Source organism: Pelecanus crispus, chromosome 16 (assembly GCF_030463565.1).
Source record: "Pelecanus crispus isolate bPelCri1 chromosome 16, bPelCri1.pri, whole genome shotgun sequence".
Classification (NCBI taxonomy): domain Eukaryota; kingdom Metazoa; phylum Chordata; class Aves; order Pelecaniformes; family Pelecanidae; genus Pelecanus; species Pelecanus crispus.
In genome coordinates this window covers 76,467-146,517 of record NC_134658.1, presented here as the reverse complement: position 1 = coordinate 146,517, position 70,051 = coordinate 76,467, and the positions used below count along the sequence as shown (strand labels likewise).

The following is a 70,051-nucleotide window of genomic DNA, read 5'->3' as shown; positions in this document are numbered from 1 at the left end:
GAGATTGAGCCTGAGAATGTGTGTTGGGAGTGCTGGGAGGCAAAGCCAGGGTAGACGGCCAGAGTGAGTTTGGCTGTGAAAGCGGTGTCAAGGGAAGGTGAGGACCAGCAACAGCTCTAAGCCCTTAGGCCTATCGTAAGGGAGAAATGGCTTGGACGTTTGCACTTTGGGAGTTGTTCTGTGCCGGGAGTGAGAGTGAGATTGAGCCTGAGAATGTGTGTTGGGAGTGCAGGGAGGCAAAGCCAGGGTAGATGGCCAGAGTGAGTTTGGCTGTGAAAGCGGTGTCAAGGGAAGGTGAAGACCAGCAACAGCTCTAAGCCCTTAGAGGTAGCGTGCGGCACAAATCGCTGGGATGTTTGCACTTTGGGAGGTGGTCTGTGCCGAGGGTGAGAGTGTGTTCGGAGTGCTGGGAAGCAAGGCAAAGGTAGATGGCCAGAGTGTGTTTGGCTGTGAAAGCGGTGTTAAAGGAAGGTGAGGACCAGCAACAATTCTTAGCCGTTAGGTCTATCGTATGGGAGAAATGGCTTGGAGGTTTGCACTTTGGGAGGTGGTCTGTGCCGGGAGTGAGAGTGAGATTGAGCCTGAGAATGTGTGTTGGGAGTGCTGGGAGGCAAAGCCAGGCTAGATGGCCAGAGTGTGTTTGGCTGTGAAAGCGCAGTCAAGGGAACGTGAGGACCAGCAACAGCTCTAAGACCTTAGATGTAGTGTGCGTCAGAAATAGCTTGGGTGTTTGCACTTTGGGAGGTGGTCTGTGCCGAGAGTGAGAATGTGTGTTGGGAATCTTGGGAGTTGAGGCAAAGGCAGATGGGCAGAGTGTGTTTGGCTGTGAAAGCGGTGTCAAGGGAAGGTGAGGACCAGCAACAACTCTCAGCCCTTAGGCCTATCGTATGGGAGAAATGGCTTGGACGTTTGCACTTTGGGAGGTGGTCTGTGCCGGGAGTGAGAGTTAGATTGAGCCTGAGAATGTGTGTTGGGAGTGCTGGGAGGCAAAGGCAGGGTAGATGGGCCGAGGGTGTTTGGCTGTGAAAGCGGTGTCAAGGGAAGGTGAGGACCAGCAACAGCTCTAAGCCCTTAGATGTAGCGTGCGTCAGAAATCGCTTGGGTGTTTGCATTTTGGGAGGTGGTCTGTGCCGGGAGTGAGAGTGTGTTGAGAGTGCTGGGAGGCAAAGCTAGGGTAGACGGCTGGAGTGAGTTTGGTTGTGAAAGCAGTGTCAAGGGAAGGTGAGGACCAGCAACAGCTCTAAGCCCTTAGAGGTAGCTTGCGGCAGAAATCTCTTGGGTGTTTGGACTTTGGGAGGTGGTCTGTGCCGGGAGTGAGAGTGAGATTGAGCCTGAGAATGTGTGTTGGGAGTGCCGGGAGGCAAGGCAAAGGCAGATGGGCAGAGTGTGTTTGTCTGTGAAAGCGGTGTCAAGGGAAGGTGAGGACCAGCAACAGCTCTAAGCGCTTAGGCCTATCGTATGGGAGAAATGGCTTGGACGTTTGCACTTTGGGTGGTGGTCTGTGCCGGGAGTGAGAGTGAGTTTGAGCCTGAGAATGAGTGTTGGGAGTGCAGGGAGGGAAAGCCAGGGTAGATGGCCAGAGTGTGTTTGTCTGTGAAAGCGGTGTCAAGGGAAGGTGAGGACCAGCAACAGCTCTAAGCCCTTAGATGTAGCGTGTGTCAGAAATCGCTTGGTGTTTGCACTTTGGGAGGTGGTCTGTGCCGGGAGTGAGAGTGATATTGAGCCTGAGAATGTGTGTTGGGAGTGCTGGGAGTTGAGGCAAAGGCAGATGGGCAGAGTGCGTTTGGCTGTGAATGCGGTGTCAAGGGAAGGTGAGGATCAGCAACAGCTCTGAGCCCTTACATGTAGCGTGCGTCAGAAATAGCTTGGACGTTTGCACTTTGGGAGGTGGTCTGTGCCGAGAGTGAGAATGTGTGTTGGGAGTGCTGGGAGGCAAGGCTAAGGTAGATGGCCAGAGTGTGTTTGGCTGTGAAAGCGGTGTCAAGGGAAGGTGAGGACCAGCAACAGCTCTAAGCCCTTAGAGGTAACATGCGGCACAAAACGCTGGGATGTTTGCAATTTGGGAGGTGGTGTGTGCCGAGAGTGAGAGTGTGTTGAGAGTGCTGGGAAGCAAGGCAAATGTAGACGGCCAGAGTGTGTTTGGCTGTGAAAGCGGTGTTAAAGATAGGTGAGGACCAGCAACAATTCTAAGCCCTTAGGCCTATCGTATGGGAGAAATGGCGTGGACGTTTGCACTTTGGGAGGTGGTCTGTGCCGGGAGTGAGAGTGAGATTGAGCCTGAGAATGTGTGTTGGGAGTGCTGGGAGGCAAAGGCAGGGTAGATGGCCAGAGTGTGTTTGGCTGTGAAAGCGCAGTCAAGGGAAGGTGAGGACCAGCAACAGCTCTAAGGCCTCAGATGTAGCGTGCGTCAGAAATGGCTTGGTTGTTGGCACTTTGGGAGGTGGTCTGTGCAGTAGTGAGAGTGTGTTGGGAGTGCTGGGAGTTGAGGAAAAGGCAGATGGGCAGAGTGTGTTTGGCTGTGAAAGTGGTGTCAAGGGAAGGTGAGGACCAGCAACAGCTATAAGCCCTTAGATGTAGCGTGTGTCAGAAATCGCTTGGGTGTTGGCACTTTGGGAGGTGGTGTGTGACGAGAGTGAGAGTGTGTTGGGAGTGCTGGGAGGCAAGGCAAAGGCAGATGGGCAGAGTGTGTTTGGCTGTGAAAGAGGTGTCAAGGGAAGGTGAGGACCAGCAACAGCTCTAAGCCCTTAGTCCTAACGCATGGGAGAAATGGCTTGGACGTTTGCACTTTGGGAGGTGGTCTGTGCCGGGAGTGAGAGTGAGATTGAGCCTGAGAATGTGTGTTGGGAGTGCTGGGAGGCAAAGCCAGGGTAGATGGCCAGAGTGTGTTTGGCTGTGAAAGCGGTGTCAAGGGAAGTTGAGACCAGCAACAGCTCTAAGCCCTTAGATGTAGCGTGCGTCATAAATCGCTTGGGTGTTTGCACTTTGTGAGGTGGTCTGTGCCGAGAGTGAGAATGTGTGTTGGGAGTGCTGGGAGGCAAGGCAAAGGCAGATGGCCAGAGTGTGTTTGGCTGTGAAAGCGGTGTCAAGGGAAGGTGAGGACAAGCAACAACTCGCAGTCCTTAGATGTAGCGTGCGGGATAAATGCCTTGGACGTTTGCACTTTGGGAGGTGGTCTGTGCCGGGAGTGAGAGTGAGATTGAGCCTGAGAATGTGTGTTGGGAGTGGTGGGAGTTGAGGCAAGGGCAGATGGGCAGAGTGTGTTTGGCTGTGAAAGCGGTGTCAAGGGAAGGTGAGGACCAGCAACAGCTCTAAGCCCTTAGAGGTAGCGTGCGTCAGAATTTGCTTGGTTGTTGGCACTTTGGGAGGTGGTGTGTGCCGAGAGTGAGAGTCTGTTGGGAGTGCTGGGAGGCAAGGCAAAGGGAGATGGCCACAGTGTGTTTGGCTGTGAAAGCGGTGTCAAGGGAAGGTGAGGACCAGCAACAGCTCTAAGCCCTTAGGCCTATCGTCTGGGAGAACTGGCTTGGACGTTTGCACTTTGGGAGGTAGTCTGTGCCGGGAGTGAGAGTCAGATTGAGCCAGTGACTGTGTGTTGGGAGTGCAGGGAGGGAAAGCCAGGGTAGATGGGCAGAGTGTGTTTGGCTGTGAAAGCGGTGTCAAGGGAAGGTGAGGACCAGCAACAGCTCTAAGCCCTTAGATGTAGCGTGTGTCAGAAATCGCTTGGGTGTTTGGACTTTGGGAGGTGGTCTGTGTCAAGAATGAGAATGTGTGTTGGGAGTGCTGGGAGGGAAGTCCAGTTCAGATGGCCAGAGTGTGTTTGGCTGTGAAAGCATTGTCACGGGAAGGTGAGGAGCAATCAAATATTTGAGTGCTCTCTATCATGTGTGCCTTGGGACAAATCGCTGGTCGTTCGCAGAGTCGAGAAGGGTTCTGCTGATGGTGACAGTGAGACAGTGTTGGCAGTGTAAGGAAATAAGCAAGCGCAGAGCGCCACTGTGTGTTTGGCTGTGAAACAACACACAGCGAAAGCTGATGAACAGCAAGAGCTTTGAGTGCTGGCACTTTGCTGTGGGAAAAACGCTGGACGTTTGCAGTGTGGGAGCAGGGCTCTGCCGATTGCAAGCAGTGACGTTCCGCACTTGCTTAGCTCCGTAAACTGCCAACACCCATGTCACTCTCACGATCGGCAGAGCCCTGCTCTGACACGGCAAGCAGCCAGCCAGTTCTCCCACCGCCAAGGTGCCAGCACGGGAAGCTCTCGCTCCTCCTTAACATTCCTAGCCAGCACCTTCACAGCGAAACGCACAACGGTGATGTGCACTTCCCTTGCCTCCCAGCACTCCCAACACCCATTCTCAAGCTCAGTCTCACGCTCGGCGCAGATCACCTGCCAAAGTGCAGTGACTTGTACCAGAGAGTAAGGGAATGAGTATTGGGAGTGCTGGGAGGCAAGGCAAAGGCAGATGGCCAGAGTGTGTTTGGCTGTGAAAGCGCAGTCAAGGGAAGGTGAGGACCAGCAGCAGCTCTAAGCCCTTAGATCTAGCGTGTGTCATAAATCGGTTGGGTGTTTGCATTTTGGGAGGTGGTCTGTGCCGGGAGTGAGCGTTAGATTCCGCCTGAGAATGTGTGTTGGGAGTGCTGGGAGGCAAAGCCAGGGTAGATGGGCCGAGGGTGTTTGGCTGTGAAAGCGGTGTCAAGGGAAGGTGAGGACCAGCAACAGCTCTAAGCCCTTAGATGTAGCGTGCGTCAGAAAACGCTTGGGTGTTTGCATTTTGGGAGGTGGTCTGTGCCGGGAGTGAGAGTGTGTTGAGAGTGCTGGGAGGCAAAGCTAGGGTAGATGGCCGGAGTGTGTTTGGCTGTGAAAGCGGTGTCAAGGGAAGGTGAGGACCAGCAACAGCTCTAAGGCCTTAGATGTAGCGTGCGTCAGAAATGGCTTGGGTGTTGGCGCTTTGGGAAGTGGTCTGTGCAGTAGTGAGAGTGTGTTGGGAGTGCTGGGAGTTGAGGCAAAGGCAGATGGGCAGAGTGTGTTTGGCTGTGAAAGCGGTGTCAAGGGAAGGTGAGGACTAGCAACAGCTCTAAGCCCTTAGATGTAGCATGCGGCACAAATCGCTGGGATGTTTGCACTTTGGGAAGTGGTCTGTGCCGAGGGTGAGAGTGTGTTGAGAGTGCTGGGAGTTGAGGAAAAGGCAGATGGGCAGAGTGTGTTTGGCTGTGAAAGCGGTGTCAAGGGAAGGTGAGGACCAGCAACAGCTCTAAGCCCTTAGGCCTATCGTATGGGTGAAGTGGCTTGGACGTTTGCACTTTGGGAGGTGGTCTGTGCCGGGAGTGAGAGTCAGATTGAGCCAGTGACTGTGTGTTGGGAGTGCAGGGAGGGAAAGCCAGGGTAGATGGGCAGAGTGTGTTTGGCTGTGAAAGCGGTGTCAAGGGAAGGTGAGGACCAGCAACAGCTCTAAGCCCTTAGATGTAGCGTGTGTCAGAAATCGCTTGGGTGTTTGGACTTTGGGAGGTGGTCTGTGTCAAGAATGAGAATGTGTGTTGGGAGTGCTGGGAGGGAAGTCCAGTTCAGATGGCCAGAGTGTGTTTGGCTGTGAAAGCATTGGCACGGGAAGGTGAGGAGCAATCAAATCTTTGAGTGCTCTCTATCATGTGTGCCTTGGGACAAATCGCTGGTCGTTCGCAGAGTCGAGAAGGGTTCTGCTGATGGTGACAGTGAGACAGTGTTGGCAGTGTAAGGAAATAAGCAAGCGCAGAGCGCCACTGTGTGTTTGGCTGTGAAACAACACACAGCGAAAGCTGATGAACAGCAAGAGCTTTGAGTGCTGGCACTTTGCTGTGGGAAAAACGCTGGACGTTTGCAGTGTGGGAGCAGGGCTCTGCCGATTGCAAGCAGTGACGTTCCGCACTTGCTTAGCTCCGTAAACTGCCAACACCCATGTCACTCTCACGATCGGCAGAGCCCTGCTCTGACACGGCAAGCAGCCAGCCAGTTCTCCCACCGCCAAGGTGCCAGCACGGGAAGCTCTCGCTCCTCCTTAACATTCCTAGCCAGCACCTTCACAGCGAAACGCACAACGGTGATGTGCACTTCCCTTGCCTCCCAGCACTCCCAACACCCATTCTCAAGCTCAGTCTCACGCTCGGCGCAGATCACCTGCCAAAGTGCAGTGACTTGTACCAGAGAGTAAGGGAATGAGTATTGGGAGTGCTGGGAGGCAAGGCAAAGGCAGATGGCCAGAGTGTGTTTGGCTGTGAAAGCGCAGTCAAGGGAAGGTGAGGACCAGCAGCAGCTCTAAGCCCTTAGGCCTATCGTCTGGGAGAAATGGCTTGGACGTTTGCACTTTGGGAGTTGTTCTGTGCCGGGAGTGAGAGTGAGATTGAGCCTGAGAATGTGTGTTGGGAGTGCAGGGAGGCAAAGCCAGGGTAGATGGCCAGAGTGAGTTTGGCTGTGAAAGCGGTGTCAAGGGAAGGTGAAGACCAGCAACAGCTCTAAGCCCTTAGATGTAGCGTGTGTCAGAAATCGCTTGGTGTTTGCACTTTGGGAGGTGTTCTGTGCCGGGAGTGAGAGTGAGATTGAGCCTGATAATGTGTGTTCGGAGTGCTGGGAGTTGAGGCAAAGGCAGATGGGCAGAGTGCGTTTGGCTGCGAATGCGCTGTCAAGGGAAGGTGAGGACCAGCAACAGCTCGAAGCCCTTAGAGCTAGCATGCGGCACAAATCGCTTGGTGTTTGAAATTTGGGAGGTGGTCTGTGCCATTAGTGAGAGTGTGTTGAGAGTGATGGGATTTGAGGAAAAGGCAGATGGCCAGAGTGTGTTTGGCTGTGGGAGCGGTGTCAAGGGAAGGTGAGGACCAGCATCTGCTCTAAGCCCTTAGGCCTATCGTCTGGGAGAAATGGCTTGGACGTTTGCACTTTGGGAGGTGCTCTGTGCCGAGGGTGAGAGTGAGATTGAGCCTGAGAATGTGTGTTGGGAGTGCTGGGAGGCAAAGCCAGGGTAGACGGCCAGAGTGAGTTTGGCTGTGAAAGCGGTGTCAAGGGAAGGTGAGGACCAGCAACAGCTCTAAGCCCTTAGGCCTATCGTAAGGGAGAAATGGCTTGGACGTTTGCACTTTGGGAGGTGTTCTGTGCCGGGAGTGAGAGTGAGATTGAGCCTGAGAATGTGTGTTGGGAGTGCAGGGAGGCAAAGCCAGGGTAGATGGCCAGAGTGAGTTTGGCTGTGAAAGCGGTGTCAAGGGAAGGTGAAGACCAGCAACAGCTCTAAGCCCTTAGAGGTAGCTTGCGGCAGAAATCGCTTGGTGTTTGCACTTTGGGAGGTGGTCTGTGCCGGGAGTGAGAGTGAGATTGAGCCTGAGAATGTGTGTTGGGAGTGCTGGGAGGCAAAGCCAGAGTAGATGGCCAGAGTGTGTTTGGCTGTGAAAGCGCACTCAAGGGAAGGTGAAGACCAGCAACAGCTCTAAACCCTTAGATGTAGCGTGCGTCAGAAATGGCTTGGGTGTTGGCGCTTTGGGAGGTGGTCTGTGCAGTAGTGAGAGTGTGTTGGGAGTGCTGGGAGTTGAGGCAAAGGCAGATGGGCAGAGTGTGTTTGGCTGTGAAAGCAGTGTCAAGGGAAGGTGAGGACCAGCAACAGCTCTAAGCGATTAGGCCTATCGTATGGGAGAAATGGCTTGGACGTTTGCACTTTGGGAGGTGGTCTGTGCCGGGAGTGAGAGTGAGTTTGAGCCTGAGAATGAGTGTTGGGAGTGCAGGGAGGGAAAGCCAGGGTAGATGGCCAGAGTGTGTTTGTCTGTGAAAGCGGTGTCAAGGGAAGGTGAGGACCAGCAACAGCTCTAAGCCCTTAGATGTAGCGTGCGTCAGAAATCGCTTGGGTGTTTGCATTTTGGGAGGTGGTCTTTGCCGGGAGTGAGAGTGTGTTGAGAGTGCTGGGAGGCAAAGCTAGGGTAGATGGCCGGAGTGTGTTTGTCTGTGAAAGTGGTGTCAAGGGAAGGTGAGGACCAGCAACAGCTCTAAGCCCTTAGATATAGCGTGTGTCAGAAATAACTTGGGTGTTGGCTCTTTGGGAGGTGGTCTGTGCCAGTAGTGAGAGTGTGTTGGGAGTGGTGGGAGTTGAGGCAAGGGCAGATGGGCAGAGTGTGTTTGGCTGTGAAAGCGGTGTCAAGGGAAGGTGAGGACCAGCAACAGCTCTAAGCGCTTAGGCCTATCGTATAGGTGAAATGGCTTGGATGTTTTTACTTTGGGAGTTGGTCTGTGCCGAGAGTGAGAGTGAGATTGAGCCTGACAATGTGTGTTGGGAGTGCTGGGAGGCAAAGGCAGGGTAGATGGGCAGAGTGTGTTTGGCTGTGAAAGCGGTGTCAAGGGAAGGTGAGGACCAGCCACAGATCTAAGCGCTTAGATGTAGCGTGTGTCAGAAATTGCTTGGTGTTTGCACTTTGTGAGGTGGTCTGTGCAGTAGTGTGAGAGTGTTGGGAGTGGTGGGAGTTGAGGCAAAGGCAGATGGCCAGAGTGTGTTTGGCTGTGAAAGCGGTGTCAAGGGAAGGTGAGGACCAGCAACAGCTCTAAGGCCTTAGATGTAGCGTGCGTCAGAAATCGCTTGGGTGTTGGCAGTTTGGGAGGTGGTCTGTGCCAGTAGTGAGAGTGTGTTGGGAGTGGTGGGAGTTGAGGCAAGGGCAGATGGCCAGAGTGTGTTTGGCTGTGAAAGCGGTGTCAAGGGAAGGTGAGGACCAGCAACAGCTCTAAGCCCTTAGAGGTAGCTTGTGGCAGAAATCGCTTGGGTGTTGGGACTTTGGGAGGTGGTGTGTGCCGAGAGTGAGAATGTGTGTTGGGAGTGCTGGGAGGCAAGGTAAAGGCAGATGGCCAGAGTGTGTTTGGCTGTGAAAGCGGTGTCAAGGGAAGGTGAGGACCAGCAACAGCTCTAAGCGCTTAGGCCTATCGTAAGGGAGAAATGGCTTGGACGTTTGCACTTTGGGAGTTGTTCTGTGCCGGGAGTGAGAGTGAGATTGAGCCTGAGAGTGTGTGTTGGGAGTGCAGGGAGGCAAAGCCAGGGTAGATGGCCAGAGTGAGTTTGGCTGTGAAAGCGGTGTCAAGGGAAGGTGAAGACCAGCAACAGCTCTAAGCCCTTAGATGTAGCGTGTGTCAGAAATCGCTTGGTGTTTGCACTTTGGGAGGTGGTCTGTGCCGGGAGTGAGAGTGAGATTGAGCCTGAGAATGTGTGTTGGGAGTGCTGGGAGTTGAGGCAAAGGCAGATGGGCAGAGTGTGTTTGGCTGCGAATGCGCTGTCAAGGGAAGGTGAGGACAAGCAACAGCTCTAAGCCCTTAGAGGTAGCATGCGGCACAAATCGCTTGGTGTTTGAAATTTGGGAGGTGGTCTGTGCCATTAGTGAGAGTGTGTTGATAGTGCTGGGAGTTGAGGAAAAGGCAGATGGCCAGAGTGTGTTTGGCTGTGGGAGCGGTGTCAAGGGAAGGTGAGGACCAGCATCTGCTCTAAGCGCTTAGGCCTATCGTATGGGAGAAATGGCTTGGACGTTTGCACTTTGGGAGGTGGTCTGTGCCGGGAGTGAGAGTGAGATTGAGCCTGAGAATGTGTGTTGGGAGTGCTGGGAGGCAAAGGCAGGGTAGATGGCCAGAGTGTGTTTGGCTGTGAAAGCGCACTCAAGGGAAGGTGAAGACCAGCAACAGCTCTAAGCCCTTAGATGTAGCGTGCGTAGAAATGGCTTGGGTGTTGGCGCTTTGGGAGGTGGTCTGTGCAGTAGTGAGAGTTTGTTGGGAGTGCTGGGCGGCAAGGCAAAGGCAGATGGGCAGAGTGTGTTTGGCTGTGAAAGCGGTGTCAAGGGAAGGTGAGGACCAGCAACAGCTCTAAGCCCTTAGGCCTATTGTATGGGAGAAATGGCTTGGACGTTTGTACTTTGGGAGGTGGTCTGTGCCGAGAGTGAGAGCAAGCTTGAGAATGTGTGTGTTTTGTAGTGCTGGGAGGCAAGGCCAGCGCAGATGGCCAGAGAATGTTTGTCTGTGAAAGAGGTGTCAAGGGAAGATGAGGACCAGCAACAGCTCTAAGCCCTTAGAGGTAGTGTGCGGCAGAAATGGCTTGGACGTTTACACTTTGGAAGGTCGTCTGTGCTGAGATTGAGAGCGAGCCTGAGAATGTGTGTGTCTTGGAATGCTGGGAGGCAAGGCCAGGGTTCTGTCCCTGTCCCTTTCTTCCTCTCGCTGTCCCTCTGTGCTGCTTCCTGTACCCATCTTTTCTGTCTTTATTTTTCTGTCCTGCTGCCTATCGCATTGATTCTTGCTGTAGAACCCTGTCCATCTGGCTCTACCTTTTATTGCTTGTCTCTCCCTGTTTCATGCTTCTCAGCCCTCTTTTCCTCTTCCTCCATCTCATTGCTGCTTTTTTCCCCTTCTCGGTCTCTTTGCCCAGATATGACCCTCTTTTTATTTTTATTCCACGGGGTGCAGCCCTTCAGGAACAGACCGCTCCATTGTGGGTCCCCCATGGGGTGACAAGCCCTGCCAGCAAACCTGCTCCAGCCTGGGCTCCTCTCTCCACGGGGCCACAGCTCCTGCCAGGAGCCTGCTCCAGCGTGGACTTCTCACGGGGTCACAGCCTCCTTCAGGCACATCCCCCTGCTCCGGCGGGGGGTCCTCCGCGGGCTGCAGGTGGACATCTGCTGCACTGTGGGCCTCCATGGGTGCAGGGGAACAGCCTGCCTCACCATGGGCTGTACCAGGGGCAGCAGGGGAATGTCTGCTCCAGCACCTGGAGTGCCTCCTCCCCCTCCTTCACTGACCTTGGGGTTTGCAGAGTTGTTTCTTTCATGCATTCTCACTCCTCCCTCTGGCTGCTGTTGTGCAGCAGTTTTTCCCCCCCTTCTTAAATATCTTGTCACAAAGGCATGACCGTCGTCGCTGGTTGGCTCAGCCTTGGGCAGTGGTGGGTCTGTCTTAGAGCTGGCTGGCATTGGCTCTGTTGGACCTGGGAGCAGCTTCTGGCATCTTCTCACAGAAGCCACCCCTGTAGCCCACTCGCTACCACAGTCTTGCACCCTTTTGGCTCTTTCTGGCAACCTGTCCTGCCTACGTGGTGCTCCTGCTTTGCCCTAATGGTGCTGCTGCCAACACCCGTGAGGCCTTAGCATGAGCTGTGTTAGACAAAGTTGGAGCAGGAGTTGAATGAACAGTCACAGACGTCAAAAGCACCTGCACAAGTCAGGGGACTGACCCTGCCATATCAGTTGCTGTGACTCAAGTGACTACTCTAAAGTACTTCCAGATGCGAGGTGCTTGGTTCTGCCCTATCAGCCACTAAGCCACACATGACATCACAAGTGTCTGCGCAATCCAGGGGCCTCATCCTGCCTTATGAGCTGCCCAGCCTCGAGTGACATCGCAAGCACATGCAAAAGTTGAGAACCTGATCCTGTCAAAGCTGCTCCTCAGCCAGCACTGATGTCATAAGCAGCTGCATGAGCCAGAGGCCTGACCCTGCATCATTTGCTACTCAGCCACACGTGATGTAACAAGAACCTGTGACTGTCAAGAGCTTGATTCTGCTGTCTCAGACACTGAGCTACAAGTGAAAACAAAAGCACCTGCATAGGCGCCAAAAGGGTTGGTGGCACCCTTCCTCGCTCTGGCTGGCACCCATGGGGTGTGGGGGTGCCTGTACCTTCCCCTGTCCAGGGAATGACCTGCAGAATTTGCGGGTGACCTGACCCTGATATGTTCGGTTTGAGGGTGCCCTGCCCCTGTGCTGGCCCTGACTCATGGGGTTTTGGGGTGCCCTGGCCTGGTACTGGCCCTTTCATGTAGGGTTTGGGGGTGCCCTTTCCCTGCTGCTGCTGAGACTCACTGGAATTTAGGGTGCACTGCCCCTTTCTAGGCCATCACCTGCAGGATTTGTGGTGGCCCTTGCCCTGTCTTGGCATAGAACTGCAGTGTCTGGGGGTGTCTGCCCGCCCCTGCTCTGGTCCTGACAGGCAGAGTCTGGGGGTGCCCAGCCCCTGTATTGGCTGTGATCCACAGGGTTTGGGGTGCCCTGTCCCTGTCTGGTCCGTGACTCATAGGGTGCCCAGACTGTCTCCTGATGCTGACCCATGGGGTTTTGGGGTGTCCTGCCACTGACCTGGCCCAGACCTGTAGGGTAGGAAGTGCCTTGCCCCTTTCATTTCCCTGACTCATGACATTTGGGGGTACCCTGCCCCTGTTTTGGCCCTGACCTGCAAGTTTTCGGAGTGCTATGCCCCTTTCCTGGCCCTGACGTGGGGTTTTGGGAAGGCCCTGCCCCTGTGCTGACCATGACCCGGGGGATTTGAGGGTGCCCTGTCCCTGCCCTTGCCTTGATCAGCAATGTTTGGGGGTGCCCATCCCGTGGCCTGGCCAAAACGGTCAGGGCTTGGGGGTGACCTTTGCTTTTCCTGCTCTCATGCACTGGATTTTGGGTACCCTGCCCCTGTCCTGTACCACCCCCCTGACTCATGGTCTTTGGGGTGTGCCCTGTCCTTTCACTGCCCTGACCCACAGAGTTTGGGGGTGCCCTGCCCCTGTCCTGGACCTGACCCATGAGGTTTTGGGGTTGACCCATGGATTTTTGGGTTTCCCTGTCTCTGTCCTGGCCCTGATCCACAGTCTTTTGGGGGTGCCCAGTCTCTGTATTGGCTGTGATCCGTGGGGTTTGGGGCCCCTGTCCTGGCCATGACCCACAGGGATGTCAAGCTGCCTTGTCCCTGTCATGGCCCTGGCCTGCGAGGTTTGGGGTTCTCTACCCCTGTCTTGGCCGCTACAAGTGTGGTTTGGGGGTACTCTGCCCCTATACTGGCCCTGATCTGAGGTATTTTGGGGATCCCTGCCCCTGAACCTTGAGCTGTGGGGTTTTCTGGCCCCCTCTCTTTCCAGGACCAACTTGGCTTGGGGGTGCCCTGCTCCTGTTCTGGACCTGATCCGCTGGGTTTGGTGTGCCCTGTGCCTGTCTGGGCCATTACCCGTGGGGTTTTGTGGTTCTTGGCCCTTGTTCTGACCCTGGGTGCCTTCTCATGGCCATCACCTGTAGGTTCGTGGTGCCCTGTGTCTGTTGTAGCTGAGACTCATGGGGTTTGGAGGTGCCCTGCCCCTGTCCCGGCCCTGACCTGTGCAGTTTGGGGGTGTCCTGCCCCAGTCCTGTCCCTTACCTGCGGAGTTTGGATGTTTCTTGCCCCTGTCCTGGCACCGACTCACGGGTTTTGGTGTTCTCTATTCCTGTCGTGGCTGTGACCCACAGAGTTTTGGGCTTTCCCTGCACCAGTCCTGGTCCTGATCCATGGGGTTTGGGGTGCCCTGTCCCTGTCTGCTCCATGACCTGCAGGGTTTGTGGATCTGCTGCCCCTGTCCTGGACCTGACCCCGCAGGGTTTGGGGGTACCCTGCCCCTTTCCTGGGTCCATAGCTTCCTATTTAGGCCCTGAACACACTCTTTGGAGTGTGGCAGGATGAAACCGCAATTTCTGTATGTCCAAACAAAAATATGTCAAAAAAAAAAAAAAAAGTGTACACCATTTTTTAAAAAAAAAATTTCCAAATTGACAATGAATTTTAAACCTCATTATTCACCTATTTTAGTACCAACCACCTGTTGTGCACCCCCCGCCCTGCCCAACAGGATTTTTACCAACAGATCAAAGATTTGTGTCTCGTTTGGCATAATTTGGGCCAAAAAAAAAGATGAAAAGCTGATGCTGGGGAGCCCGGAGTTGCACTTTTCTGGGACTGGCATGGGGCCTGCACCGAGGCTTTGCTGCTTGACTCTGAAATTTAAGTATGATCTTTTAAGTGCTCACTGCCCACCACTAAACATTAATTTTACTATTTTTGCATAGCAAAACACAGCGATTTTAAGTTGGAGCCGACCCCAGTTGTCAGAGCAGGGCTGCATATTGCTGCCCCATCCTGGCGGGACCCAGGCAATAGCAGTTTTGGGGGTTCTCACCCCAAAATATGGCTTGGGGCCATGTTTTTGCCCCGTCCCAGTGAAATAAATATGGGAAAATATTTGGCAGAAACATTCTTCCTTGGAGATGCTCCTTTTCTCCTTGTCTCTGCCTTCCCCTAGGGCTTGCTAAAACCCATCCCTCTGTGCCCCAAATTCTTTTGAGGCCTCTGTCCACTCTGGGTGCCCCCTTTGGGTACCCCCCAGCCCTTTTGGGTGCCGCCCATGTGCCCCTTTGGATGCCCCTCCCATGTGCCTCCATGCCCCTTTGGGTAGCCCTCAGGCCCCTTTTGGTGTCCCCTGTCTCCCTCTTGGGTGTCCCCCCAGCCTTCTTTGGGTATGCCCCCATCCATGTCCCTCCATGCCCCTCTGGGTGCTCCCTGGAGCCCCCCAGTCCCCTCCCAGTGCCTTTTGGGCCCCCCTGGAGCCTTTTCCCTCCCTGCCACCCCCCAGGGACAGAGGCCCTGGGGTTCCTCACCACTCATCCCCATCGCCATGGGGACAGTGCCCCCATCCCCACCCCCAGCCCCTGGGGTGTCCTCATCCTCCTTAAGGGCCCCTGGCCAGCGCTGGCCCCATGCCCCGGACCTGATGGGCTTCCGCAGCTGCTACCGCAATGGAGGAGACGTGAGTGCCTCTGGGGGCTCCCGGCATACCCCCCACCGCTGGCTCCCCCCTGAAGCCCCGCTGTTTCCCCCAGGGTGCCCTCGGTAGAAGCTTATGAAGCGGCCATGGTGCTGAGCAGGGTGGGGGACGCGCTTGGGTACTGGGGGGGCCACTGAGAGTATTGCACCTCGGGACCCCAGATCCACGCCGAGCTGGCTGAGCTGGGGGGCTGGAGGCCATCACCCTTGAGCCCCCTGAGCGGCCTGTCAGTGATGACACCGTCCTCCACCTCGCGACTGCTGAGGGCCTGGCCACAGGTCAGGGAGGGGGGGCCGCAGGGGTCTCCATTGCACCCCACAGACGTAGGGGAGGGTCCCCAGGGGATGGCATCCCCATTGTACCCCAGGGCCCACAGTGGAGTGTTCCAGGGGGGTGGGGTGTCCCTATTATACCCCTGGGCTGCATGCGGGTTCCCTGGGGTGGGGGTTGGAGGTCTCTGTTGTATGCCTTGGGCTGCATGGTGGGGGTCTGGGGTGGTGTTGGGGGTCCCCTTTGTGCCCCTGGGCTGTATGGGGGGGGTCTCTGGGGGGGTTTTGGGGTCCCTGTTATACCTCTGAGCTGCCTGGGGGGCTTTCTGAGGGGGTTCAGGGGTCCCTGTTATACACCTGACCCAGACTGGAGGGTCCCTGGGAGGGGCTTTTGGGGGTCCCCAGCCAGCCCTTTAGGGGGTTTGGGGGCATCCTAATTCCACCCCCCTTTTAGGACCTCCAGTGAGGTTCCCTATTTCCCCCCCACCAAAAAAAATTGGGGGGGGTGTCCCCATTTCCCCTCGGAGGGGGTGTGTGTCCTATTTTTCCCCACAGTTTGTGGGAATTTGTGTTCCCTGTCCTCCTATACTGGGTGTTGGGGGAGAGCTCATTTCCCCCTCCCAATTTTGGGGGCCCGGAGGGGGTGGTTATCCCTTTCCCACCCGATTTGGGGTGCTCAGGAGGATTGCCTATTTCTCTTGACTTTTGGGGTGTTTGTGGATGCTGTCCCACTTCCCCTCCTGTTGGGGGTGTGCATGGGGGATGTCACCCTTCCCCTCCAGTGTTGGCACCCATGGGTGGTGTCCCCTTTTCCCTTCAGTACTGAGGCATCCATGGGGGGCTGTCACCCTTTCGCTTTAGTTTTGGGGGGTCCATGGGAGGTGTCCCCTTTTCCCCCCACTTTTGGGAGTCCACGGGGGGTTGAACGCTTCCAGGGATGGTGACTCCACCACCTCTCTGGGCAGCCTGTTCCAATGCTTGACTGCCCTTTCCATAAAGAAATTTTTCCTAATATCCAACCTAAACCTCCCCTGGCGCAGCTTGAGCCCATTTCCTCTCCTCCTATCGCTAACTACATGGGAGAAGAGACCAACACCCACCTCACTACAACCTCCTTTCAGGTAGTTGTAAAGAGCAATAAGGTCACCCCTCAGCCTCCTCTTCTCCAGGCTAAACAATCCCAGTTCCCTCAGCTGCTCCCCACCAGCCCTGTGCTCCAGACCCTTCACCAGCTTCCTTGCCCTTCTCTGAACATGCTCCAGCACCTCAATGTCTTTCTTGGATTGAGGGGCCCAAAACTGGACACAGGATTCCAGGTGCGGCCTCACCAGCACCGAGTACAGGGGCACAATCACCTCCCTGCTCCTGCTGGCCACACTATTCCTGATGCAAGCCAGGATGCTGTTGGCATTCTTGGCCACCTGGGCACACTGCTGGCTCATGTTCAGCTGGCTGTCGACCAACACCCCCAGGTCCTTTTCGGCCAGGCAGCTTTCCAGCCACTCCTCCCCAAGCCTGTAGCATTGCATGGGGTTGTTGTGACAAAAGTGCAGGACCTGGCACTTGGCCTTGTTAAACCTCATACAGTTGGCCTCGGCCCATCGATCCAGCCTGTCCAGGTCCCTCTGCAGGGCCATCCTACCCTCCAGCAGATCGACACTCCCACCCAACTTGGTGTCATCTGCAAACTTACTGAGGGTGCACTCAATCCCCTCATCCAGATCATTGATAAAGATATTAAGCATGGCTGGCAACAAAACAGAGCCCTGGGGAACACCGCTCGTGACCGGCCACCAACTGCACTTAACTCCATTCAGCGCTACTCTCTGGGCTCGGCCACCCAACCAGTTTTTTACCCAGCGAAGACTATGCCCATCCAAGCCATGAGCTGCCAGCTTCCCAAGGAGAATATTGTGGGAGACTGTGTCAAAGGCTTTGCTAAAGTCCAGGTAAATGACATCCATAGCCTTTCCTTCATCCACCCGGCGGGTCACCAGGTCATAAAATGAGATCAGCTTGGTCAAGCAGGACCTGCCTTTCATGAACCCATGCTGGCTGGTCCTGATCCCCTGGTTGACCTGCACTTGCCTGTTGAGTTCACTCAGGATGAACTGCTCCATAATCTTTCCCAGCACCGAGGTCAGGCTGACAGGCCTGTAGTTTCCTGGGTCCTCCTTCCGGCCCTTCTTGTAGATGGGTGTCACATTTTGCGGGGACTCAGGGAAAAAGGGAGAGTCTACCACCTTTGGAAGAAGGGGTGGGCAACTCAGGAGGAGTACAGGGATCTTGTTAGGTCATGCAGGGAGGAAATTAGAAAAGTCATCAGGGACCTCCCCTGTTAACCAGGATTGCTGATAGATGATGGAAAGTGGTTTGGCAAGCTCCTCTGCCAGCTCCCTCAGTACTCTCAGGTGGATCCCATCTGGCCCCATAGACTTGTGAGCATCCAGGTGGTGTAGCAGGTCGTTAACTGCTTCCTCCTGGACTATGAGGGCTCCATTCTGCTCCCCATCCCTATTTTCTAGCTCAGGGGCCTGAGTACCCTGGGGATGACTGGTCTGGCTGTTAAGCACAGAGGCAAAGGCAACATTAAGTACCTCAGCCTTTTCCTTGTCCTCGGTGACAACGTTCCCCCCACATCCAGCAAAGGATGGAGATCCTCCTTGGCTCTCCTTTTATTGCTGATGTACTTATAAAAGCATTTTTTATTATCTTTTACAGCATTGGCCAGAGTAACTTCTTGCTGGGCTTTTGCTTTTCTAATTTTTTTTTTGCTTTTCTAACTGGCAGGCCCGTTTATATCCCCTTCCCCCCTTCAAACCTAGTTTAAAGCCCTCTCAATGAGTCCCGCCAACTCATGGGCAAGGATCCTTTTCCCCTTTGGAGACAGCTGATCTCCATCAGCCGCCAGCAGGCCCAGTGCCGTGTAAACCTCCCCGTGATCGAAAAACCCCAAATTCCACCGATGGCACCAGCCTCTGAGCCACCTGTTAATCAGGTGAGTTTTCCCATTCCTTTCAGCACTCTTAGCTGTCACTGATGGGATTGCGGAAAACACTACCTGTGCTCCCGATCCTGCGACTAATCGCCCCAGTGCCCTGAAGTCCCTCTTCATTGCTTTAGGACTTCTCTCTGTAATCTCATCACTGCCAACCTGTACAACCAGCAACGGGTAATAATCGGAGGGCCTCACGAGGTCAGGGAGTTTCCTCGTAATGTCCCTAACCCGGGCCCCAGGGAGGCAGCAGACTTCCCTGTGGGATGGGTCCGGGCGGCAGATTGGGCCCTCAGTTCCCCGCAGGAGGGAATCACCCACCACAATTACCCTCCTTTTTTTCTTAATAGGGGCAGTCGTAATCCGTGGGGTTGACTGACTGGCCCTTGGCAACCCCCTGGCTGGACCTTCCCACTTGCCTGGCCCTCAACTTCCAGGGCCCCATATCTGTTAGGTAAGGGCAGCTGGGAAGGTGAGGGAGGCCGGGAGGGGATTCGCCTGCTGTCCTGGGCAGGGACCTGTTTCCATTCCCCCCCCATCTCTTGGATATCCCCTCCTTCTGCTTGCCGGCAAGATGGTAGGGGATCCTCCGCTCCTTGTGGGGCCTCCGCCTGCTGCCTTGGCCCCAGGGACGGTAGGGTGCGGCTCCACCAGTCTATTTCCCTCTCACACTCCCTGATACTCCTCAGCCTTTCCACCTTCTCCTTCAGCTCTGCCACCAGAGTTATTGCTGAGCAGTGCTTACACAGCATTAAGGCCTTTTCTGCTCTGTCATGGTTTAGCCCCAGCCTGCAACTCAGCACCACGCAGCCGCTCGCTCACTCCCCCTACCCCAATGGGATGGGGGAGAGAATCGGAGGAGTAAGAGTGAGAAACACTCCTGGGTTGAGATAAGAACAGTTTAATAATTGAAATAAAGTAAAATAGTAATGATAATAATAACAATACAATAATGATAATAATAATAACAATATACAAAGCAGGTGATGCATAATGCAATTGCTCACCACCTGCTGACCGATATCCAGACAGTTCCCGAGCAGCAGCCGTGGCTCCCTGGCCAACCCCCCCCAGTTTCTATACTGAGCATGACGTCATATGGTATGGAATAGCCCTTTGGTCAGTTTGGATCAACTATTCTGGCTGTGCCCCCTCCCAGTTTCTTGTGCGCCTGGCAGAGCATGGGAAGCTGAAAAGTCCTTGACTAGCATAAGCAGTACTTAGCAACAACTAAAAACATCAGCGTGTTATCAACATTCTTCTCCTACTAAATCCAAAACACAGCACTATGCCTGCTACTAGGAAGAAAATTAACTCTATTCCAGCTAAAACCAGGACAGTTAATCACCCCAAGGATGATGGGAGCAAGGGTTAATGGGCCCCAAGGGTAAAAAACAGCAAGGCTGATGAGCCCTGGGGGTTAACCACCCCAAAGGTGATGCACCCAAAGGGTGTTGGGCCCTGGCTTTAACCTCCCCAAGGGCGATGGGCCCCCACAGTTAACCGCCACAAGGGTGATGGGTCTCAAGGTTAACCAAGCCAAGGGTGATGGGCCCCCTCACTGATGGGCCCCCAGGGTTAACCACTCCAAGGGTAATGTGCCAAAGATGATGGGCCCCCAGAGTTAAACACCTCAAGGGTGATGAGTTCCAGTGTTAACCACTTCAAAGGGTGGTTGTTCTCTGGGATGTTGGCTCTGGGGTGATGTGCTCATTTTGAGCATCCAAAGGCTGAGGTTTAGTTTAACTGCAAAGTCTAAATTTCGGGGTCCAAAGGGCAAATTCTAGGATCCAGCCAGGCATTTTTAAGGTTCCAAACCCTCCTTGGGAGGGTCCAAAGCCCTCTTTTAGGGCTCAAAGCCTCAGTTTTAGCTCCCAAAGCCTCATTTTAGGGTACAAAGCCTCATTTTAGGGTACAAACTCCTCACTTAGGGCTCGAAGCCTCATTTTCTTCATGTCCAAAGCCTCATTTTGAGAGTCCAAACACCCATTCTTAGGGTGTAAAGCCCCAGTTTTAGGGCCCAAATCCCCATTTGTAGGGTCCAGGGATGCCTTTGGGTATCCATAGCCTTTTTTGAGGACCCACAGTTTCAGTCCCTCATTCGTTAGGGTCCAAAGCCTCATTTCTAAGTTCCAAGGTTTACACTTTTCAGGTTTAAAGATTCATTTTAAGGGCCTAGAGCGTCATTTTCAAGGCCTGAAGCCGGACTTTGAAGGTCCAAAGCCTCATTTGTAGAGTCCAAAGCATGATTTATAGTGTCCAAAGCCTCATTTTTACTTTCCAAAGTCTTACTTTTCACCTCTAAAGCCTCATTTCAGGCTCCAAAGCCTCATTTTGAGCATCCAAAGGCTGAGGTTTAGTTTGCAAAGTCTAAATTTCAGGGTCCAAAGGGCAAATTCTAGGATCCAGCGAGGCATTTTTAAGGTTCCAAACCCTCCTTGGGAGGGTCCAAAGCCTTCTTTTAGGGACCCGCCTCAAAGTGGTCAGATGAGCCTGTGTTCAGATGAGCCTGGGAACCACAGAATAAAGGTGGAGTTGTTACAAGAGAACCAATGTCATACCATGCTGCTACAAACTAGGTAAATGCTGTTTTCCCCACTGGAAAACCCAAACCTCTGGGATCAGGTTCACTTCTCAAGTTGTGAAGTGTTTTTCTAGCAGAAGCAGAAGACATCAGGCTGATGCCTCTGCTGCCCCCTGCTCCCTGAGGGCCCCTTTCCCTTATGACCCAACTGAGAGAGGTTTTTTTTTTTTTCTTTTTCTTTTTCTTATGTGAATGTAGCAATGTAAGAAGCAGACTAGCCACAAAACACACTTGACAGTCCTGTTCTGTAGTATTATGTGCTAAAAGGAAATTTACTTTTTCCTTTCCCATTGTAGCTAGGCAGGTGGTTTGCTTTTTGGACCAATGCCAGTTAGAAAACTAATGTTTCTGGTTTGGTTTTGTTTTTCTTTTCCTGGGAAGAGCTGCTTCTACATTTCTGTGTATTAAGCAGGTGACTAGCACGAACAGACTATGGAACAGGAGATCTCTATCGCAACACCTGTATTTTGGCAGATCAGACAAAGAGAGAGCAGGGTTTTGTGAGTCTTTCTGCATCTTTATTAAGCATTACCAGAGCAACGAAGAAATGAGTTGACATTAGAAACTCAGTTACTGGTGTTTAACTGAAGAACAATTTTTGAGGTTGAGGGGGCTCTGGCCCAGCTCCATAAAGGTGGGGAACCTCTGAAAATAGGCAGGAGTTAAGACAGCTAACGTCTCCTGAGAGATTGCACCTCGGTCTTCCAAAGAGAGTGTCTTGTAAGGAGGGTGGTGGGGTGGTGGTGCAGCTCCCCAGGCCACCCTGCGATCTCAGAATAAGCCCTCTTGTGCTTGGTCACAAGTGCAGTGACTTGGGTGTCAGACACTCCCTGGCCACACCTGGGCCATCTGCTGCCTGAGTTGTATACCAGAATGACTCGGCATGAATTGTGGCCAGAATTTAAAATACTGGCCAAAGCCAATCATCTTGAGATCCTAGAGATAGCAATCCAAAAGTGAGACCTTTCGAGCTCTCCGGGACTGCAGCAGGCTGTGTGACCCAGTATCTCCCCCTGAGCTGGGATGTCTCTCAGTGTAGATTTTGCAAGGATTGAAGGATCATCTGTCAACAATTTCGTGAGGACTCAAACGCCTGATTTTGGGAGGTTCACCAACCATCCATTGATGAATGCTGGCACATAAAAGTGAGTAATTCATGAAACTCACAAAAAGGGAAATTTTAATCACAGGTTAACGTGTGTGTGTGTGTGTGTGTGTGCAATTTGATTTAGAGCTGTTTGTCAGTCTGTGCGTATGTGTGTGATTTGATTTAAACCCCATCTGTGTGTGCAACCCTGCTGTAAGGTTTAGGTGACCTGTGCCATTCTCGAATCTTTAACTAAGTCACTATTTTGATTGTAAGAACTTCCACTGAATCACTCTGTTAAACGGGCTGATGCTTAAATGCTGTTAAGAATTATATAACCTAATTTTGTGATCTATCTCCAAAATATTAATAAATCCTATATTGCTGCTAAACCAAAGCTGTGTAAAAAATCATTTTGCCCTGTCAGGCTCTGGTGGGACCGTCTTCTCTGCCATGCCCAAATGGCCTCTGGGGCTCAGAAAGGCCTGAGGGAAGGGCCGGACCCAGCTTAGTTTAGTAAAACTAAACTAGTAAACGAAAACTGGCTTTGTGTCACGAATGCAGGTTTGTAAATCCTGCTGATTATATTAATTTCTCGTGAATGAGTGACTTTACGCAGTTTGATTTAGTAGCTGTTTAAAATTTACTTGTGGCAAATCGCAGGATTTGGTTGTGGTATTTTAATAGCACTCAAACAGTGATTAACAAAGTGATCAGACAAAACTGATCAAAACAGTGACTTAGTTACAGATTCGAAGATGGCAAGGTTCACTCAAGGTTACTGCATGGAAGAAGTGCATAAAGGGAAATTAAGTTACACTGAGTTGGAATGATTCACAGAGAGATCGTGTATACAGAGGAGGACCCTTCCGTTGAGTCCCGAGGTTCAGAACAGACCCCCTTGCTTTCTAAACTCCTTCTCAGAGAGGAGTCGAGGTGCGGCTGGGTCCAATCTTAGTCTCGGACTTGGTCAATGGTTCATAGGAATAAGGATAATGCAGCAGTATAAGACTCACTTTATAATTAAATCATACATCTACAGACTACTTAAATTAATTTACACATGCATACACACATACATGAATATATATATATTTCTATACATATATATGGTATACCTGTTAAAAATTCCCCTCGAGTTCAGTGAAATTTTCATATCGTATGTCTTGGCATTTCTCAACAGGCAAGGGTTGAGCCTCGAGGAGTGAAGGGTTTCAGCCCAGGCTCCACTGTCGCTCTTCGGCAATGGACCTCTGATCTTCACAAACTTTAAGAGTTTGCTGGCTCTGAGAGGCATCCCGCTCAGAGGGAGGTGCTGGTGCAGCCCGCCGCAGTCCAGGAGAGATCAAAGGGCCTCACTTAGGACTGCTGTTTAGAGGATCGTGAAATGATTGGTTTTAGTCATCAGTAAATTTCCATCCGAGCCACAAACCAGGTCTGTAATTACTGGAATTCCAGTAACGATGATACTGCTCTGTTTCAAGGCTGTCAGGGGTAGCTGACTGTTTCCGCTCCCCTCGTTAACCATAATATGACTTTCTCATAAGGACAGGGCCTCTCTCCACGTGGACCATGTAGGAGTTTCTGGTACAATTAAGGGGCGCCTAACTGACCAACTTACTACACAAAGTTGCGGTCTGGCAGGAATTCCTGAGGTTGTAAAGGAGTTGAAGAGAGAAAAGGGGGAGGGGGACACGCACCACCACACTTTGGACCCTAAAAATGAGGCTTGGTACCCTAAAATGAGGGTTAAGACCCTGAAGATTTGGACCCAACAAATGAGAGTTAAAACATTACAAATGAGGCTTTGGATTATAAAAATGAAGATTTGGATCTGAAACTGATTCTTTGAGGCTTGAAAATGAGGCTTTCAGACCTGAAAAACATGTTTGGATGCTACAAATGAGGCTTTGAACAATAAAAATGTGGCTTTGAGACCCAAAATGAGGTTTTGTTCCTTAAAGTGAGTGTTTGGATGATAAAAATGGGGCTTTGTACTCTAGAATTGATGCTTTGGACTCTAAAAATAAAACTTTGGAAACTAAAAATTACACCTTGGACCCTAAAATGATAATTCAGATTCTATAAATGTAGCTTTGGACCTTAAAAAAAGTGGGTTTTGGACCTAAAAATGAGGGTTTAGACCTTTAAATGAAGCTTTGGGCCTTAAAAATAAGATTATGATCCCTACCATTAAGACTTTGAGCTGTAAAAGAGGGGTTTGGACCCTGTGAATGAGAATATGGACCCTAAAAATGAAGCTTTGAGTCCTATAGCGGAGGGTTTGGAATCTAAAATGAGGCTTTGGCCTCTGAAATGAGCTTTGTGTCTTAAAATGAAGTTTGGACCCGAAAACTGAGGCTTTGACACTGAAGAATAAGCACCACACCCAATTTAAGGCTTTTTGGTTAAAATTCAGGTTTGGAAAATAAAAATGAGGCTTTGGACACTAAAAAGTCAATGCCCCATGCCTGTCAGTGTTTAAGAAGCATTTGGACAATGCCCTTATGTGCTTTAACTTGGTCAGCCCTGAACTGGTCAGGCAGTTGGACTAGATGATCATTGTAGGTCCCTTCCAATGTAAATATTCTATTCTATTCTATTCTATTCTATTCTATTCTATTCTATTCTATTCTAAAAAAAATGAGGCTTTGGGCCCTAAAACTTACAGACTGGATCCTGAAAATTAGGCTATGGGAAAATGAGGCTTTGGGAACTAAAATGAGGCTTTGGACCTGAAAATGAGGCTTTGGAACTTCAAAATCAGATTTGGGGCATTAAAAATGATGCTTTGGGCCCTTAAAGTATCCTTGAACCTCTGAAGTGGGGTTTGGAACTTATAAATGAGGGTTTGTATCCTAAAAATGAGGATTTGGACCTTAAAAATGACTATTTAGACCCCGGAAGGAGGATTTGGGCCCTAAAAATGAGGCTTGCATCTTGAAAATGAGTGTTTGGGCTTTAAAACCATGGGGTTGGATCTTAAAAATGGGTCTTTGGACACTACAATGAGGCTTTGGACCCTGAAAATGATGATTTAGGCTCTAACTTGAGGCTTTTGGGCCTTTAAGATGCAGCTTTGGACTCTAAGAAATGAGGCTTTGTGCCCTAAACATGAGGGTTGAGACTCAAAAAAGATGATTTGGGCCTTAAAAAGGAGGGTTTTTCTTACCCAAAGAGTCGGCAGATCTTGTAGCCAGAGGGGCAAAACTTTGGTGGTGTTCATACCTCAACTGGGCATGTCCTTGAGCAGCCTGATGGGAACTGCTCTGAGCACAGGTTTGGGCTGGAAACCTCTTGATGTCCCCTCTGACCAGGATTATTCCAGGTTTTTTTGATTTCCCTCAGCAGAAAGTCCCCATTTGACAAGCTCAGCTGGACAGGGTAACACTGCAGCCTTCCCAGTGAGACACATCGCACCCCAGTACTGAGCTCCTGGTTCTGGGTAGATCCCTCAATTTTGGCACTTCAACAAGATATTCAAATTCCCAGCCTGGCACCCTCAGACCTCTTGCAAACCCATGCAGAAAGTGAAATTCAGCTTTGCAGACCCTCATCACTCACTCGCGCCAGTGTCCTCAGGAACAACCTTTGCTCAAGGTCAGGGACTGAATTTTTAGGGCGGCATCAGGGTGGCCCCTTCCCCCAGGTGCCAGAGGGGGTACTAATCCGAAGTTTCCCATAAGGACGGGTTCAATAGGATGGATTTAGGCAAGGAGGAAAATGCCAGGTAACAGGAGACTGACTACATGAGTGCCATAGTACTGGGACTGGAGATGGACTGTCACTGCGGGTGGCTCATGGGATGGCCAAACGGCAGACCTACTTGGAGGATTTCACAGGTAGAGAAATAAATTGGATATAAATTGGATAATCTGGGAGATAAATAGGATAGTAAAGAGCCCTGGCTCTACCCCAAGTGGAAGTAGAAAGTCCAGCCCAGCAGAGCTGGGCTCAGCCTTGCTCTCTTTCCTTCCCTGGTCCCTTATGGTCCTGGGTGAAAGTTCAGGTGGCCTCCACTGCCTCTGCAGGCCAGAGGCTTCCTTTCAGCTTTGGAACAAATCTCCTGCATGTTTACAGGATGTGCTGACACAGCAGTGACAGCTCAGTTTTGATAGAGAGGCAGCCTGTGTGCCAGCACAGGAGGATGACTCCAGCTGATCCGCCGTTGCTCACAGAAGCGACAGTTGTTCACACTCCAAATGCCCGCCAGCGAGCACTGCCCAGGCAGCCGCTCCCCACCTCTTTGCAGGAAGCTGCAGCCACTCTTCTGCAGTGTGGGCCTGTGTTAAGAGCTGTGGGCTGATCATTTCCTGCTCCGGGTGCAATACAGCAAACGAAGGCAAGGCCCAGCACTCTCTTGGAGCAGCGTCTGCTCACACAAGAACACTAAGAGCAGGATTCATCTAGACAGAGCTTCTGTCAACAGTAGGGCTGCCAACACCAAGTCCGTTTGCCTCGCACTTCCCGTATAGCCCGTGCAATCGGTGGATTCAAGGTGGGCTTGGCACATCCTGTACGAAAGGCTTCTATTAGGTGAGATCAATCATGCCCTAAACCGAGACCCTAAGCGGGATAGGAGTCAGGAAACAAGACTCATCTGAGCTAAGAAATGGGAAGTGCAAAGTATAGGAAAGCAGAAAGGGCAGAGGACCAGAGAAGAATGTCTCATGTAGCACCCCTGCAGAACGTGTCAGAACAGGGTTGTACTACATCATGCAACAGTCACATCACAGAACAAGAAAGGAATGCCCTCTTCCCTCACATCACCTCTGACAGGACTGCTTCCAAATAACCACATACAATTCCGCTGTACGTACCACCTTACTGGAAACACAGTGACAAAAGGAAGGCAATTTAGAAGACAGCAAAGCCGCGGAATATAGTAAGAGTGCTGTCAGGAAAGACAGGAGAGAGCTAAACATAGCCAACTACACTGGTTTTATCTGGCGAGGGAAGAAAGAACAGCGTAGGAAAGTTTTTTAAACCACGGGAAGAGACAAGAAATAGAAGGCAGCGTAACCATAAAAAGTAACATATGGGCCAAGTGTCAGCTGGGACTGTCATCAGTCAGAGTTCCACCAGATCACAGCTCAGACGTTACCCTTACCATTAGACAAGCAGGAGCCTGATGATAATAGGATGTGGGCGTGCTTGGGAACCTCTCCTTGTGTCCCACAAGTCTGTAAGGCACAAAAACCAAGCTTAGAATGCCACAACCTTCCAAGTTCTCTTTTCCTCACAACTTAAACCTGGGACACAAAGCCCAGTCCATCTACTCAGGGGCACAAATTAGGTGTCACCTCTCTAATCCGAAACATTCCAGGGCTAAGAGATTATGCAAAACCAGGGAAAACCTTTTCTTAGCCGAGCTTAGCTAGGAGTTGTGCTGACATGGAACTTTGCTATAAATGCAGTAGCAAAAGAGAAGTCATCAGCAGACGTGACTGACAAAGGACAGTAAGGCAAAGCCGGTCAACAGTGCAAAGAGTGGTCACAGTGCATGGTACTCTGTCACTAGAGACGACAAGGGGAGACAACATCTTGACGTCTTGAAACAGCTTGATTTCTGACACAGGGATAAATAGCCAGGTGCCGCCGTAGCAAATGTTCCATCTCCTTTCACAGACAGTCTAACTCTGCTCTTTCCAGGGGCACAACTCGTTCTAAAATTATGAAGGGTAAGTAAGTTAGCCTGAGACAGGCAGGTCCCAATTCATTAAGTACCTTGTAGACTAGGTACCATGAAGCATACCTGAAGAGTCATCAGCATTTTAAAGCCTTTTAAAGTCTTGGTTTTGCTGTTGGGGAAGCAAAGCGCTGTGACGGGGGTCTGTCCTGGGCATGGGGAAAAGTTGTGGGGCACTGGGCGGACGTCCTTCTCTGAGGGCTCTGCCAGTGCAAGGGGTACACTGATGGTTAGCAAGAGCTGTGGGGAGTCTTCCCCTGCACCCCGGCTGGGCCAGGCTCTGGGAGCGTCCCTGATAAATGCTCAGACCCAGGAAGAGGCCGAGGAAGAGACGTCCGAGGCACCCAGAGCCCTGCAACGCTTTGGGGGGAGCTTGGGGAGGAGCTCCTGGACATCTGGATCAACAGACAAGCAGCAAGAACGCTGAAAACCAGAGTTGCTTTGCAAAGTTTGATGATGATTAGTAATCAGTAGCGTGGGTGCTAGCGATCGGTCAAATTGTCTTGTACCTGAACGACTGAAGGTTATAAGAACACTATGTAAAGGCACATTCGGGGTGCCTGGGGCTGGCACACGGTCTGTCCCTGAGATCCCCCCCATCCTTCTCCTCAAATTGTTCCCCCCCACATGCAAACAAAGGGTGCGGACAGGAGGGTGTGAGTGATGGGGGGTGAAAAGGGGCATGGGCTCTGGCAGAGGGCTTTCAAGCGGCCGTGGGGACGGCGTGACCGGAGCAGAGCCGCCATCATTTGACAATGTTTATTGGGGGGGAACACATTGGTTCCCCTGGTTCTGGGGGAGGTTTTGAGAGGGGTTTATGTGTATTACTCACATAAATAGGTGCCTGGAGTACAGGATTCTTCTGTCTTCTCCCGCGTTTTCTTCTGGAAATGAGGATCTAAATATTCCAAGAAGCCTTTCACTTTCCTGACGTGTTTCTTCTTTTTCTTCTTTTTCTTCCATTTGTGGTTGTCATTGTCAAAGCAGAGCACAGAGCACAGAAAACTCCAAATCCTAAAGTATGAAGGATACATGCAAGTTAAAAATCGAAAAACAGATGTGGCACTTGATGCATATATGAAATGTTATTTATTTTACCACAGGTAATGACTTGCAGCATGTCAGCTATCTTGTGGTAATTTCTGTGCATCTAACTTACTTCAGATGCAGGAAACTTAAGCCCGCAGATTGATGGACAACGGGTCCTGGTTTGTACACAAATCATGAACAGTGGCTAGTTGTGGAACAGCTGGAATTAAAACCAAATAATTGTTGTAACCTAATCAAGAACAGTGTGCAGATGTGATTATCACTACAGGGTCCAGATCTAGTGCTCTAATACAATTCAGCAATATCTTTCTTGTCTTCACTTGACCAACCTAATGATATGATCCCCAGACAGATTATGCTATAGAAATAACTTAGAAACAATGAAAAACAGGCAGACATGAGAAACACTCAGAAAAGACTAAGCAAAAAATTGCTGATCATGCTGGAATGCTTGCCTACTTGCACTCCTTCTCTCAATGTTTACCTTTCGACTTCTTTTTCCTCTTGACCTACTTATATTTTTTTCTTTCTTTGGACACCTATCTTTCGGCATTTCGTTTCTATTTCATTTCTGCTTCCTTCTGTGTGGGTGTATTTTCTTTTGCCATGTCTTAATTTTTCTTTTTCATTTTCCCAGGAAAGGTCCTCAAAATGTGAATGAGCTGACACAGGAGGAAGTGCATGCCTTTCACGAGAATATTTTTCAGATTGCTGCTGAGGTACTGAACAATGATGTAAGTTTGCTCTGTGGCTGCTAAAGTGATGCACATCTTCCTCTCTAGAGAGGGCATTGTGAGGCCACCTGCTTTTGCAATGCTAATCCTTATGCGACCTGTTGTTGTAAGCTTGACTCCATTTGTCAAAGTCGTTATCACACTGAGAGGACTTTCTCTCTCTACCATCTCTATTCCATGAGAGGAATAATAATCATTGTAGTATCTGCATTTTTCCCCATCTCTGTGGTTCATCTTGATAGTATCTTTCTCTGCTCCAAGTCCTCTCCCCTTTGCAATGGTAATACCTATTCCTGTCTTGTTCTGTTCTTTCTCTGCTTCGGGATCTAGAATGAGAATATTTTCCTGAGCTTCTGACATTATTTATGTCTTTCATTATGGGAAGAGCTGTACTTGCATTCCTTGCTACAGTCCTGCTTATGACTATTCTGCTTATTTGTTTCCACACTGCGAGAGTACCTCCTCTTGCGGGAATGATCATCTGCTCTGCATCTGCTTTGCTTCTCCTTCTCCCTCTCTTCAGTGTCTGAGTTTCTCTTTTGTTTCGCTAGTGGACCTCATCCGGTTTTTGAGAGTTGTATATTTTTTTCTTATCTTTTTTCCTATGTTTGTCTTCACATTTTTTATTACTCGGTCCCTCATTTTCTCTAGAAAATGGACTCACCAAAACGTTACCCAGCTTTGTAATAGAAGAGTCATTAACAGGTGGTACCTCTGCATAGTTTTTAGAAATGTCCTTTGCATCTTGGCATTTACCTATAATATCTAGAGATGCAAGTTTGTTAGAAATACATTCACTGTCAGATTTTATAGAGGAAGTTTGCCCTAATTTCTCTTTGCTCTCAGGAGACCCTTTCATGTACAAAGGACTTTCTTTTGGAATTCGTTCAGGTTCCCTTGATCTTCTTTCTTTGTCTTTGTCTCTACTGTCTTCAGACTCACACCGCCCAAGGAATTCCCCTTCAGTGTCCAAGGATTTTTTTCCTGACTTTGTGCTGACCATTGATACTGGGATGCACATTATCAGCTTTTGTGGTAATCCTTTCAGCAACTTCTTTGGTAGAAAAGGTTTAGAATCTGATTCAGTAAAAAGATTCTCAACCTCACAGCTAAAGTTGGAAGGAATCTTCCTGGATTCTTCAGAGGCAAACAGTGCTTCCATCACTACGGTTGCTAGAATCGCATCATTCTCAGAAGATTTCTGAGGTCCAGGGGCACTACACAAAATAAAAACATGTTTTTCACTTGAAAAAGTCCATCTAAAAGATGAATGTTAGGAGTGAAATCCCCCTAAGTAAAAAAAATTGGTGGCTACTGGAAAACTCTGAAAGACATTCCCTTTAGAAACCTAATGATGACACCTTCCTCAGCTCCAGGAGAAGGTGGGATTTTTCCCTCTTGATTCTGCAAGTACTGCATTAAAAACCCCACACCCAACATATCTGTCTCCCTTCGCTTGCTGCTCTGAATCACATCAACAGCCAAAGCCACTGGATTTGCTCTCCCCACAACTAGAAAAAAGTAAACACATGGCTTTCCCTCTCTCTCCCAAATGGCAGAGCAGGTGGTGGGAATTTACATTCACACAGCCTAGGATGGAAGAAAGTGAGAAAGGAATAGAAAGAGTATTCCAGACAATGGGAAAAAATGGAAAAACATTCTATGAAGAAACAAAAGTTTTCCAGGAGGCATCTGCCTGTATTTAAGATCAGCATGATAAATGCTCAGTGCTGATGTTTGCAACACTAGATGTACAGTGTGGAATTCTCTGTGCTGATTTAAATCTTTCTATTAAATAGTATTAGGAGACAGGTAAAAGTGATAATCTTGTGTGAAACCTTGTTTTAGTCAGAGCATTCTCATTTTACCTTATTTCCTCTGACAAGTTGTTCAACTGGCTGTATGTGAGAGATTCTAAGATTATTACTTGAGGAACCAGTGACAAAGCTATAGGCATCTACATTTTAATAAATGCAGAAGTTAACAGACAGAAAAAATACTCTCCTTAGTAGAAAACTACTGTTTGCAATGTTTCAACATTAGAAGTTAAACAAGGTTACTTTGAGTTATATGCGCTATCCCCATTTTACACATCACCCCACCCACCTCCCCAAATATACTTTATGAAACTTAGCAAGTATTATCTCAGCAGAACTTCTCTTAAGGTGACGTGTTCTCATATGTCAGCTCAGCTCTGCAAATTCTAATGGGAAAATAGCACAAGGTGTTGCGATGACATTGCTGCGTGTTTTCTCGGTATTTCACATCAATTAGGAACATTATAATGCTCCTGAACACCAAATACATCCCAGGGGAGAAATTCCAGATGCAACAAACATAACTCCCTGTTTCAAGCAATCCGTTTGTTTTAGAAAAGAAAATCTCAGAAGTTTTAACAGGTTGGCCTTGGCAAGTGGAATCTTCACGTCTCAATCCATTTTCTTTAGATTCATGATCTAAATTTCTACTTAAATTGTCTCAAGAGCATAGTCCTCAGTGCTTTAGAAAGCTGAGTTGGAAGTATAAAGTAATGAAGTAGCATGGCTGCACAATTTAGGATTAGCCACTCTTTGAATAACTCTGGCTGTAGCATGAGGGCTGTGAAGAAAGCTGCAGTGTGGGAGGGAAAATAACCCTCAGATGCTAAAAAAGAACAACAAAAAACCCCACCCCAAACCCAAAACCCACTATCAATTTGGTGCCATTATCTGCCCCCCTCAAATTACCTTAATCGTATGAGGAGGAAGTTGTGGTCCCATAAATCCAGCCTGCTCACTATTAGCCCACCGCTGACCGAGGAATGAATGCGGATAAGATGGTGCTGGTAAGTAAAAAGCACATTCTCCGAGTGTCAAATCACAGTGCCTGGTGAAAAGAGCAGGAATCTTAGTTTAGAATTTTTCTTTCAGCCTATTCTTGGATTAAACCCCATCCTGTAATTTTATAGGAACAGTTCATATGACACAGAAGACATATACGGAAGACTTAGCCAAAACTGAAAATTAGATAATGGTCTTCCTACAATGACTATCCTTTTCAGAGCCATAACACCCTTACACCATCTATGGCCTTAATTTCTCCTCTTTTCTAAATTAGCCACCTACAGAGAGCAGATCTATAGCAATGTACACAAGCGCAGCAGTTGAAGGCCAAGCAATGAAAGATAATAAAGGCATGGGCAATTTCAGGTTTGACAGAACTGAATTATACAAGTAGTAATCTTCTCCTAGGACAGAAAGAAAAACACTTGAAAAGAAGAAAAAGATCAGTAACAGGAAAGTAAATATATTCTCAACACATTTAGTATTTGTTATTACCTGATATAAAAAAGTACGTAAGCCTGCTGATTGAGAACTGCTTTGATATCAGAAAGGTCTATCGAGGCATCATTCATTCCATACCAAAGTCCATTACTGGCCTGCAAATAAAGACAATGATTCCTTTAGATGAACTGCATGGCTTCCAAATGGCATCACAGTTAGAGCACTACAGAACAAAACATAGCAAAACAAATCAGACAAAACATAGAATGCAACTTTTTCCCCTAAAAATAGTGGTTACCAGTAAGGTTTGAATTTCTTTGTCAGCACAGATTTTACCCTGTTAGAAATCAAGCTGATAACTGCCTTTATGAAGCAGAGAGCGTGTCCTGCGGTACAGCTGAAACCCCTCTGTACGAGAACTGCATATCAAGCATAGATGAGTGGTTCTCCAGCTGATTGGGACATACATACATGCTTGAAGATCCAGGACATTTTACATTCTAAAGAGAGACCAAGAAGATTCAAAAATTATCCTGAAATACTCCATGGAATGGCCTGAGAAAAACACTTCTAAAAACACAGACTAGGATTATATGAATATATTTTTTGATTCATTTAAAAATACCTGTTCTCATAAACAACATTTAATGACTTAAGCTGCAGAGAATTGGTTTCTACAGAATTAACTGTTTAAGAGTAAGGTATGTTCTTATGGCCACACAGGGACTTTATCATACCTTGTTGATCTTTCCACCTGTAAAATTTACAAATCTTCTCAGTGATACAGCAACCATCTTTTTACACCTTAAAAACAAGCACAGACAAATGTTTAAAAGCGTATTTCCCCACCACCACCCCAAAGTCAAACAAGGTTTCATCTCTTCACACATGTTTATGCTATTTGAATGATATTTACTTGCATAATAGGTTTTTTCTTTTCAGAAATCCATACACTGCATTTCAGGTTTGTGAATCCAGAGAAGGTAGCAGGATATAAGAGGGCAGCTCTACAGAACAAAGAAGAAAGGATTTAGAACATTATCTTTTGATAGCCAAACAAATGTCTGGACATGCATCTTTGTTATGCCAAAAAGGTCAGGCTTCCCAACAACTCGGCACGAAGCAGGACCAGGAATCTCTCACTACAGCACATCACCAGAACGTCAGGCAAGGGCACCATTTCTTGTTATACCAAAGCAGCGGCTATTTTGAACGCATGGCCTGGATACACTCCTTCAGCTTTCTGCTAGAATGCAAATCTTAAAAGTGGAACAAGAGAGTCTAGGTTCTCAGGACTAGAAACTGCAAATAATTTCCAAAATGGATCATAGATCAATGTAAAAAATACAATGGAAGGAAACAGGCATTCTGCAGGAGGGAGACATTGGACAGTAATAAGTCTTCATGTACTGAGTTGCCTGGAAAGACACCAAAACCATCTGCACCCCTTTGAAACAAAATTATTGCACTGTGCACTCCAAGGGAGGGCCTGCGGAGTAAGTTGTGAAATTCAACCGCTAGCACAGAGAAAGACTGGAACACGTCAGTTCACATCATCAAGAAAAACACTGTTGAGAGTTAACAAACAGAAAGAATTAAATAGTCTCTTTCAAATTCTGATGTCAAAATGCAAGGCAGATAATTCAAAACTGATAGGGAATGCCTATGAACAAAAAATGAGACCTACCCAGAATAAGAAAAAAAAGAAAAAAAAAAAAGAAGTGCTTTATAAAATTCTATGAAACTTGTAATTAGGTACAAAGTTTTAAGGCATTAATGTTTATTAGAAATATTCACGGTGGAAAAGGAAAACGTCAATTAGGAAATTTTTAAAAGTAATACCAGCTTCTATACAAGCAATGGAAAAGATACTGCACATATGCTAAACCTTTCTCTTTAAACTCACAAAAAGACTGAAACTTCTGGGTTTATGTGACTCAACTGATCACACCTCACATTAATGAAGGATCGTGCAATCCAGATGTGAGGTGCTTATCAGAGTTATCTTACTCTTCCTCCGCCAGAATCTGTAAACTGTGAGAATCCTTCATACATTACATGTTGCTTGCTAGGATATTATGCTAGGATTATTCAGCATCTGCATTCAAATGTACTAATTAACTTCTAGTCTTCCAACAACAAAAAGCAGGTGTTCCTGTAGAATAAAGTGCCAGAAAATGAGAAGCAGTATGCCCTGTTCACTGATGGGTCCTGTCGTCTTGTGGGCAAGCATCAGAGGTGGAAAGCTGCTGCACCGAGTCCTATACGACAAGTCGCAGAAACTGCTGAAGACATGGAGTCGAGTCAGTTTGCAGAGGTGAAAGCCATCCAGCTGGCTTCAGATATTGCTGAAGGAGAAATGCGGCCAGTGCTTTATCTCTGTACTGACCATGGGGGGTGGCAAATGCCCTGTGGGGTGGTTGCAGCAATGGAAGCAGAGCAACTGGCAGTGCAGGGGCAAACCCACCTGCAAAATCTGGTGCTGGAATAGCTGAGTATCCACAGCAGACAAGTTGTCTTCTCTAAGGTCGACTTCTGTCTGCTCTAAGCACATATGGGGCATCACCTTCAGGTCCATTTTCAAAAACCAAAGCAGCCTTGAGTGCACTCTGCTCAGGTGCTGGAGCCTACAGAAGCTTTTCTAGGAAGGGGTCATGAGCCTGTACGGTCGGGCTCTCCCTCATCCCTGCACAGGGACCCTGGATGTGTGGAAGAGGGGTGTTCCAGGGTTGGGATCTGGACCCAGGGGCTGCCAAGAACACTGGATGGGCTTTCTGGGCAATCATCTCACCATCCTAGAAAGCAGCAGCTTTATGATTTAATTACAAAGTGAGCCTTACCCTGCCACTAGATATTTACATACATATTATCCCTATTCACATAAACCACTGACCAAGCCTGAGACTAAGATTGGACCCAGCCGCACCTCGACTCCTCTCTGAAAAGGAGTTTAGAAAGCAAGCGGGTCTGTTCTGAACCTCGGGACTCAACGGGAGGGTCCCCCTTATCCCCTGCACACACAATCTCTCTGTGAATCATTCCAGCTCAGTGTAACTCAATTTCCCTTTATGCACTTCTTCCATCTAGTAATAGAGTGAACCTTGCCATCTTCGAATCTGTAACTGAAGTCACTCTTTTGATCAGTTTTGTCTGATCACTTTGTTAATCACTGAGGACTGAGTGTTATTAAAATATCACAGTCAAATCCTGCCATTTGCCACAAGTAAATTCTCAACTGCTACTAAATCAAACTGTAAAGTCACTCATTCATGACAAATTAACATAATCAGCAGGATTCACAAACCTGCGTTCGCGACAATTTGGCATAGTCAGCAGGATGGGAAGCAGTATCTCTGGTTACTTAAAAACAAATGGAATAAGTCTGAGTCCCAAATTCTCAGAAGAATGGGCTTGTGATAACTGGCATGATAGGGAAGCTGTGGAAGAACAGCTAGAAGTTACCAGGGGAAATATTAAAAATGGGAAAGGAAAGGGAGTCATTTGCAAGATGCTAGGCACCTGCTTAGAAGCTGCCTGCAAAGACTGAGAAAGGTTTCATAAAAGGAAGCAGGATCTAAAGGACAAAATAGAAGGCAGGAAGGCAGCTGAATTAATACTGTCCCTACAAATTGAACAACTACAGAAACAGATACAGAAAGAAAAGGAGGAAAACCAAAAATTGGCAGAGAAGGTTGAGATGATGCTTGTGCAAGCTCCCAATCCCCTTGACATTGTACAAATTAGGAAATTAATTGTATCCCCTGAAGAATGGGATGGAAACATCTGGGCTGACCCCGATGATAACGAAACGGTGTAAGATGATTCTTTATCTCCTCCAAATGCCCCTACATATGTAGCGAGGCCCATTATAAAAACAGAAGAAACTACTGGGCCTAGGGGTGGAGTAGGAAATAACCCCATGTGATCCAATCCAAATGGCTGACCTACAAGAACGCTATGGCCCTAAGCCAGGCAAAACTGAAACTGAGTATTTCTGGAGTGAACGTTTAACTGGCGGAGATAGAATTCTACTAAACGGCGAGGAAACCAATGGATTCTGGGGCCCTGGTCTCTTTTCAAATGCTGCCTCCAGGCCTCCAGATGATCCCCACTCCATAACCAGCAGAGTGGCATACTGGGCCGATGGAATTGATATACGGGGAGAGAGGAGAACCTCTAGTAATGCCTATTAAATCCCTAAATGAAGTTTCCACAGCTGTTACAAAAGCTGCTGGTATCCAGGCCATGCATGATCGCAGCCCTCTTGACGTTCCCATATCAGCAATCGTGGATCATGAGAGGCTAAAGCCCTTAATTAAGGGAGCCCCTGCTATGCTCAAACCCTACCTCGTTGCAAAATGAGATGAAATTAGAAGGAACACAGACTTCAATGTCCTGTTAGACATAAGGGAGGTTGCCAACAAACAGGAAGGGGCCCTAGTGCGCAGACATCTCCCCACGTGGGCAACACTGATGCACAACATCATCCATCATGGACGAGAAATCTGATCCATCTTTTGAAACTGAAAATCCTAGTGGTAACATCAGACAAATTAAACAAACACCCCAAAACAGTTCCCAGGAACCAAAACCCATTCATTGTCAACCTAGGGGTCAGAGGTGGAGAGAACTATAGAATCAAGCACTGACATTAGGCATTCTGAGAGCTGTAATTCAGAAACAACCTGCCAGCATTACCCAAGATCTAATTCATGCAGTTCAAAGACACCATTGGAGAGAAAACATTTCCAACACCCAGATACCATCACCAGCTCCGAGAGGGGGTGATGACCCTGTCCTTCCCCAAAATCCAAGATCAAAAAACAAGTAGTGCCTGGATGACAATTGGGTTGGGCTGTCTGGCAAGTGGACTCCTATCAATGGATAGATAATAATGGCCTATATATTTTTAATCCCAGTTGGTCCTCAAAAACAATTAATCAAATTCCTAATAGACACCGGTACACAAAATTCAATATTGACACAACAAGATGCTGAGAAGCTGAGTATATGACCCAGATGGCAAAGGGTTAAAGTTACTGGAGAGAATGGAGCAAGTGCTTTTTGTCAAACTGCAAAGGTTAATTTATGGCTCCCGCGCGACAAATGCATGCTGTCTACCCATTTGCAGTGAAAAATCTTAATGAAAAAATTTTGGGCTTTGATGATTTGAATGGCCGAACCTGGCACCTCCCAGACAGTGGGATGTGGTACTTTGGTTCAAATATTAATCCTAACCTGATAAAGATCAGGAGCCTACAGTGCGTTTACTCCCTAATTCAGTAGTTACTAACGTACCACAATATCCAATTTCTGCTGAAGCTATTGATAACAGTGGTATAAAACACAGAATCACTACTAGGTGGATTTATCCTGTATCATTAAAGAGGTAACCCGCTTGGACTCTCCCCGCTGAAACAGGGGTTTTTTCTCTTCCCTCTCTTTTGCAGCACCCCGCAGGATGGCGAACGGAAACGCTGTGTTCATGTTACTATTCCAAACCCTAGCAACGCTGCTCCTCTTAGCCTGTGAGCAAAGATCTATCACCTACCCCCACCGGAACTGTTGAAGGCTAACTCTGAAAAAAAACCAAAACAAAATACAAAATAAAACAAAAGAAAACAAGATCTACGTCACTTCGCATTTTGAACCATTTTAAACTGGTACAAAACTGAACCTTTGTAAATGGAGCAGCATTTGTAGTGCTTCATATATAAAACAATGCCTATTTTTAAGATTCATTACATATCTACGTAGATAGGCTTGCTGGAAAAGCTGGGTCTGTTGTAGACCAAATGCTACAAATTAAAGATTTGTGGCTTACCCGGTTCATTTCTACATTTTCTTGGAAAATGGTTCTAGCAAGATTTTAAAGATAAAATGCAAATACTGTACAGATATGGACTGATAGAAGTATTACTCGGTGCACACAAGTGATTTGCATGACAAATACTCTGTATCAATCATTGTTAAAAATGGGATGTTCTATGTAAATCCACTGCAGTATTCATGTTTTCATTTGTCATGAAGACCTGTGGCTTAAATCTGGTGATTTTCTCAAAAATAGGGTGAAACTGTACTATTGTATAGCTCCTCATTTACCAAGAACACATGGGAGGCAATTGCTCTTTTTTTTTTTTTTTTTTTAAGTGATTAAATTTTACATCATGTGTTATAACTGCTCTTGTAAGTAAAAGGCCCCTGTTCCCTGCCTTTACACACACTAGTTTATATTATCAGGGTTAAATTTTCAGACAGAAAAAACCTTCAACTGCAACATAGATTGTTTCAGTGAAGTATGCTACAACTGTGAGTTTTATTCCATTAAGAGCTGGTTTCCCTCGAGAGTCACCCTAAATTAAGGAGGTATTTTGTTCCTGTTCCATGCAAGTCCCCTTCCATGAGTTTCAGTGAAATGTAAAGGGGGGGGTGCGGGTGAAATCGGATCTCTGCTCCTCAGGTAGATTAATTAGACCTCCCCCAGTTAGAAACAGCTGACACGGCTGCAGCTGCCCAGTCTGCTTCTCCACAGCTCTAATCTGAAGCTGTCACGAACTGCCCTCCCTCCATTTACTGCTTAGTAGCTACTTGGGGCAGTTGTTGCTTCTGCAGCTCTTCATCGGGGTGCAGCAGTCAACATTTAAACTCCTTTGATACTTTTAGGCCAGGGTTATTCATCAGACAAAAGACAAGACACCAAATCTTGGAGCCAAAGGACAAAAGAGGGAAAAAAGCCAGATACAGGAAAGCTATGTGGTTTCTTGGTCATGCTACTTTATGTCACCTCACATAACTGTTGCCATAGGAACATTAGGCAGGGGACATTTACCCTTTGGCTTTAGGGTGTTCTCCAGGTACCAAAATAGTCCTTGCACTATTTAGTAAAACATTAACCTTGCTCCTTTTTGTCATGGTGTCACACACAGGAAAAAGCTACTGCTGAGCTTCCAACCTGCTGCTGGTTTTGGAAGCTTTTAACGTCAAAGGAGAAAGCCGTCTGCGTTCTTGCCTAGGCAGCTGAAGTCCCCAGTTACTTATCTTCCCTGGGTCACACCGACAGCATCTTCTCACCCACCACTGAACGGAAGAGCTGATTTCAGGAGTATCAAACCCACTCTATACTATATAAATTTTACATGCTATATATATTTACAGTGGGGCAAGTGCTTTTTATCCTTAAAAACAAAACCCAAAACTTTAGACATCTCTGAACAACACAGCTTGTATCAACCAGGCAGATTATTCAGATGAACTGTATTTAATACAGGTTCCCCACTCACCTCCTGATGCAGGACCAGTGAAGAAGTCGTCCATCACTGTTTGACAGCATTTAATAATAAAAATAGAAATCACAGCATGAACTTGTCTGTAACTAGACACTTTAGAGAGGCAACACAGACAACCCAGACTTAAGACAAGTGACAGCATATTAAGAAAATGTAATAAAAACATATGGAAGAGTAGACAAATAGTCTTGAGACATTCAGAACTGCATATCCCTTGTTTCACAAGTATTCCCTGACCTGATCCTCTTCCACCAAGGGTACCTCTTCCTTGCTCCAGCCTTTCCACCTACTCTCTGGGACCTGGCACTCCTGAAGGCTGCTCTTGCTAGTAAAGGCTGAGCCAGAGAAGGCATTCAGTACCTCCGCTTTTTGCACGTCTGTGGAACCAGGTCCCCTGTCTTGTTGAGCAAGGGGCCCACAATTTCCCTAGGCTGCTTTTTGTCTCCTGCGTACTTAAGAAGCTCTCCTGGCTATCTTTGACATCCCTGCCCAGATTCAATTCCATCTGGGCTTTGGCTTTCCTGACTTGGTCCCTGGACGCTCGGACAATGTTTCCATGTTTCTCCCAGGACTCCTGGCCTTGTTTCCACCCTCTGTAAGCTTCGTCTTGCATACATCATGGAATCAGAATCATTTAGGTTGGCAAAGACCCTTAAGATCATTGAGTGCAACTGTTAACCTAGCACTGCCAAGGCACCACTAAAGCAGGTCCCTAAGCGCTACCTCTACATGGCTTTTAGATACCTCCAGCGATGGGAGGAGACGGATGAGGAGAAACTGGAGGAAAACATGAAGGAGGAGGAGAAGAAGAAGGAGGAACACAAGAAGGAAGATGAGGATAAGGAGGATGAAAAGATAGGACAAGGATGAAAAGGAACAATGAGGAGGAGAAAGATGAGAAATGAGCAAGAGGAGGAAGAAGAGGAGGTGGAGGAGGAACAGGAGGAGAAGAAATAGGAAAAGGAACAGGCGTAAGAAGAGGAAGAGCAGGATGAGAAAAAGGAGAAGAAAGAAAGGAGGATGGCGACAGGAGGATAAGGGGGAAGCGGAAGAAGGAAAGGAAGAGGAGGAATAAGAGGAATAAAATTAAGAAGAGTAGGAGGAGAAGGAAGAAGAGGAAGAACAGGATGATGAAGAGGAGGAAGAAAAAGAGGAATATGAGGTAGGAGAAGAAGAGGAGGAGGAAGGAGGAAGGAGAAGGAAGAGGAGGAAGTAGAAGAAGAGGAGAAGGTGGAAAAAGAACAGAAGGAACAGCAGGAGGAGGGTAAGACCAGGAGAGTAAACAGAACAACAGAGTAAGAGGAAGCAGAGGAAGAAAAACAGAAGGGAATAAAAGGAGGATGAGTTGGAGGAGGAGGAGGAGAAGGAGGGGTATAAGGAGAAGGACTATGAAGAACAAGAAGATGAGGAAGACAATGAACATGCAGAGGATAAACATGCAGAGGCATATGAGGAGACAGAGGAGAAAGAGGAAGAGGAAGAAGAGGTGGAGGATGACAAGGAGGCTGAAGAACAGGAGTCAGAGGAAGAACAAGAGGAGAAGGAAAAACAGCAAGAAGAGGAAGAGGAGGAGGAGAAGGAAGAGAAGGAGGAGGAGGAAGAACGGGAGGAGGAACAGCAGTAGGAGGAACAACAGGAGGAGGAAGAACAAGACGAAGAGCAACAACAGGAGGAGGAAGAAGAACAGCAGGAGGAGGATGACGACTATGACAAAAAACCAGACAAGGAGGAGCAGGAGGAGAAGGAAAAGGAGGAGGAAGAACAGGGAAGAGGAAGAGGAGGAGGAGGAAACCCCTCCAAATTCACTCTACAGCGTCAGCACATCAAAGTTCTTGGATGGAGCACCTGCTGCATCCATTTGTCCATGGGGATCCACTAAATCCAAGCTTACTGGTGAAGCCACTACTCACAGGAGTTGCTCCACATCATGGCCATCAGTCCTCTCGGGAACAGATGGGAAAGCTCTGCATGACAAAGGCTGTCAGGACGCGCTCCAGAAGCAGAAGACCACTGCAAGAAGATCCCCGTCACCTAATCGCACAGAAATAATTCCAGCTCAGTGAAACAATTATTGAAAATGAAACACACAGAACAGCATCCACCATCAAAACTCTTTCAGTCGTAGTTTTAACTGCCACAGAGCTGCAGGCTGGCGACCTTACCATCACCGTCACAGGACCCCAAAAGAAATGGTAACTGGCAAACAGTAACTCTGCCCATAGCCCGTATCTCTCCAGCCTTCAGAGGCAGAATAGCTCAGCCCACAGCCCTGCAGGTACAGACCAGCCCAGACTTACAGCCTGTGTCTGCCTACTCCATCATCTGCCCAGAAAGTCAAATCAGCGGCTCCCATCACGCAGCTCCCCCTGCCCAGGGCTGGGGCTGGCAGCACAGACAGGCCTGCATTTTGGGAAAGCCTTGGGGCCCAGAGCAATTCCCGGGCAGCTCCCTCCCGGCAGCTCCCTCCCCGGGCAGGCCCAGCCCCCAGCAGAGCCCTGAGGGAGGGCAGGGCTGTGCACAGCCCTTGCGCTGCTGAGAGAACAGCCCCAGGGCCATGGCCCTTCTCGCAGGCCGTCTCTCCGCAGGCCCAGTGTCCCGGCGGGCTGAGGAGCCGCTGCGGGCTGGGGAGCAGCGGGAGCAGGGCAGCCCTGGGAGGAGAGGCGCGGGCTGCCTGTGCCCGCCTGGCAACAGCCCCGCCATTGGCCACAGCTGAGCCAATGAGCGGAGCCGGAGGCGGCCTGTCAGTCCCAGGCAGCCTGGGGCGGGGCCGGAGGGGGCAGAGGCCGAGCAGCCTGAGGAGAAATGGGGGGGGGGGGGAGTGGGAGGAGGAGGAGAAAGAGAAAGAGAAGGAGAAGGAGAAGGAGAAGGAGAAGGAGAAGGAGAAGGAGAAGGAGAAGGAGAAGGAGGAGCAGGAGCAGGAATCTCCCCGTGCGGGTGGGCCTGGGGTCAGGGACCTGGAGACCTCAGTGCCCTGGGCCCCAGCATGGCCCAGCTCCCCAGCCCAGCCCCGAGTGCTCAGCGCCAGGGCCAAGGCCACAGGCAGGGTCCGAGCGGCTCCTGCTGCTGCCCCGAGGGTCGCCAGCCCGCGCCCTGAGAGCTGGAGGTGGGTGTCTGATGTGTGCAGGGCAGGGGAAGGCAGAGTGGCCTCCTCTCCAAGAGAGGGCTGCAGGCTGTGGAGCGGGCATGCTGTGGTGGGGACAGAGCAGGTGCCTTTGCTGTCCCCAGGCCTGCATGTGGGTCTCGTGCTCATGGTCGGCCCCACCTCTGCTGACAGCCTTTGATAAAGAAATGTGCTGCCTGCAAAAGGCCTGCCCTTGGGCCTAATCCTGCACCCTAATATTGGCATCACCTTGCAGAGTGGCCAGGAGTGGGGAGAAAAGCCCAGCTGGGAGGAAAACAATCGCCCAGCTTTGGGTATTTTCTTGGTTTGCTTATTATACTACTATTTAGGCTCTAAATACAACCTGCAAGGAAGAAGGTAGCAGGCGTACCAGGCTGGACACATTGCAAGCCTGAATCCATTCAACAGCCGCACAAACCACCGCTCGCTCCCGCTGTGCACACTCCACCGCCTGCCTGCAGGTACAGGCAGCCGCCCTGTTTCTTGAGCGCTGTCCAGGAGCGGCACCATCAGCCATCTCAAAAAATTCTCCTGCCTGCAAAACCTTGAGCAGGGGTTAATGGGGGAAAATTTCTCCTCTCTTCAGGCCTGCTGGTTAAAGACTCGACCATGGAGAGATGGCTCAGGATCATGGCAGGGCCAGCAGTGCTGCTTTCTGGATGCCATGGTGGTGATGGGCAGAGGGACCGGTTGTCAAATCCCAGGTCTGGGTACCCGTGTGGGTTGTGAGGGTCCCCCCTGCCTGGCTTTTCCCAGCAAAGTCGCAGCCGGTGCTGTCCCCGTGCTGCAGCCCCGGGGCCAAGGCTGAAGGAGCCGGGCATTTCTGTGGGCGCTGCACCCTGCCGGGCCCCAGCGCCGTCTGCCCTGGGCTTCCCCCGCTGTTCTTTCCAGCTCTGCTTTCTGCCAGGGCCGGGGCACCGCAGAATGTCTTGCCCGCTCCCCACAGCCGTCCTGACCCACGTCTGCAGCTTGTACGCTGTGTCCACAGCACCCAGCGTGTGATTTGGGGGTGGCAGGTCTCTCTTGTGGCACCCTGGGAACGGGGACAAAGCAAACGCCATCGCTCTCTTTTGCTCTTTGTCCCCAGGGTGAGCAAGCGGAGACGTCCCGTGTGCTGGAGAGCGTCCTGCAGGGAGGTGGCAGCGGATTGCAGAGCCGCGCTGAGACCCACCTGACAGCCGAGGCGCGTGGTGGCCGCAGAGCATCCCAGGTGAGCTGGTTCTCTTGGAGGCCCCCAGAGCAGCCACGGCTGCCCCGAGGGGTCTTGCGGGGAGGACGGGGTCATCTGCCTGGTGGCTGTGGCACAGAAACGATGAGCTGAAGCCCCGTGGTCATGGCTGGCCGGGTCAAAGTCTCCGAGTGCCTCAGCCATTCTCCCCAGGAGTGTTTAAGCTGGGCACTTTTCCAGGGTGTGAAGACGGATGGTGGTGATGTCCTGGTGGCTCCGTCTCACTCCCACTTCAAAGTTGTGATGTCCGAGATCCGGGGCCACGTGAAGGCCCTGGCAGAGATCTCCAGGGAGTTTGTGATCCATTTTCTGGTATTGTAGGGCTACAATGAGCTAGGGTTATGGGGTGACAGGGTTATGGTATGCCAGAGTTTAAGCGAGTTACAATTAAAGCTTGTTTCTGTTATGGAGAGAATCTAGGTTTGTTTGCCCTTGACTATTTCAGGGTGAACTGAGCAGTCAGGATCCAAAGTTTGTTCTGTGTAAGGCAATCGGGTGGCAATGTGCGGTTGGAGCCCTTTGATTTCAGTGCTGTCCTTTAGTCGGAATCTTGCAGTGTTTTTGCTGAGGCATAAAAATTAAAGGGATAAAGCAGATCATCCTCACCCACACACACACCTTCCCCCCAGCTCCAGGTGAACAGCCAAAATCTCTGGGGGTATGTTGTTTTATGAAACGTGTATCAGAGATCCGGCATCAGGGGAGTTGTGTACAGCAAATGGCTGCAGGTGCCTGGGGCTTGGCTGGTGTCACCTGGAAGGGAAAGGGAACAAAGGTGACCGTGGGGACTTGTTACCAAGTACGTTTATTTGTAATTTCTCATTGTACGTTGCTGTATGTGTGCCTTGCAACATTTAGCTCGCAGTACTTCCTCCTCTCCTCCCCCTCTTCCTCCTCCCGACTGTCTTCCTCCACCTCCTGTTCCTACTCCTCTTCATTGTCATCCTTTTACCCTTCTTCTCCTCCTTCTCTCTGTCCTCCTGTTTGTTGTTGCTGTAGTTGTCCTCATCCTCCTCCTCTTCCCCCCCTTCCTCCCACTTCTCCACAACTTCATCCTAATCCTCCTTCTCCTGTTAGTTGTCCTTATTCTCCTTTTCATCCTCTTGCTCATCTTCTTCTTGTTTCTCCTCCTCCTTCTCTTTCTCCCCCACCTCCTCCACTGCCTCCTCTTTGTTCTGTTCGTCTGTTCATCCTGTATGTCACCCTCCTCTTCCTTCTCTTCATCTTCTTCCTCCTCATCGTCCCATTCCTCTTCATTCTCCTCCTCCTTATGCCCCTCTACATCCTTACCCTACTCCTCTTCCTTCTCTTTTTTCCTCTTCTTTGTCATGTTTCTCCTCCTCTTCCTGTTCTGTGTCTTGTTCCTCTATCTCCTGCTCCTCCTCCTGCTCCTCCTTCTTCTCTTCCTATTCTTCCTCCTGCTCCTGGTGCCACCTGTTCCTCTTCTGACTGTTCCTTGTCTTGTCCTCCACCTCTTCTTCTCCTCTTGCTCCTCCTCATGTTTGTCCTCCTCCTCCTGTTCTGTGTCTTGTTCCTCCTTGTTCTCATTCTCTTTCTGTGTTCCTCATCCCCTTCATCCCCTTCCTCCTCCTCCTGCCATCCATCAGTTCATCCTGTTTGTCTTCCTTCTTGTTCTCCTCCTCCTGTTTGTCCTCCTGTTATTTCTCTGTGATGGGGTCATCACAACCCGGTTGGTCGGGTGCCTGGGAGTCGGTGATAGATGAAGGGATTCCCCATTTAGAAGCGGCTTTCCATATGCCCTTTTCTCCTGTCAACATAAGAAAAGCGACAGGCTGACAGTGGGGGTTTTAAAGGGTTTGTGGGTTGGAGAGAGCAGGAAAATGAGCTCATTCCACTGGGCACTCTGTCCTGTGCTGCTAAAAGGTGGTCTCGGGCTAATCAATTCTGTGTTACCATTTGTGGTGGTAAGTTGATTTCTTCCTGTAGGGCTGTAATAATCTCTGCAGTTTCATTAATGGCTTTTTCTAATTCTCTTGACACATTTGCAGTAGCTTGCTCTAGTTTTGCAACCCCTAAGCGTGGGATAAAAGCTGTTACAGACAGGGGGAACGTAGTGCCACATGCCATCAGAGGGCTGTAACACTTTTTCCCATAGCTATCAGTAGCTAGGAGCTCCAGAGGCAGAAGAGATAGTGGTTCTACCCTGTGTGGGAGGTATAATTGCACTCTAGAATCCACTTTTCAGCTCAGGTGGAAGGTAAATCCTGGAATGCCCTTTCTTCACCTATCCAATATTGCCCTGGTGCTTGTGCAAATAGGGCAGTCTGATCTTCAAATGAGTCTGAATGATGCAAATGATTTCCTGTGCAAGGGTTAGCATGTGCCGGATTGGGCTGTTCAGGTAAACCAGTGAGGCTGAGACCCAGAGGAGATGGCTCAGAGCATCAGGATCCTCTGGGCCCGTAGTGGCAGCCAAACTCTTACCATTACCTTTAGTGTGGTTGTGGCTTCCTGCAGTACAGCAAGTGAATCTCTCTGCGAACATCCACGTTGTCTGGCAGTGTGCAGGGCCGGATGAACTCCCTCCAGGAAGAAATGGCCAGCGTGATGGCTTATTCGAATGGGTTTCACATAAGGGCTTCTGGAGAATCTCCCTTGCCCGCTCAGTGGATGTGGTAGATGGGGAGGTTTGGAGGAATGTGTGGAGGAATGGCGATTGCCTTTAGGGAGAGCTCAGGGTTAGGAGGAAGAGGGCGGGGCCGCTGTGCCCCCATGACGCGGGCCTTTTGTCATAATGCGCTGGGTGAGGTGAGGCGCTGGCGGCAGCCCGTGCACTTGTCGTCCAGGAAAGCCCTGGGCGGAACGCTGAGGCCGGGCGCCCGAGTGGCCATAGCGAGCGGTCGGGCCTGGGAGCGCTGCGTGCGAGAGAGGGAGCGGAGGAGGAGCCGGGGCCGCGGGGGCCTCTCCCCATCATGTGGCCGCCCGGCCGGGTTGCGAGGAGGAGCATGTCGTGCATCCACTACAAGTTCTCCTCCCAGCTGAGCTATGATACGGTCACCTTCAGCGGCCTCCACATCCCCCTGTGCGACCTCAAGCGCCAGATCATGGGCCGCGAGAAGCTGAAGGCGGCCAACTGCGACCTGCAGATCAGCAACGCCCAGACCAACGAAGGTGCGTGGGGGCGGCGGGCGCGGGGCCTTGGGCACCTAAAGCTGCCTGTTTATCTGCAGATGTGTCCTGGTTTTGTCTGGGACAGAGTTGGTTTTCTCCCTAGTAGCTGGTGTGGTGCTGTGGTTTGGATTTAGCATGAGAATAATGTTGATAGCACACTGATGTTGTAGTTGTTGCTCAGGAGTGTTTGTGGCAGTCAAGGACTTTTCCGCTTCCCATGCTCTGCCAGGTACAGAAGAAGCTGTGAGGGGGCAGAGCCGGGAGAGCTGACCCAAACTGGCCAGAGGGCTGTTCCATACCATAGGGTGTCATGCTCAGTATAGAAAGTGGGGGGAGTTGGCTGGGGGGCAGCGATCGCTGCTCGGGGACGGGCTGGGCCTCGGTCATCGGGTGGTGAGCAACTGCGTTGTGCATCACTTTGTGCTTTGTATGTTCTTCTATCATTAGTAGAAGCAGTATTACTATTTCTCTTCCTCTGCTGTCCTATTAAACTGCCGTTATCTCAAAACATGGTTTTTACCTTTTTTCCCCCCCAATTCTCTCCCCCATCCCCACAGGGTGTGGGGGGAGGGTGAGCGAGCGGCTGTGTGGTGCTTAGTTGCCAACTGGGGTTAAACCATGACAAGATATTTAAACTATGTTCAGGAGAATGTCTGTGAAGAGACTTAAGAGCACACTGTTAGGGGTCCTAGGGATGCCATTGGATTGCATGGCACGCGTAGGTAGAGGTCCATTTCAGAAGTCTTGAATTATTCTACTACTGTTGAATGAAATTGTCAAGAGCTATTGAAAAATGGCTACTTTGCCTGAAGGGCTTTGCTGCAGAAGGATCTCTGAATGTTGTCTTGGGTTGCTAAGGTACTGTCAGCTTCACACATGCCAGCAGGCTGAGTGGCCAACTGGCTGGCGTCACTACTGGAATGGTTGGGTCTGTGTCAAACAGAGCCTTAAAACCAGACTGATGGATGGTACTAAATGTGATGGAGCCCAATTCTTATCCCCAGGAGAAAAAATAGCAGGTGAGGAACGGAAAGCAAAGTTTTAGAAGAAAAAGTGATGCTCATAAAGATGTTCCCCCATAAAGTGTTACTCTAATGTACATCATACCAGTTTTACAAAGTGTGTTGCTTTGTTTCCATACGTAATCAGAATCCGGTGAAGAAAAAGTGTCTGCTTCCCTAGGTTCTGTTAAGCGTGGTGTTCCCTAAAGGTGAGGTTAAACAAGGAGTATCTGTCATGCTTTAAAGAGCATCCCTCTTGTTCATCAGTGAGCAGATCCTCCTCTAGGGAGGTTGTGTTGCCCTTTGACCTTTGTAAAAGGAGTCTAAAATTTTAAACTTGGTGTATTAGTGACACAGGTGCTTCCTGAAGCTTTCCTAAGGGTGTTTTCCATGTGAAAATGCAAAAATCCCCCCGTGGTTTTCAGAGCAAAGCTAGAGAATACATTTCAGTGTAATGTATACGTATGCCAAATTTTTGCTTGAAATGCATAACCATGAATTTCAGTTTTTATTCATCAGATGTAGATGCTTAAACTCACTAGAAGTAAACAGGATTTTAAATGTCAGTGGAAAAAAATGATGTGATAGACTCCTTTTAAGATGCTGGAAGGCAAACTGGATGGTTGGGTCCTATTTTAAATAGCAGGGGGGGCAGGGGTGTCCTCTTCCATGCTTCCTCTAGAGGCATGTCTATAAAGGCAGAATTCCCTTCAAAAAGCCTGCACTCAGGAATGATGCATTTCAACTTGCCGCCTCCTCTTAATTTGATCTGAACTCCTTGACCTGTCTTTTAGAATAGATGTTCTCACAATGTTGTGGAAGAACTGTGAACTGCAGAGCTCAGGATTCCTGAGTGCTCTTTCCTGCCCTGTAACATTCTGACTCCAACCCCTTGGAGCATGTGCTATTCTGCTTCTCAGGCAAGAGACAACAAACCAACAACCAAACAGCAAGCCCCAGCTGGGCCTCTGAGCTAGTCTTAGTGCAGATGGCAGGCTGTCTTCTGTGTTCTGTCAGTCCTGAGTGACCTTGGAGAGCAGTGTGCTGTTGGCATTCAAACTGTTTTAAATGAATGGAAAAGATTTTGCTGCTTGTGTGTGATTACCAAACGTGAAGACTTCTAGGAATGTCCCATTAGTGTGTTGAGACGATAAAAGCACAGTGTTACATAGAAAGCTTTGCTTTCATACCTGTGAAGGGATTGCCTGAAGTGCTATGTCATTACATAGTAATAGACATTCTTACAAATTGAATACTGTTTTGTTCTGTATTTGTGTTGTTTTCAGAATACACAGATGCTAATGCGCTGATTCCAAAGAACTCATCAGTGATCGTTCGAAGAATCCCTGCTGGAGGAGTCAAAGGCACCAGCAAAACCTATGTTGTGTAAGTATCCATACAGCATTGTACCCTTTGTTAGGGCTTTCAGTGTGTTAGCTGGTTTTGTGGATATTAGTTTACAGAGGCATTCCGATTGCAACTTTGTTGTTAAAGCTGCTGTTAATTTTGGTTGTCATGGGGTAGATTGTAATGTATCTGTCCCAAAGTCGACTGGGACATGGGATTTGAACTGCAGCAATGGTAACTTTTAAGATGATTCTCTTGGGCTTCTTCTTGGGCTTGATTTTGCTGAGACCCAAGTTGTAGGTGCTGTTTCCTCTACCTGAGTGGTCATTATTAAATCTTCTTGCTTCTATTGCTTTTATAGTGAAGAGAGATAGGCATTGTAGTGTGAACTCAGAACTTGTTCCCATCTCAGAAGAATCTGATTGTTGGGGTTTGACTCTTTCTTGCCTTTGGGGGAGGGAGGGTGGGATATGGCAGGTATTCTTATGCCCCAGGTCTGGGGTTTTGCATCCTAGCTGTAGAGGAAAGAGCAAGGGTTGCCAGCTGGCGAACCATGCAAACAAGAAGTTCCATTCATAAGGGATTCGTATCAGTTTCCTAAAGACAGCATCCGTTTCAGGCAAGAGAAAAAGAACACTGTCCCAAAGTGTATTGCCTTTAGTGCGAGTAGAGTGAAAGAATAGTTAATCCTTTCCAAACCTGAAATGCAGGAAGCAGTTTAGCACATTGCCAACTGTTGCTAGTTCTCTTTCTAAATCTGTTTTTACCCTAAGCTGACATCTGTGCTCCAGGTTTTAGTTCTGTATTCCTAAGATTTACGGAGGACAGATAACTGGGCATATTGATTAAAATGACAGCCACTCAAATGCCATCCTGCCTACAGCATTATTGCTGTCATTTCTGTATTCACAGAGTCCAGTTGTGTATCAGCTGCATTAGCACTGTTTGAATGGTCATGTTTTCCAGCCTTCTTAAAGATAGACCTCTCCACCACAGTTAGTAGGTGTTATTAGCTTGTGGTTTTGCCATGTCTTTCTGATGTGGGTTCCCCATAAATAAAGTATACTGATGAGTTACAGTGTGTCTCGAACAAACAGTACAGCAGCATCCTGGTGCCCGTGAAGCACTTGCAAGCAAAAAACCCTGAATTTGTGTGGCTCTGCATGTAAACTTTGGGCACATTACTGCAGCAGTTGTTGCAGTGCTTTCAGGCACTACTGAGTAATTCTGGACGCCACGGCGTTGTGCTTATAAACATGGCCTTGTTTTGGGGGTTAATTTAAGGATGGATGCTCAGTGCTGCCTTGTGAATGCATCCTCCGTTTCTGGTTGGGTGGCACCCTCTCCTGGTATTGTAATGCTGCCCTAAAGTGAGAGGACAGATGCTGCTGGCATCAAAACTCAACTAAATCCCTGTGTGTGGGGACAAGGAAAGAATGGCACTGCTGTTGTAACGTTGAAAATTAGCCATGCAGATTATCTTTTGATTCCTCCAGCTGGAAACATTGCAGAAACTGCTGGTAGAGTGGTTAATGTTTGGGAACGATGAATGCATGCTGTAATGGTGGAGAGGCCTTGAAAATGTGTTACTCGCCTTGCAGTTTGTTCTTGAAGGGAAATGCATGAAGAAACCACTGTGTGGTAATCTACAAGTATTTCCTTGTACTTCCTCATCTTCAGGAGGTATGGGCTCTATTTTAAGTTCTGATCACCTCCATTTCTCTTCCAGAAGTCGAACGGAGCCAGTGAGTGGACCATCAAAACCAGTACGTAAAAGCACAATCTCACACTTTTTTCTGCACACTGCACTTAATTCTACACAATGTAGCCTGGTATAAATTTTCCAAACAGTAACTTAATCTATTTTCCAGTAGAACATAGTATATGTTGTAAATAGAATGTATTTGATTCAGCATCGTAGTGTGTATGTTTGTATCGGTTGTTGTGTGCTTTTGTTCCTTGCAACACAAATTGTCTGGAGTGCATTTTTTGCCATTTTCACATTGTATCACTTAGCTTTTGTATTGAAACTTTTTTTTTTGCCTAATGTTTTTTGAAAATCCATTATTGATCAGCTTGGTACTGTTCCTTACTTCTGATTTGGGGGTTCAAACAAATATGATAAGTCACATATCACATACATTTTGAGGACAGTTCTGTGCAGCTAAATGATTCCTTTCCATGTCCTTAAATACCTGGGTATTTGTTCCTAAAACTGAATGATTGAAGTGATATTGCTTGGGCCCCTCTGAGTGCATAAATGTCTTTCATAGATTGCTGTGAATTTAAACATCGTTGCTACACAAAGTGCTATTGTCAAGTTCTGCATTTGATCTTTCCACTTTCTCGGATGAAGCAGTTTAGTTGAATAGTTTATCTGCAAATGGAAATACCTAAACCCCAGTGTACAAATGTTGGCACAAGTTTAGAGCCTGATGCATTTGTGGGTGAAATCCCTGTGTTTTGTCTTAACGTCTGCCTGCAGTATGCTTTTGGAGCTGGGTGACTTCAGGGTTGGATGCTGCTTCAATTTCGCAGAGGTTAAGCCTTTCTTTAGTGTACCACCATATGATGCTAAACATATGGAGAAGGAATGATGGAGTGAGGAATCTTTTTCTGCATGTAGAGATCTTTTTTCCCAGAGTCTGCTAAAAACTGCTGCCTTGAATTCTTCCACTGCGTTAGGCACTAAAGGACAAGAGCGTTTTCCACGGAAGGCTTTTAATCTCTCTTCTGATCCAGTTAGTGACCCCTTGAGGAGAGCCATTCAGTTTATATTGTGAAATGTTATTCTACGCTTTTGAACAACTTCAGGCATAATAAGCAGTGATTCGAGTGTCTTTGTGCTAAGGTTTTACTGGGGTAAGCTTCACTGCTGCTTGTGGCGTAACAGAATTGAGTATACTGGAAAAGGAACAGGCGAGGAGTTCCCCTTTTTCCTTGTGGAAAAAGTGCCCTCCAGTCTTAGTTCTCAACAAACACAGCAGTCCGTTACGAACCAGTGGCCTGAGGACTTCATTCCTGCAAGCCCTTCCGTAGGTAGCTGGGAGGGAGGAGTGTCGCTGCAATTTATTCTCATAAATCCCTTTTTAGCTGAAAATTGGCAGCTTCCTTACCCCTGTGACTCTTAAGCAGTTGTGAGCATTTGACAAGGGTCCCTCTCTGAGATAGTCTGGAGCAGTAAGTTGATCTCAGGCAGGTTTGGTGAGTTTGGTTTCTTCTCATTAACCACAGAGGCACTCTGGAGCTGTCACAGGTTTGGACGCTTTTTTGAACAAATACCGATTACACTGGGTTGGAAATGCCTCTTTCAGTGACACTCAGAGGATATGGTGCAGCCTTTCAGACTGCAGTAGAGGTGAACTATTGCTGTGTTTTGATTGTAGAACTTGAATATGTGTTTAATGTTTTGTGCACAGATCAATGACTCTTCTGGATCTATTTCTCTGGCCCAGCTTATTAAGGTATATCTATATCTATTCTTGTCAAATGCTTAAAACCAAAAGTGTTTGCTTTGTATTTTTAAATCTTATACTGTTATCTATAGCTGGATAACTCTTGTAATGTGAACAGAACTTTAATTTAGATTTTACTAATTTAAAAGTATTTATTTTAACTGTAAAATATGTGCGTATTTTGATACTGTCCTGTAAAGAGTAGTTGCCAGTCTGGGAAGATAGAAGGGGAGTACCTTATCAGCCTCAGCGTAATGTTGCCATATTACTCACCTTCAAGACACAAAGCAGCAGCACTGCAGAAGCTGTTTACCATTTTTCATACGTTTCATTCATTTTGTGTTGGAAACTAACACAACTTTCAGAGAAGAATTATATGGTCTGTAAGTTATGGACATTTCAGGGCGGGTTGCAACAGCCAAACGAGAAGCGTTTCTGGAGCATGGACGATTGCATGGCTATTTTTGAATTTGTAGTCACGATAGTTACAGTTCCATTCTGTGAATGCTGCAGAGTTTCATACATCGTAGTACATCTACAGTGGACAGCACAATCTAATTTGTTTGAGCGCAGGCTGTGTCAATTGTGTAAATGTACCTGACTGTTTATAGGAATATGCCAGTGTGTATGTGTGGCATATTAGCAGATGTGACCTTCTGAAACTGTTGCAATGCCGTGTTTTGCTGTGGAACTGCTTGCGTTCTGTGCTCAACAATGTGTAGCTTTGCCTGGTGATTGCACTAGTGATTGCACTTTGTGCAAAGGCGTAGTGCTAGCCAATGGAATGAGTGGTCTTTCGAGTGACAAAGATGAGAGAAGGCAGGGCCTAGTGCAGAGGAGCTGCTTCTTTCTTCTGAAAATAAAGGCTGGAGTTCATTTCCAAGAAAGAGAAATCTCTTCCCACTCGTAACTTCTTCCCTCACTCACTGCAGAAATTACACTGTGTACATTTGGCCAAAAAAAAAAAAAAATTAGTTTGGAAGGTATCCACCAGAAGAAATTGGACTCCATTAGTGCTGTGCCTAAATGTGTCCTTGATTCTGTAAACTCATGTGAAGTTTTCCTCTGCAATGTGAAAAACTGTCCAAGTGGTGTAGACATTTCAGCTTTTGAGAACATTTAAAGAAAAATACAGGAACATAACATAAAGCAGCTCAGAACTGTTACTTGCGCTGACCTCCTGAGTGCAGACTGGCTTAGCATGGAGGCAATGTGTTGTAAAAAGTTTTCTGGTTTGTTATTCCTATTGTCCTGGTTTCGGCTGGGATAGAGTTAATTTTCTTCCTAGCAGCAGGCATAGTGCTGTGTTTTGGATTTAGTAGGAGAAGAATGTTGATAACATGCTGATGTTTTTAGTTGTTGCTGAGTACTGCTTATGCTAGTCAAGGACTTTTTCAGCTTCCCATGCTCTGCCAGGCGCACAAGAAACTGGGAGGGGGCACAGCCAGAATAGTTGATCCAAACTGACCAAAGGGCTATTCCATACCATATGGCGTCATGCTCAGTATATAAACTGGGGGGGGTTGGCCGGGGAGCAGCGACCGCTGCTCGGGAACTGTCTGGGTATCGGTTGTCGGGTGGTGAGCAATTGCATTGTGCATCACTTGCTTTGTATATTATTATTACTGTTATTATTATTATATTGTTGTTATTATTATTTTACTTTATTTTATTTTAATTATTAAACTATTCTTATCTCAACCCAGGAGTGTTTCTCACTCTTACTCCTCCGATTCTCTCCCCCATCCCATCGGGGTAGGGGGAGTGAGCGAGCGGCTGCGTGGTGCTTAGTTGCTGGCTGGGGCTAAACCACGACACCTATGTATTAAATGCCCTATTTGAGTTTTGGTCTATTCCTAGGATGTGTTTTTTGTGTTTTGGAAGTGTTCTGTAAACCGTTTGGGTTCAAACAAACTAGTCAAGTATCTGTAAAGTTGTCTGTAAATGTTAATGGCAGTGACTTCATAGATGTTGATCTGGATGATGTTACAGTTGAGAAAAAACTGTCTATATGAATGACTTGACAGATGTTGATGTGAATGATGTTCCAGTTGAGAAAAAACTGTCTATATGAAACAACCCTTTAATAAAATACTGAAACTAGATGGTTGCTTTTGTGAATGAATGCATCTAAAAGCAAAAACATGCGCTGTTGATCTGAAAGATAGGTGCTTGAAGGTCCAAGTCATTTACAGTCCCTCCCTTCGTCCCTGCTTATGTCTGGACTAGTGTGTAATAAAAAAATCTGACCAAATACTGGTTAAACAAAAGCAGCTGGCTTCAAGAATTTGAAGATCTCGTTGTGCGTAAGGTTTATGAAGAAGTTAGTAGGGGGGAACATGCAGTTTGGACTGCCTACAGCACATGATGGTGACATTTCTACTGAAAAGAATCCTTTGTCTTGCTGAGGGATTCTAAAAAGCTTGATTCCTTTTCATGCTTCTGTGTCCAAAGCTCAGTTTCAGCAAGCAGAAACAACTTCCCTGACTGCTAAGTTGAGTGCCCTTTTCAGGCTGCAAAGGGTAAATCATGATAGTGGCATACATCTTTCTCAGTTAAATGTACAGCGGAGATCTTCTCCTTCAAATAGTCTGGAGCTTAATATCAGTTCAAAAACACTGGACAGTGTAATTGTTTCTACGCGGAGCTTGAGTCCACGTGGAAGAAAATGGGACTGGTTCCACAAGCCTTTATGTAAGATGCAGACAGAGCCCAAGGTTTTGGGTGCCCAGGAATGCTCTTGTCAAGCAGGTTAACGGGCACCCAAACCCCACATAAGGGCATAAGGACTCCCCAGAACATCTTCAGCACAACTCTGTTTTATATGAGTAGCTGTTTTGGTGCAGCCTCAGCTGGCGTTGTGCTGCTCTTTACGGGACTGGGTGAGTGCTGTGGTCTTTGGCCATGTGGGCTTCACTGTGTTTCTCATGCGTGTGTCAAATCCTGACCTGTTAAACAGACTGCCAATCTGGCTGAAGCCGATGCTTCCGAGGAAGATAAAATAACAGCGATGATGATACAGTCTTGCCAGGAATATGATCCATCCAAGTAAGTGTTGCTGATGTCAGATCTGTTCTTTGAAGATGATGGAAAAGCTGAAAGGATGCTTGTTGGAACAAGAGAGACACCTTTGCATACCTTTTTCTTTCTTTCCCCAAAATCTTTCAGTTACCTGAAGAAAGCCTTGGGTCCACCTCCACCATCTTACACTTGCTTCCGTTGTGGAAAACCTGGCCACTATAGGAAGAACTGCACAACACATGGGGTAAGATTGTGGGGGACTGCTGGTGTTCGGTAGTTTGTCATTGTTTTTACCTTGGCAGTCACGGAACAAATACAGAAACACTCCTATTAAGAATTGTTTCTCTTGGGGTGAAACACAGAGGTTACCTGGCAATGTTGCAAAGCCCTTCAAACTTCCAGGGAAACCTGCAATTACAAATGCAAAAATGTCTTTTTTCCAGGCCATAGACATTAAATATGTCCATAGACCTTTCTCTGTGGACTTTCACGCACATTTTTATATATTTCAATATCACTGGAAATGTTTCTGGTTTTAACTCTTTTTAATGACTGGTTTTAGACAGGTTTCAGAATTCCGTCTAAACCCAAGATGTTTCTGTTGACCCCATCTTGTGACTAAGTGCGTGTTTTAGGTACACAAGCCTCTGGTTGAGTATTCATGCCATTGAACGTTCGTCACTGAATGCATATGCATGAGGTCTGAATTCAGCCTTCATCTAGAGATGGTGAACACAAGTTTCCCCAGCGAGTGATTCAGAGCAGCGAACTGAGCTCTCGCGCTGAATTGTGCTGGGGAGGAGGAGCGGGTTTGTGTCTCTTCTCTGAGTGGATGGTGAGCGCAGGGGTATTTCCCCCTTCAGGAACCTGAAGTTAAGCCAAAGAATGTCAAATGAGTTCAAAACACTGCTCAAGACTTTTGAACGTCCTGGCTCTGTTCTTTTAGGAAAAGAAGTATTTTAGTTGAGCAACCCTTACGCTGGGTACAAGGAGAGCACTAAAGGCTTTTGCTGCTTCAAATAGTCCTTGAAATGTCATTTGAAGTGTGGGTCCTGAGATGAGATATGTCTGCATTTCTTTCCTTAACAGGACAAACAATTTCAGTCTGTTCCGAGAATTAAAAAGAGCACAGGAATTCCCAGGAGTTTCATGGTGGAGGTGGAAGATCCCAACACCAAGGGTGCTATGCTGACGAAGAGTGGAAAATATGCAATACCAACTATTAATGCGTAAGTAGGGAATTAATTGGACTGACCACAAAGGGAAGGAGAGAAACGATGTGTAAACGTCCGAGTGGCAATGCAACCAAGTTGGCTGGCATCTGGAATTATGGGGGAGGAAGCATTGTCATTGTAGCTTAACCTTAAAATCTGTGATACTTTCTACCATTAAAATAGGGCGGTCCTTCTGTTCCTGCCCCTGCAAGTTGGTGAAACTTGTGGTATGCTAAGAATGTGTATTTCTGCAAAACGTTTCAGTAGTGTTTACAGCGGAGTCGGTCTCTGTGAACGCTCATTTTACTTCTGGGTTATGCTTCAAAGACTTCCTGCAAAATGTAACAAAGAGCTGTTGGACTGAGATTTCCTGCCCCCCTGACTTTTATCCAATCCCATGTGTGAAACAGACTGAAGTTTTCCTGTGGCTATAAACTAAGAAAACACTACTGTGTGCTGACAAGAGTGGCTGTTTTCAAATGCACTTGGTAGCACTTGTGTTTTTCTGTCGTGGATCTCCTTTTGTAGAAGCTGTAACACAGACTTCCTCCATTAATCAAACGTAATTACTCAGAGACTAACTTTACCCTGAGCCTGCAATTTACACTTACCCTCTGGCAAAGGAGAGGTGGGATTCATTTCACCTTATTTCTAGGTGTCAAGGAATTCTTTTTCCAGTCTGAGCTGGTTTCTGAGTTGATCCAATGAATGGGAGAGTTCTGCAGAAGGAAAATTCTTCCCCCCCTCCCTCTTTTAGTGCTGTGGCTACAGAAAAGTAGTTCAAACGAAATGCCTACATGTTAGAAGGCTAATGGTGTACGAGAAGGATTCCATCTATTCTCTTCCTTTGATAAAATCCAAAGTTTGGAAAAGTTTTCCTTTAGCCATCTTTAAGTCTTTCCTTTTTCCTTCCCCACCCTGCCTCCAGGGAAGCTTATGCTAGAGGCAAGAAGGAAAAGCCTCCCTTCCTACCAGCGGAGCCATCCTCCTCCTCCTCAGATGATCCTATTCCAGAGGAGTTGTTGTGTCTCATCTGTAAAGATCTCATGACAGATGCAGCTGTTATTCCCTGCTGTGGGAACAGTTACTGTGACGAATGTAAGTGTTACTGCCCTGTCTGTTCATTCAAAACATTGCATCTGATCTTCTGAAAGCAGAAGTAGGAGATAACAAAATTACTTTCTTACATGCTCTATTTAACACTTAAGTAGATGCTGAACAGGAAAGAATGCTTCTTGTATAATGGGGAAAAAAAAGGCAGAAAGCTTTTTTCCCTTTTTACCTATCTAGTTAAGTCCTCTTTACATGGGAAAGGATGAGTATGAGAAGAGTGCATCACTGTGCAGGTGATTACAGTATTAGATATGGAATGCATTTAGTTTGTCCACAGCCCTTTCCCTCATACAAAATTATACAGCCAGCTCTGGTGCCTGACTGTGCTCTGCAACAAAGGGACAGTTAGGCATTTAATCCACATTCTTCTCCATGGGAGAGCTGGTTAAAACCTTCAGAACTCAAACCTACTAATGGTTTTTTGAGACGTGTTTTATTCATTAACCTGGAGGTTGGTGACTTCTCGCTGTACTAGAGAGTGGAAAAAAGACTGGTGGGAACATCAGGACACAGCCTACTCTACATCTTCAGGTGTGACAGTAGTGAAATATCAAAACTGTACGGTTGTGTACTGCATACGAGACATTTGTGACACTATGAACTTTTATAGCTTCATGCTCTCAATTCCAGACCACATTCACCCATTAATCATAGACGTGTTTTGAGAATTGATTAGAAGCCAACTAATGTCCTCACTTTGGCTAAAAACTGTTTTGATGATTGTAATTATTCACAGGCATTAGAACAGCGTTGCTGGAATCTGAGGAGCATACCTGCCCAACGTGCCACCAGACAGACGTTTCGCCTGATTCTTTAATTGCCAACAAGTTCCTACGCCAGGTGCCATGATGCCTTTTACGTAAACTGTTCGTAAGACAAGTCTATTTGTGAAAAGGTGAAAGGGAAGCAAATACTAATTTACATCTCCTTTAAGCAAGGCTGAATTGAACAAGGCCAAATTTACTTTTGAAATCCATGATCTGTTGTTACAGAAGCTTACAGTCTGGCACATTCAGGTCACACTTTTGTTTAAGATGATTGCCTCGCTTTCAGATTTGGTGTTAACACTGAAGGACTTTAAATACAGATACTCTGAGTCACCAGTCATTAATAACAGTGTCTAATGGGATGTGTTCATATATCTGTATGGCGATTTATTTTAGGATTGACAGCATTTACAGGAATACCAAAGCAATTTTACTCTGTGGAGGCTTTTGTTCATTTATCTACTGAAGTTCCATATTACCTTTTTGTCAATGTTTTTCTGCCTCTAGGCTGTGAACAACTTCAAAAATGGAACTGGCTACACAAAAAGGCTCCATACCCAGATTCGGCAGCAACAGCCACCACCACCACCACCACCACCACCACCACTCCTGCCCGTCACCCCTCCTGCTGCTCTGGTGAGTGCCGCTCAACTGTCTAAACCTTCCCCTCTGTCAATCAGCAGTCTGTGGGAAGAGAAGGTAAGTTTTGTTTCAACATATGTGCTGATTCTTGTATTTTCATAGAGCTTATTTTCCAACTGTTTGCATTTATTCACAAGGGCTACCAGGTTCCTGTTCAAAGACAGCCAGCAGTAGCAAGTGTTCTGGGCCCCCAAGGACAACCAATACCCACAGCTGGTAAGTAACTAGAACTTCAGGATTTCCTGAAAACAATTATCTTCAGACCAGCTGAATGGGATTTTTTTTTTTCTTTTTTGTCTCCCCACTCCAAAAGGTCATCCAGTGAGAGCCAGAACAATTCGCTCAGCAGGTGGCAGAGCAGGCTGGGAACTGTGAGTATTCTACAGAAATTCAATAGATGCCTACTTGTAACCTGCTAAACAAGGCCGTAACACATAACTTATACAACAGCTGATTTCTAATGAAGTGAATATGCATAGATAGCAGTGGAGGGAGAATACACATGGTAATTAATTTTGAAATTTGAGTTGGGGCTTTAACAAAGGGGATCTGGGCTTGCAGTAAGGTTACTGAAAACAAAACTCCAGTAGAGGATGGAAAAGAGGACTCTGAAAAATGAATGCTTTTTTGAGGAAACCATAATTACCTATAAAACTTAAATATAATTAAAGGATCAAATAGAAAGCCACCCTTTTGATCACTGCCTGAATACGGCTGAAGAAATTGATTTCCCAATAGTAAACAGCCTCCAACATTCTTTTTTAAATAACTTAGATGATACTGATGGAGCAAATTGTTGGAAAAGTCAACACTGTTATTTTATGACAACGTTGAATTTCTTTCAATTGAGCCATCTCAAATAGCCAGGATGCTTTCTCTCAGTTGGAGAGGGAGGAGTCTGTTTTATCTATTATTGCAGTGCCAAGTGAGTCCTTCCTTTTGGTACATATTTGTAATGGCATTGAGTGACATTGCTAGCGGCTGAGTTCAGAAGCTTTTAGATTTGACTTGTCTTGAAATGCAGTCACTGTCCTTGGTTAGAACTAGAGGTAGGTGCCAAATGTTGCTAGGACATCTGGCTAGAAGTGCTGATGAAATAGTCCTGTAGGTAGGATTGCAGTACAAGTATTTTGCATCCTGTACAACTTGCCAAATAAGGAGTGAAGTTAAGTAGACTCAGCTGGCATTTTAAAATTGAGCTCTCTTGAGGCTAAATCATGTTTTCTTGATGTTTGGAACTGCATGGGAGCTGTTAAGATTTGCTCTTTTTGCATCTTACTGCAAAAAAAAGATTTGCACTGCATGTAGTCGTGGAGGAGTGAAAAATGTGCCGCTTCCCGTGCCAGTATACACCACCTGAAATCAATCAACAGCTGTGGTAGTTCATGAGATAGGAGTGAGTGGAAATAGAGTTACCCTTCCTGGATGTTTTCACACGAGCAAAGCAGCAGCTGTTCTGCCTTGTAAGCAGAAACTCTTATCAAGCTCTTGACTTTGAGTAGCATCATGTCAGCAGCTGAAAGCAGCTTTGCCATAAGCATATGGAAAAAAAAAAACAAACCAAACACAAAATTGGGACAAAAAAAATTGGCGAAAGTGACTGTTTTGAATTACCTTCAGTATTTTTTTTTTGTGTGTTGTGCTTTTTTAAGGTCCAAGTCTCCCCGTAATGCTTCATCTTACTCTAGAAGGTCATATACCTATTCCAAGTCAAGACCTGGTTCTTCCCATTCCTACTCTCGAAGATTTGGTCGTTCCCATTCTCACTCCTACTCGCGGTCGCCGCCGAATCGAAGAAGAGGCAAAGGGAAGAGCCGTAACTCTCGGTCTAGGTCAAGGGCACATGGTTATCACCAGTCAAGGTCAAGGTCACCCCCATACAGAAGATCCAAATCACGGCCAAGATCACCAGTATTTAGAGGCCAGTGTCCCATGAAACGGACTATACCTCAAGGGGAGGAAGAAAGGCAGCCTTTTAACAGACACACACAAGTTCCACCCTATGACATGAAGGTTCACTATGGCAGATCTGCTGACGTCAGAGATCCTTTTGAGCAGGAAAGATACAGCGCATGGGAAAGGAACTATCGAGAATGGTATGAAAAGTTTTACAAGGGCTGTTCTGTTACAAGGGCCTCTCTGTTCATGCTCCCAAGCAGAGACAATGCCACCCCTGTAAGAGATGAGCCTAGACCAGCAGATTATAGCGCTTTCAAACCGGGGTCTGAAAAGGAGAAAAGAGAGAAGGATAAGCCAAAAGCAAAAATTGAAAAGGCAAAGCAGAAAGTAGAAGTGGCTTTTCCTCCAAAGAACAACAATATAACAAAAGCATCTAAAGCTTCCCAGAAGATGGACACCAGTCTTGAAAAATCTGCTCAATTGGAACCTCCTGTAAAAAAAGCAAAGAAGGAGTAGCCAAAGGCCAAGAGTGTTGAAACGTTTTCATCTTAAAAGGCTGGGAATATTTTGATATTTTCCTGTAAAGAGTAGTTTCCACTTTGGGAAGATAGAAGGGGAGTACCTTTTGGAGGCAGGGGGTGGGGGGGAACGGGGGCGTTGCAGAAGCCATTCTGGAACATGGACAATTGCATGGCTATTTTTCTCTTTGTTTACTAGCATGTGTATAAACACAAATCTCATGTTCATAAATAAAGTTAAGATTCTTTTAGCCTCGTGTATTCCCTGGCATGTCTGTATTACATTTCTAAGTAGCATCTTACCATAAGGGAACAGAGAAGTCTCAAAAAAAAAAATTAAACCAAAGGAAAAATCCTGGAGTGGGAGGGAAGACTTAGAGTTGGTTAGAAGTAATTCAAGTAAATGAAAGAGAAAGCAAACCCATTCCCTTCTTGTTTGCTCTGACTGTCCCTGGTTTGGGCTGCGGGTGGCTGTCAGCAGGGTGGAAGCCTTGCATCTCTCTTTACAAGTCCTCTCTCCCTCCCCCTGTAAAAGCTCTGCAGCCTCAGGTGCTTCTGGTCTTGGAGGCACAATGAGCTGCATTCTTAAAGCTACCTCAGGCCTTGGTCTACAGAGAGGGGTTTGGTCTTGGTTTTGGTTTGGTTTCTTTTCTTTTCATACGCATATCCCTGTATGAACTTCAAAGCAGAACCTGGATCTGTGAGTGGCAGGAATAAATCACTGGAAAGCTTGCCAATTCTTGTTAAACAGCAAAGCAGCAAAACTAAAATGAGTGAGACTTTTTTGAAAAGAAGACGCACAAAATCTTATGCTTTGTGTATTTCTTCATTGTCTTGTTCTTATGTTCGCTGTCATTCTACACTTGCAAATTTGTGCTGCCGTCCTGCTGTTCCTGCAGCCAAAGCAAGCAAGTGGATCCTTTTTGGTTTAGTATGACTATTTCAGTAAGTGCAGGGATCTCTGGTTGGTGTTTGTCCTTAGAGGCTGCAGAAATGCAGAGTCATGCCCATTGTTTTAGCGCGGTCAAGCACAGCTGTGATCCTTCCTGGCTGAACTTTGAGTTTAGCCAAGCCATTGGGTTTTAGGAAACCACTGGAATTTACATGCAGCACTGCAGCAGTGAGATTAGCCTTTTCCTGCTATTTTCTGTCCCCTTTCCCACTTGCTCTGTGTTCGTTTCTTTTTAGTCTTCTGTTTGAAGTGGAGTTAATACATTGACTGTCAGTTCTGGGTTTTGGGGTTTGTCTTTTCTTTTTCTGTTTTTTTTTTTCCCAATTCTTCTGCATTATTATCTTTGGGTTGTATCCAAGTTGCATACATCGCCTGAGGATGGAAACATTTACCCTGCTCCTGGGAGCAGGGAGGGCTCAGGAGCATATCTGAAATGCTTGTACAGCAGGGCAGGCAGTGTGAGAAACAACCAAGATGAACTGGAAGCCTGGGTCCATTCCCAGTGCTAGGATATCATTGGTATCAGTGAGACTTGGTGGGGCAGCCGGGTGTCAGCTACAGCTGCTTACATGCTGGAGTGCAGGGCAGTCCCGGGAGAAAAGCAGGAGCCAGGCACGTGCGTTGCATTTGCTGAGCAGGGCTGGGTCCCCGGAGGGCAGAGAGCAGTGGCTTGAAGAATGGCAGCCTCAAAGGGCGTGCAAGGTGCGGGAGCTTCCTGCTGCCACCCTAGCTTGTGGGGATAGAGCTGAGGCACCCAGCCGAGTGCAGCCTGGTCCCTAGGATGGCAGGGCAGGCTCTGCCTGAAAGTGGAAGAGCTGCTCTCAGGGCCCTTGAGGCGTAGCATGGCTTCATGGGCACCAGAGCTGGGCCCCAAACCAACTGGCTCAAGGCTGCTTTGGATTTTGGAATGGACCTGAAGGTGGTGCCCAGTATCTGCTCAGAGCAGACAGAAGGCGGCCTTAGAGCAGACAGCTTGTCTCCTGTGGATACTCTGCTATTGCAGCCCCAGATTTTGCAGGTGGTTAAGGGGGATGGATGTGAGAGGTGGCCACGCTGGACAGAAAATTGAAGGAAGAGTTAAGGTCATTTTGGGGAGAGGAATCTGGCAGGGACAGCAGTACCCAGGAAATCCCATCAGTAATGCCATGGAAGTCCAAGACGACCTAGCTAACAGCACCTGAAACACCACATCTGTTCCCAGGTGTGGCAGACGTGGGAGGAAGGGGGAAAAATAAGCAGGGGTAGGTGCCTTGTTTGGGAGGGGGCACGGTCGCAGAAAGGCAGGAGCCAAGGAAGCTGAGGGGGATGTACAAGCATGGAAAAAGGAGAGAAGGGGGGATCAAGGATCCAGCTGCTGCTTGGTTTGCTGGTTTGACTGAGCCCTGCACCTAATCCCCACAGCCTGTCCGACCTTCTTTTGGAGGGCGATTCCAAATCCTTTTGTGCATGGCCCCACTCTGTGTACCTGGTGCGGGGGTGGGTGCAGAGGCCTGGCTGCTAGCAGTGGCAGAAGGGAGCACAGGGCATGGGGACCCAGCAGCTGGAAACACTGAGTGTCCAGGGCCAGGTACTGCTGGAGCGCTGTGTGTGTGCAATTAGCGAGTGAACTTGAAGTTGGACGAGCTGGCGAGCAAAGAGGAGAGACCCTTTCAGTCATGTGGATGGCATGTGGCTGCAGCACGGGTACACAGGGTTATATGTTGTTATTATTATTAATACCGCTACGACTATTTTACTTAATTTATTTCAATTATTAAACTGTTCTTATCTCAACGCACGAGTCTTCTCACTTTTAACCTTCCACACCTCTCCCCATCCCACTGGGACAGGGGAGTGAGCGAGCGTCTGTGTGGTGCTAAGTTGCTGCCCAGGGTTAAACCACCACACCCTGTGAGCTGCTCCCTTAGAGCCTGCAGTCACCTGCATGTATCTGGGGCCACCTCCTGAAGCCCAAATGTCACCAGGTGTTTGTGCCTGAACAGCTCCCTCCTGGCCTCCATCTCCATTATTGCCGTGTGAGCACAGACAAGGAGCTCCCATGCAGGTGCCCATGTTGTGCCCACCTGAAGTGAGGCAAGAGGAATCCCCCTCCTGTGGGTTTCTGGCAGACATTCTTGCCCCTGGACTAAACACCCGGAACAGGACCTGAATTCCTTCCCTCAGCAGGGGTACAGGAGACCCCTTCCTGTTACAGTCTCTGTTGTCCTGCCTAAAGATGGGTTGAGAAAAGGTGATTCTTGGACCTAACTCTTTCTCTGGTAAGAGAAACGCACTGGTGGAACTGTCTCTCCAGCTGCGGGAGGGACCATGAGTGATGGCTTCAGGCAGTTTCACAGCAGGTTCCCCTGCAGCCCCAGGGACAACACAAGGGAGCCCAGAGGGGCAGAGCAAGGGCTGCCTTGGGCTGGTGCTGTGCTGCTGAGCTGGGCCGGGCTCCTGGGACGCAGGCAGCTCCTGGCAAGCGGGCAGCGCTGCAGAGAGACAGCTCTGCCCAGGAGCAGCTCCTGTGCCAAGCGCAGCAGGGCTGAGGGCAGTGCCTGCAGGCAGGGAGGGGAGAGGAGGGAGGCAGGGAGAGGTTAAAGGCAGTGTGGGGTGGGAGGGTGCTGAGACCTCACTGCGGGAGAGACCTTCACAGCCCTTGACATGGTAAGACTCTGGTTGCAAGGCAATGCAGGTGCAGTTCCTGGAGGCATCTTCTAAAGCTGGCACATGCCACAGATTACAAGATCTGTAAGTACAACTCTCAGTTCTTCTCTATTGTAGAGGAGGAGGGCATACACCAGAGCAGGGCTGCCCTGCTGCACTGTCCGAGGGACAAGGCATGACAGCTGCCTTCTCCAAGGGATGGCTGCCGGGGTGTGAAGGTGGGTGTGCAGCCAGGGGTGCCCAGGGCTGTCCTTGTGAGCAGGGTCCCTGCACCGCAGGGTGCTGTGTGCCGGGGCAGGGACTCTGCTGCCTGCCAGGGTCAGCTCTCAGCCTGCCCAGGGAACTCCCCACGGTTGTGCCAGGAGAAGCTGTGGGTGGAAGGAGGGACCCCAGCAAGGCAGGGTCCTTCTGCTGGTGAGAGGGTGCTGCATGGGTCAGGGCTGCTCAGAGCTTCAGCCTCATCTCCAGAATGTTTCCAATAGGAGGTTTCAAGGGGAACATCAAGGCAGGGACTGCTATAATGAGAAGGAACTCTCCTCTGTTTTCAATTCCCTTCTCTTGGGGAACAGCAGGCGAGAAATGATAAAGGAGTTCTTAATTTTGACAAGACACTGAGACGGCTGAACTGGAATTTTGAGTGATCAATAGGTCTTCCAGGAGTCTCCTAATGTATTTTCAGCCACTCCTCTGCATAGGGATACTAGCAGGATCACCTTGGCTGGACCCACCTGCCTTAGCCTGACCTGTCCTTCTTTCTACCTGCAAACAGGACCATGCGCCCAGCCAGCACCCTGCACACAGGGGGGTTTCTGGAGGGCTGAGGTGAGTGCACAGATATTGCGATGGGGTCTGTGAGTGCTCACAGGGAACGACATGGCAGAGGGAAACACCTCCCAGGATGAAAATCTCCAGGAAGCAGGGATAGGATCAGGGAATGAGAGGAAACGATAACCAGAAATGTGGGAGGGAGAATTCAGAAAACTTCATCTCATCCGCTCCAATGCAGAGCCCTTCCCCTGAGCAAGCCCCCTTGCCTGGTGGTTTTTCAGGGTAACATGGGAGTGGGATCACCCTACATCTCAGAAAGTTTCAAGATCAGGGCTCCTGGAACTAGACAGAGGGACAGACAAGCTTCCTTCACTCTTGCAGGAAATCTCAGACAATCCTGCCTCTCAGAACTCACTCTGTTCTCCCTGAGTGCAGCAGAAATGCTGACAGTTTCTGATACCCAAGAACTCTCCCTGGGGTGAGAGGGGAGGTGGAGCTGTAAAAAACCTAAACCTCTCAAAGTGCCTTCTGCCATCCTGGTTCCTTAGCGCTGGGAGTGCAGATGCTGACAAGTCCTTCTGCATTACGAGCAGTCCCATCTGATAAAGTCAAACACCTGGACTGGTTCCTGCTCCCACCGTTCCTACGAAGCCACTGCTGCAGAGCAGGGCTGACTCCTTGGCAGTCAGCTGGCAGAGGCCCTGCTCCTCAGAACACACTCATCCAGCAAAAACCAGAGCTCCAGCCATGGAGAGGAAGAAAGGTCTCCTAGAAAAGTAAAAGTGTGTGTGTGTCTAGCAGCAGAGTGCCTAGGACAAATGGCTTTGAGTTTGCTCAGAGAAGCAGCCCCTAATTTGGCTTTTTTTTTCTTTTTGACAGTGCTCCGTTCTTACAGGAACCAAATGTCTAACCACAGCTGCATCACTGAGTTCCTCCTCCTGGCATTTGCAGACACACGGGAGCTGCAGCTCCTGCACTTCTGGCTCTTCCTGGGCATCTACCTGGCTACCCTCCTGGCCAACGGCCTCATCATCACCGCCATAGCCTGCGACCACCGCCTCCACACCCCCATGTACTTCTTCCTCCTCAACCTCTCCCTCCTCGACCTGGGATCCATCTCCACCACTGTCCCCAAAGCCATGGCCAATTCCCTGTGGGACTCCAGGGCCATCTCCTACTTGGGATGTGTTGCCCAACTCTTTCTGTCTGTCTTTTTCATTTCAGCAGAGCATTGTCTTCTCACTGTCATGGCCTACGACCGCTACGTTGCCATCTGCAAACCCCTGCACTATGGGACTCTGCTGGGCAGCAGAGCTTGTGTCCACATGGCAGCAGCTGCCTGGGGCAGTGTCTTTCTCTATGCTTTGCTGCACACGACTAATACTTTTTCATCACCCCTCTGCCATGGCAATGCCTTGGACCAGTTCTTCTGTGAAATCCCCCACATCCTCAAGCTCTCCTGCTCAAATGCCTACCTCAGGGAAGTTGGCCTTATTGTGATTAGTGTTTTTCTTTTTTTGGGTTGTTTTGTTTTCATTGTGGTGTCGTATGTGCAGATCTTCAGGGCTGTGCTGAGGATCCCCTCTGAGCAGGGACGCCACAAAGCCTTCTCCACGTGCCTCCCTCACCTGGCCGTGGTCTCCCTGTTTTTGATCACTGCCATCTTTGCCTACCTGAAGCCCCCCTCCATCTCCTCCCCATCCCTGGACCTGGTGCTGGCAGTTCTGTACTCGGTGGTGCCTCCAGCAGTGAACCCCCTCATCTACAGCATGAGGAACCAGGAGCTCAAGGATGCTGTAGGGAAACTGATAACTGGATGTTTTTAAGAAGCTATAAACTTCTCCTGCAGGGCATTTTAATGTAAATCATTACAGGCACAGCCTGTCACCTGTATTTTTTGTTGTTGGTGGTGGTTTTTTCCTTGTCATAATGTTGTCATCCCCTTTGTAAATCACTGTCTGCTTTTATTTTCTGAGTGTTTGTGTAAATGAGAAGCCCTGCTCTGTCTGTGTGTTTAAATGCAGTAGAGCACACTTCAGTCACTCTTTTTGTCTTCTGTTCCTTCCTCCAAGGCCTTTAAACACAATAAAGTACACTTCAGTGAATTTTCTTGTCCTGGGATCCTTCCTCCAAGGCCTTTTTGGACCTGCAGGGACAGTTCCTTTGTGCACGGGTGGAGGAGAAAGGAGTACCGGCATGGCAGCACTGCCAGGGAGCACCAGCCCTTGCTCTTCCAGGACTCTTCTCTTTCCCCTTCTACACTCTCGTTCTGATCCCTTGCATTGCTGTAAGGCCTGAGTGCTCTGGCAGCTTGGTCACAGGCGTGCTGTGTGGTAGTGCTGTGACCGCAGGCAGGGACAGGCCATGGGCACTTCGGTGACAGAGCTGGCCTCCATACCAGCATTTCCATAAAGAAAGGTGATGTCCTCAGGGCAGTGCCTGAAGCCTTAGCTCTGCTTTCAGAGTTGCTCTCAAGGAGACACTCAAGCGAGTGCTGTGTTGAGGGAAACATCAGTGAAGAGCTCAAGTGTGTGAGTGTGCAGGACACAGCAGTGCCCCTTGCACAGCCAGGGATCACCTTGAAGGACCAGCAGAGCAGGGTCTGCTCTGTGTCCTTGTTTGCTGGACACCGCGGGCAAGGTGCCCCAGGGCAATGGTCACAGAGCAGCCCCTTGCAACCACCCTTCCCAGCACTGGCCTCTCACTCCACCTCGGACACGTTGTTTGTCCAGAGGAGACTTAAGCATGCCCATGGTGTGCGTGTGGGGAGATGAACCCGAGTGAGCACAAATGCCATCAGCTATTGCCAGAGGTGCCATGAAGGCCAGTGGGACAGGCAGTGCCTCCAGGTCACTGCACCTGGAGAGTAATGTCCCCAGGGAAACCACCTGAATGCAGCACTGGGATGTGCTCCCTTGACCCGAGGTGCCTGTGTCCATTCCCCCTGCCGTGGGGCATCTCAGATGGGTGCAGAGCAGGGCGACCCACCGCAGGGCTGAGGTGCCTCCCAGCCTCTGGCAGTGGCAGCAGGAGGCCAGAGGGTCATGATGCCTGCTGCAGTGCAGGGCCTGCGCGTGTGCAAGGGCAGGACTCGTGCCTCTGCACAGCCCTGTGTGTGTGAGGAGTGCAGGAGGCCAGCTCCGATGGGGACACCTCAGGGGGCCCTGAAAGGGAAAGACATGGCAGAGGGAAACACCTCCCAGGTCTCTTTATAGCCACATTGGTGATACCTGGAGTGAAGCACTGGATGATGCAGTGGGTGGGAAATTGGCTGGTGCCTCAAGCCCCACTGTCACCAGTGGTAGAGTCCTCCTGGTGGCCACTTCCTAGTGGCATCCCTCCGTGCAAGCGTTTGCGCCAACACTCTTGAGTGTCTTTATTAACTCCCTGCATCATGTGATGCAGCCTTTTCAGCTCCTTTGTGGATGATGCCAAACTGGGCAGAGTCCTTGAGAGATCTCATCTGCTTAAGCCTGCCTAGAGCAGCACAGCTGGACAAGGTGATGTTCAGGGGTCTTTTCCAGCCTGAGTTATTCTATGATTCAATGAATCTTTTCCTTGGAGAGATTTCTGAAGATAGTCGAGAAAGTCAGAAGTAGAGATATAAAATGCACCAACAGAAATACAGCAGTTCCTCTGAGGAACGTTTCTCCACACAAACCATGGTAGGCAATGTATTAGATCGA

The 70,051-nt window shown here is 48.4% G+C and overlaps 2 protein-coding genes across 2 annotated transcripts in view; both read left to right on the top strand.

Moving 5' to 3' along the window:
• The first annotated feature begins 46,856 nt into the window (after positions 1-46,856).
• Positions 46,857-63,199, top strand: LOC142595034 (E3 ubiquitin-protein ligase RBBP6-like). The gene is made up of 14 exons (XM_075722113.1): positions 46,857-47,022; positions 49,310-49,409; positions 51,100-51,136; positions 52,790-52,834; positions 55,785-55,873; positions 55,994-56,090; positions 56,936-57,075; positions 57,989-58,158; positions 58,910-59,013; positions 59,448-59,639; positions 59,720-59,798; positions 59,896-59,953; positions 61,235-61,757; positions 63,188-63,199. Exons 1-14 carry the CDS (start codon positions 46,857-46,859, stop codon positions 63,197-63,199), a joined length of 1,812 nt encoding a protein of 603 aa, XP_075578228.1.
• Positions 63,200-67,267: 4,068 nt separating this feature from the next.
• The window catches only part of LOC104025448 (olfactory receptor 14C36), a 2,789-nt gene continuing 5 nt past the window's right edge, over positions 67,268-70,051 (top strand). Inside the window, exons 1-2 of the mRNA XM_075722192.1 lie at positions 67,268-68,178; positions 70,032-70,051. The exon at positions 70,032-70,051 is cut by the window's right edge and continues 5 nt beyond it. Of these exons, the coding sequence (XP_075578307.1) occupies positions 67,268-68,178; positions 70,032-70,051 (931 nt within the window). The remainder of the gene's footprint in view (positions 68,179-70,031) is intronic.

Bases quoted from the DNA above. Each gene is read 5' to 3' on its own strand.
- LOC142595034 (XM_075722113.1), top strand. From the start codon at position 46,857: ATGTCGTGCATCCACTACAAGTTCTCCTCCCAGCTGAGCTATGATACG. The intron at 49,410-51,099 runs GTAAGTATCCAT...TTTCTCTTCCAG, and splicing joins ACCAGCAAAACCTATGTTGT to AAGTCGAACGGAGCCAGTGA. The intron at 59,640-59,719 runs GTAAGTTTTGTT...TTTATTCACAAG, and splicing joins GCAGTCTGTGGGAAGAGAAG to GGCTACCAGGTTCCTGTTCA.